This window comes from Nelumbo nucifera, chromosome 3 (assembly GCF_055504915.1).
Source record: "Nelumbo nucifera cultivar China Antique chromosome 3, China Antique-T2T, whole genome shotgun sequence".
NCBI lineage: Eukaryota > Viridiplantae > Streptophyta > Magnoliopsida > Proteales > Nelumbonaceae > Nelumbo > Nelumbo nucifera.
Genome location: NC_142651.1, coordinates 13,111,840 through 13,173,565, shown reverse-complemented (window position 1 = coordinate 13,173,565; position 61,726 = coordinate 13,111,840). Strand labels below are relative to the sequence as shown.

The 61,726-nt window shown below is 36.3% G+C and overlaps 4 protein-coding genes and 1 pseudogene across 10 annotated transcripts; 4 read left to right on the top strand and 1 right to left on the bottom strand.

Moving 5' to 3' along the window:
- The first annotated feature begins 4,728 nt into the window (after positions 1-4,728).
- LOC104596744 (protein TWIN LOV 1-like) lies at positions 4,729-9,595 on the top strand. Of its 4 annotated transcripts, none has more exons than XM_010258061.3 (9): positions 4,729-4,798; positions 4,988-5,195; positions 5,430-6,095; positions 7,064-7,271; positions 7,391-7,455; positions 7,781-7,860; positions 7,983-8,038; positions 8,179-8,242; positions 9,303-9,595. In XM_010258061.3, exons 3-9 carry the CDS (start codon positions 5,528-5,530, stop codon positions 9,453-9,455), a joined length of 1,194 nt encoding a protein of 397 aa, XP_010256363.1. In that variant the 5' UTR covers positions 4,729-4,798; positions 4,988-5,195; positions 5,430-5,527; the 3' UTR covers positions 9,456-9,595. The 4 variants fall into 4 exon arrangements, 3 of the variants coding, with proteins under 3 accessions (XP_010256363.1, XP_088757476.1, XP_088757475.1); XM_088901350.1 differs by having other exon boundaries at positions 4,747-4,798; positions 4,988-5,064; XR_016084117.1 differs by lacking the exon at positions 4,729-4,798 and adding an exon at positions 8,614-8,693 and having other exon boundaries at positions 4,940-5,195; positions 9,303-9,440.
- Positions 9,596-12,903: 3,308 nt separating this feature from the next.
- LOC104596733 (uncharacterized) lies at positions 12,904-13,972 on the top strand. The gene is made up of 2 exons (XM_010258016.3): positions 12,904-13,225; positions 13,333-13,972. Exons 1-2 carry the CDS (start codon positions 13,031-13,033, stop codon positions 13,774-13,776), a joined length of 639 nt encoding a protein of 212 aa, XP_010256318.1. The 5' UTR covers positions 12,904-13,030; the 3' UTR covers positions 13,777-13,972.
- Positions 13,973-17,774: 3,802 nt separating this feature from the next.
- On the top strand, positions 17,775-29,976 carry LOC104596724 (NADH dehydrogenase ubiquinone complex I, assembly factor-like protein (DUF185)). The gene is made up of 11 exons (XM_010258005.3): positions 17,775-18,363; positions 18,487-18,548; positions 18,742-18,885; positions 19,115-19,225; positions 19,368-19,572; positions 24,062-24,120; positions 25,826-25,878; positions 25,970-26,192; positions 28,978-29,086; positions 29,214-29,496; positions 29,650-29,976. The coding sequence occupies exons 1-10, from the start codon at positions 17,862-17,864 to the stop codon at positions 29,474-29,476; spliced, it is 1,731 nt and encodes a 576-aa protein (XP_010256307.1). The 5' UTR covers positions 17,775-17,861; the 3' UTR covers positions 29,477-29,496; positions 29,650-29,976.
- Positions 29,977-30,845: 869 nt separating this feature from the next.
- Positions 30,846-34,359, bottom strand: LOC104596713 (protein NRT1/ PTR FAMILY 4.6). 4 transcript variants are annotated; one of them, XM_010257992.2, is made up of 6 exons: positions 33,928-34,358; positions 33,742-33,844; positions 33,384-33,626; positions 32,683-33,215; positions 32,125-32,568; positions 30,846-31,975 (listed from the first exon to the last, which is right to left on the bottom strand). In XM_010257992.2, the coding sequence occupies exons 4-6, from the start codon at positions 32,704-32,706 to the stop codon at positions 30,998-31,000; spliced, it is 1,446 nt and encodes a 481-aa protein (XP_010256294.1). In that variant the 5' UTR covers positions 32,707-33,215; positions 33,384-33,626; positions 33,742-33,844; positions 33,928-34,358; the 3' UTR covers positions 30,846-30,997. The 4 variants fall into 4 exon arrangements, with proteins under 4 accessions (XP_010256294.1, XP_010256286.1, XP_019053434.1 ...); XM_010257984.3 differs by lacking the exon at positions 32,683-33,215 and having other exon boundaries at positions 33,384-33,601; positions 33,928-34,359; XM_019197889.2 differs by having other exon boundaries at positions 32,683-33,626.
- Positions 34,360-42,983: 8,624 nt separating this feature from the next.
- Positions 42,984-45,184, top strand: LOC104602850 (uncharacterized; annotated as a pseudogene).
- The last annotated feature ends 16,542 nt before the right edge of the window (positions 45,185-61,726 follow it).

Below are 61,726 nucleotides of genomic sequence, written 5' to 3'. Positions count from 1 at the left end.
TCAAGACATTCTTAGCTTTAGCTTTGTTGTATATTTCTTTTACTTTTGTTTGGGCCTACGCCATTCAATACACTATATTTAATATTTATAATATTTATATTATATAATGTATAACATAATATATATACATAAATATATGTATAATATGTTATAATTTTTATAAAATAAACTATTATATACAACCATATGTGTCAATTTTGACCAAAAACCCTAGGGAAGGTATAGCAATTTACGCAAATTTAGATTACATTCAAAATATAAACATATATTATTAATTATTAATATGACATGAATAAGAAGCCATAGAGCAGGCTATTGATTCGCCTTTGTAACTGTATAGCAATGTTTTAAAAATTGACTTGGAGGCCAACCATTTTTGCCTCTAGGTTGTGGGTCATCGGTTTGATTAGCCAGGTAGAATGGTTATATACATAAATATATTTTAGATATGTTGTATGTATTATTGTATATTTAATATATGTTTTTTAATTCAGTTTTTAATTTTTTTATTTATAAAAAATATTAAAAATTACAATTTGAGGCCAAAAAAGGGGTTTTTTCGTGAAAATAGTGGGGCAAGGTGCCTATGGCCTTTGGGACGTATAGATCTCAAAAAGTTATCCAAAATAAAAAATAAAAAAAACATCCTAGTCAAACATCGGAGTACAAAGTTATAGCCTCCGAAAGTTTGCATGTATTCAGTGTGCAACCCGTGACTTAGCCACTAGGTCGAATGGGTCAACAATCAAACCGGCCAGGTCTAATGGTTCTTGACTAAGTCAATGGTTCTTTACTATTTGACAGGTCTTGATTGAACCGAACCCAAAATCCTGGCCAAGTAATGGTTCGAACAATTCGGTCAATTGGGTTAACAAGTTGAAAACATTGCTATAAATAGGTTTGGGCCTTAGAGCAAAAGGAAATTGATCTTTGCACTGCAGGCAGACTTGTTCACATGTTGGGCCGGGCTTTGCCTCTTTATCAATAGAAAATGTCTAGGCCTGAGCCCAGGCCGACCTTCGGGCCCAGATCTTGAGCCTAAGCCCAACCCTTATATAAGGCCCAAAGCTTGATCTGCACATAAAATGTCCTATTTTTGGTGTAATTTAATAAAGTAATATTACATTAATTTGATAATAAATTAATTCATATTTCCTGAATAGTAAATTAATATTTGATAATAACTTTATAAATAAATACATATTTATATATTTATTATATATAAAATAATGTATATTTCTAATATATGTAATAGTATCAAGCTGAGCTTGGGCTTGGGTCAGGCTTATTTGAGAAAGCCCGAGGCCGGCCCGAAAAATAGTTGGGCCCGGTATTTGAAGCCCAAGCCCACAGGCCTGAAATTTTGTCCAAGCCCAAAAAATATCTAGTCGGGCCATCGAACTACCCGGCCCATAAGTAGGTCTAATTGTTGGTGATGAGTTGGATGGTTCAATTATTTGGGTCAATCACAATTTAAAAATACTAGTTGTTCCTAACCACTTGGGCTTGCTTGCTAGATGCTTGACCATCTAGGTCCCATGTGTATCGAATACTAAATATATGTTTGGCATCGATGTTGCAGATACAACACCGTTTGCTGATGTGTGAGTTGGAAGCACCGTTTTTGGAAAAAAATGGTGTTTTTTTTTTCTGTTTGAAAACATTGCTGATAAGTAGGACGTTTCCTAGAACACTATTTTTACTAACATGACACTAATATGTCATCGTTTTCTGGAGCAATGGCATCGATGCCAAACAAACGCTAATATGTTTACATAGAATTGGTTACATTTGCAAAACAAACGCTAATATGTTTACATAGAATTGGTTACATAGCCTGCTATATATGCATATATTTGCAGTGGATCCCAACCTGATAAATCCGTCCAAAACCAGATTTTTCTGAAGGCAAAAATCGTGTACACATTCTGAGAGCACGTATACCTTGGACTCACCTTAATAGTTGATACTAGATTCTCCATTATTAGATAAAATAAAATATTTATAGGTATAGTAATTAATCCAACACTCTCAAAACCTACTTAATAACTTATTCAGTAATAAAAGTGATTCGATTGGGCCACATGAAGAAATGAGCCACATCATCCCTTCATAATGGATAAAAGATATCGACATAATACACTCTGACTGGTACTGTATTGGTATCGGTAAGGGAAGATATGAGATATGTCATGACTGGTATTTTACGATATGCGTCGATACAGAGGCGTATCAAACCCGTGTGTCATACAGAAAAGTGCTTCACTAGAAAAAAGGGTTTTAACGTGATTTGATCTCTAAAATCCAAGACACATAATGTCCAAGAGTGCAAGGATTTTAACCATCAAGCCACCTTCTATTTCATCGTAAGAATGAAATAAATTATCTTTTATTAAAATTAATTCTTACATTTAATCTAAACAAATAGCATATTTAATAACTCTAAGTACAAATTAACAAGAATAATATTCAAAATTATTAATTTATAAACAAATAAAATAAATAATTTATCAAATTCACATATATATAAATGATTTTTAATGTCAATAAATTTATACAAATAAAAATATTATTAATAGAATAATTATTTTAATACTTAGAATTATTTATGTAAACTTGATAAATTATAATAATTATTTTATAAGTTATTATTAATATTTTAATTTGCATTATATAACAATGTATTTATTATTACAAAGATAAGATATTTTTTACAAAATATTTGAGAATATAATATAAATTGAATATTATATCAAATCCACTAATCTACATTTAAATAAAATTAATTTTTTTATTTTAAAATTTTCATAAAAATAAAAATATTAATAATGTAATTATTTTAGTAATTAAAATTTATGATTTTTCATATGATATGCATCTTCAAATTTTCATTTACATTTTATATAAACATATATATTGTTTACAAAAGTGAAAGTATTATTCAGAGAACATTTGCAAATTAATTTTTAGTTGATTTTTTTTGTTGATGTTAAATATTGAAAATAGTAAAATAAAAATAATTGATATAATAATTCAAATATAATGGTTGCATATTTTTTATGCCTTAGATTTTAATAAAAAAAAATTGATGCATTATCAATAAAATTGTATAATAAATATGCATCATATTATATCAATAGGAATATATTTCTTCAGATAGACCATTAAAATATACAATTCCTATGTATTTATACATTATTTATATTTATTTTAACATTAAACTTAAAGTTATTAATATAATTATTGAATTTATATGCATTTCCTTAGCGTATCTAAGTATTTTTCATATTTTTTGTCCATATCCATGCAGTTCCCCTCCATATCCGTGTCTATATCCATATCCAAATTATTAAATACAATACCGATACCAATACTTTAATCTTGCTATTAGAAAGGCCAACCCCAACTCCTAACAAAACAAACCATGAAGTTTCCAACGAGATTCTAGTTTCTTGTTCAGTAATTAAAGCAGCATTGTGGCTTAAGCGGTGTTCGGTAAGGGGAATTGATTTTTAGATTCCACTCACTTTTTAATCTTTCCTTGAACCAATTAGCAAATTAATCCCAACAACTTACATTTGGTAAAGCCAATATCTCTAAAATCAGCTGAGGAATTGTTCACTAGACTTCACTTTAGAAGCAATTTCAGTACCTTCAAGATGAAAAGGGAATCCAAGTAGGACCTAGTACCTACCATATATATATGAGATGTACGGTGCCAAGTTGATAGGTTGTTGGAATGTATTTTGTTTGAATAAGTCAGCTGTTTTCCAAAATAGCTCTATATCCGTGATTCGTATTCTCTTTTCTTTCTAGGGATGCAAATGGATTGGATCGAATTTGAATCCAGTCTAACACTATTTATGTCAGATTCGATCCCATTTGAAGATTCGATTAGGTTTGATAGGATTCGATTTGAATTTGAATCCTATTGGTAAGTTGAATCTTCAGGTCTGGTTCGATCTGATTTGTCTTCTTTAAAAATTAATAAATTATTAAAAGAAAAATAAAATATATTAATTTAAATAAAATATAAGTATTTTTTAATTATTTTCATTATATATACATATTTTTTATAAAAAATAAATAATATAATACATTTATAAAAATATAATATAAAAGTTATATTTATAAATATATAATTTATATCGGATCATTCTTCGATCGGATAGTGGATAATTGCAATCCGATCCGAAGACTCGAACAGGGTGATCCGAATTCGACCAAATAAAATCGGATGTCGGATCGGTTCCGGTCCATTTGCACTCCTATCTCTCTCTCCACTTCCCAGTCCCAACCTGGCTGTGGCTGGATCGTGTGGTAGCCGTTGTCATTCTCATTCCTTAAAATATTAATTCATATTTACCAACAAATATTTTATGAGTTAGCGGCAGAACACGTGTAACGCGACAACTCGCTCTGGCGTCGCTGTCGCTGTGTGGTCCCCTTGATTTCATTTCTTTTGTTTTTCTTTTTTTTTTTTCTTTCGCTTCCTTTCGCAACCTTACAACACTGATACGACGTGGATGGATAAGTGTCATCCTCCCGCTACGTGTCCGTTCATCCGACTGGCTGATGACGGAGAAAGAGATTCAACGTGTGCATCGATCTAGGCGGACCACCTCCATTGGCCATCCAATTGGAATCAAAACTCTTGGTCGGTCCCACCTCCTATGACCTATCCCGTCCCTGATCGTTGTCATATATGCTCTTGCACCAACCGCCGCGTAGTGAAGTTACTAATTACCAGAAGAGCGAGAAGGTGTTCTGCTTTTCTTGCCTGCTTAAGTTGGACTCTGTAAGTGTAGGATTTGCCAAAAGTCCAAAAGCTTTCCAGTTTTCACTTCCCTATTTTTACTTCTATTCGTAGATGAACAAATTAACTTAAAATTAATGACATAATTTCAGAAAAGCAAGTTATTTTTTTTCCTCAAATGAGCAAAGAAGGAAAAATATTGAACATTGTCAATTTTGTTTTTCTGTTTAGATTTTGCCTTCTCTCGCGACTATTGACTCATTCGCTGCATCTTCCTTTACGATTCATGCACCAAAAGCTATTGATGGGTATGTGTTTTTTCTCGACGTTCAATCAAATTTTGGGTTCTGAGGAGATATTTTCGTGCCTCAACAAGTTGTGTTGCTGTTCTTCTCCTTCACTATAATCTCACAAGATATGTAGCTATTATTAATTCCCGGTGAGAACTGCTTTCATTCTATTTTTCTTAAAAAATATTCCCCTGGTATTCCTTGGAATTATATATATGAATTTTCTTGCTTCTTTATTTTTTTTTCCTTTTCTGGAAACCGTGAGAAATCTATGGGCTTACGGGGATGCCCAACTGATTCCTATGTGATTTGCCTTCGTCCTTTCTGTGTTTTCTGTTCAATCTTTCTTTCTTGGAACTGATGATTAGAGCTAAGTTGCGCAGAAGGTACACACGCTCTTAACATGCGCACATGGGATTGAGGCAATTGATACTCCGAGCAGACGAGAGGAGTGAGAAGACCAAGGGTAGCAAGAACGACGATGGAATCGCATCTGGGTTTGATTGACCAGTCTTTTGACGCCCGATACTCATCTTGGGCTCGGGAAGCTCTAGACGAATTGCCAGATAGTTTTACTGTCACTGATCCTTGTATTTCTGGCCACCCGATCGTCTTCGCCAGCCGGGGTTTCTTGAAAATGTCTGGGTACTCGAAAGATGAGGTGATCGGGAAGAATGGCAGAATGTTTCAAGGGCCGGCTACCAATCGGAGATCGGTTATGGAGATTAGAGAGGCAATTCGGGAGGAGAGGACTATACAGATCAGTTTGTTGAATTATCGAAAAGATGGAACACCGTTCTGGATGTTGTTTCATATGAGTCCTGTTTTCAGTAAGGATGATGGCAGGGTGGTTCATTTCGTTGCGGTTCGGTTGCCGATATCAAGGAGACCGAGGGGTTTTGGGAGGAATTGCAATAATTTGGGGGAGGATGGGTCTAGAATCCTCGAGATTGTATTCGGGTCTTGTCGGAGGGAGGTATGCACGGATTCTGTGGCGGAAATGGGTCGTTGTCGGACATTGGATTCATTCGTCGACTCTGATAACAGAGGTCTGTGTTTTGGTTTGCAATGTTAGCCTGTCTAAAACTTGATTGTTGAATGGCACTCCTTCTCCATGTTTGAACTTTTCCTTATTAGTAATCCCCCCCCCCCGGTTTATTTATTAATTATTAGTTCTGACCCCATTTTGATATATATATATATATATATATATATATCTATATATATATAATATTTTTAGCTTTTACTGTTACTAGTGTATAGTTAGTATGTGCAGTTGAGTTGCTCTGCCAGTGGTCCTGATTCCACAAGTAGGCTTCTGCTGAACTGTATTGGTCTGACCATGGATTACGATTTTTTCAATTGGTAATTTATGTGGTGGTTTGTTGCTTCAATTGTTATTTTCAGAGATATTCTTTTGGTGGGTCTTTTTTTATGGATTTGAATTGGATTGTATTTTTTGAAGGTATTCCCCCTGTTAGTCGAGTTTGTTTTATGGTGGTTCACAATTAGAACTTTAATGTTTCTGCATTTTATTTGTATATTTTATTATGTGATCACAAGTAGTTCTCTTTTGATTGGTAATTCATGTGGTTTGTTGCTTGAATTTTTACTTTGTTAGAGATTTCTTTTTGGATCAACATGTTGTAATCTATTTGCAATTTTTTTTGTTAGTGTTTTCTTTTGTTTGGTTAATCTAATTTGCAAGTGGGGAGTAAAATATTTCTTCGTTTCCCCTTTATGTCATATGATATTATATCAACTACTCTTATATTTCATGCTTAGATAATTTCTTTCTATGAATTTTATTGACCTACCGCAATATTTTTATTGTCTCCTTTGATCTTTGATGCTTGATAAGTTAGTTTACATTACTTCTTTCCTTTTTCAAGTTTTTCCTTTTCTTCCAAATCATAAATTTCTTCAATGCATTGATATTTTACTGTTTTTAGTACTCTGGTAAGTTAACTAAAATTCATGTCCTGCACTTGTATTCTTGTGTGGATGATACTTACAGGATTAGAAGCTGAAGAGTTATGTGAAGCAAGTGATCTGGAGAAACGGAAAGCTGCAACAGCAATCAATAACATATTGTCTGTGCTTACTCACTATAGTGAGCTAACAGGCAGATTGGTCAGTGGGAAACGATGCAACTCATCTGGGATGGTCCCTCTCAGTTCATCCTTAAATATATCTCTTGGTAGAATCAAACAGAGCTTTGTATTGTGAGTTGTTACAAAGTTTCCTTTTTTCTGTTGCTTTACCATATGTACTGTACTGTTTTGGAGATATTATTTTAGGCCTTTTATCTGCTTTTCTCACAACAATTGGTAATGCCTTGCAGAACCAATCCCCACTTACCTGACATGCCCATTGTCTATGCTAGTGATGCCTTTTTGAATTTGACAGGTACCTAAATCTAGAATAATTTTTATATATGTTTTGTTATTATCCAGTTCATGTTTGTCTACATTAGAGAACATTTTTACAATACTATCACTTTCTTCCTTTATTCAATGCACTAATTGTCTTATGGCTGATACCTAGGTCAAGATGTCTTTACACTTTCCTTCTCTACACTTTCATGTGTGACCAAGACTTAAATTTTGATTTCCCACCTAGCAGTTCTCTTAGACTGAAATTGATTCCGTTAGATGTCAGGACTACCCAATTGGTTATAATTGTAATGAAAGTTATGAGGACTATTTGTTCATTTATTTATTTCTTGTAACAGGCTATGCTAGACATGAGGTATTGGGACAAAACTGTAGATTTTTAAGTGGACCTGATACAGATCCAAAGACTATATGCCAGGTAGAAGTATGACGTTGTTGACAGTTTTCTTGAGATTTTATTCTGTATATTTTTTGACTTAAAAGTTGTTAGACAGATTTATTTCAATTAGGTTATCTAATCTTCTATAAATTGTTTTCCAGATAAAGAAAGCCATTCAATCTGAGCAAGCCTGTAGTGTGCGTATCTTAAATTACAGGTTCATACTTGATCACTTTCTCTATTATGTTTAAAAGCAAAAGATTTAAAACTTCAATATCTAAACTTTCAACAACCACTTTTCCTGATTGCTTTATGGTACTTTTTTTGTTAATTGTTTTATGATACTTAAAATTTCAGGAAAGACAGGAGCTCATTCTGGAATCTTCTTCACATTTCACCTGTTCGGAATGCTACTGGCAAGGTAATGACACAAATTGGCTGTATCTAGATTGTTTTTCTAATCTCCTTATTGAGTTCTCCATTTATTCCTCATTAATTCTGCAAGATGTAACATGCCATATCTGCACATATTATATGAAACTTTATCCTGGATTCTAAAAGCAATAGAAATTAAAAACATTTACTAGGTAAAGATTGAAACCTAGGTGAAGGTGATATAATCCATTGAAGTAAACTTAGTTTACTCAGAAAACCTAGTGCAGCTTGATGGACTATTGGATTTATGTTACAGATTCTGAATTAATAACAAGGATTTCATTCCATTTGGTATGTGTAGTTGATGTACATATAGAACTTCTGGTCTTATTTGCTTTACTTGTCTGTGTTGTACAGATTAGGTGTTAGGTGTTTTTCAACTAAGATGGAAGGATCTATTTCTTCCCCCCACATTCCATAATTAATATGGAATTTAGGTATTTCAAGCTGAGTTCTTTATTTGATATATAAACTGTTTAGGTCAGCTTTCTTATTATGTAAAATTTTGCTGGAATATGCTTCTTGAAAATGGACTTCCCTGTGTTTATTACATGGACTGGAAAAAATGCATAAATAATGTATGTTGCTCACCTATAAAAAAGGAGCATAAATTTTAGAAAGAGATGGGAGTACAAACAGGCAGACATATATCACCTATAAATTCCGTTCCCATGGGAGCATGGGATCTGTAACAAACAAGGCATGTAAAATGGGCTACACATAGCCCCATTTAACACACATCAGCTATTTGTATAATTACCAGATATACCAGCAACTGATATGTTTACTTGTGATTGGATTGTGTTGCCTGTTGTGAAAGTTTTGTTTTAGCAGACCCAGGGTCTGTCATGGGTGAATTCTAAATGATTTGGTTGCAATTCATAATAGGAGGGAATAACATTTTGTTTCCTTTTAGAGCATATTTTCAAGATTGTTTTCAAAATCAAACATGCTGAGTACATGTAGCTAGTATAATCAAAATCAATGCTTAACTGATTACGTTTCTTCTCACTCATCTCTCTTGTTTATGTTCTTTGGAGATGCAGATAGCGTTTTATGTTGGGGTTCAGATAGAAGAAGGTGGTAAGAACGAGGGAGGCAAAGGGTTGAGCCCAGAGATGAGGCAGCTGGGTGCTGTGGGTGCAGTCAAGGTGGCAGTAAGGAGCTTATGGATGGGCGCCGGCACTTCTAAGACATAAGAATGCTTCATGCTTCTCTTTTCTCTATGTAGTTCAAGTCGTTTGGATTTGTATTCTCATCTCATCATGGCTGACCGGCATCATTAAACTCGTATAATGCATAATATACTGAGAATGTTTCAATGAAAAAGTTGAAACAATTCTAATTCTTCTTTTTTTTTTTTTTACTTTTTTTCTATTTGGATATCACACTTGGGCCAGTTTCCGTGACCGTGGAATCCCAAATTTCAAAGATAGTTGATCATTAATTTGGAATTTGGGATAAGCTTTCTTTCCAAGTGTGCTAGAGGTTACTTGTATAAATGGGAAAATAGGGATTTTTGGACCATGGGGGGGGGGGGCATTATGGCTCCCCTGATTCCCCCTTGGCTCTGCGGCTCCACCCTTGGTCGAGCCTAACTTGATTTGAGTGGTTAGTTGAGCAAAATTCAAGCTTCATAATACCAAGTTCGAATAGCTTGCGAGCCTTATTGAGCTAATAATAAAATATTATTTTCAATATATTTTTATTTATAATATAAATAAATATTAATTTATTCATAATATATATATATGTATAATAAAGTTTCATAATATATTTTGTTTACAATATTTCTGATTTATTTATAATTTTAATATTTATTAAGTTTTTTAATATATTTTTTACTTTATAATATTTTAAATATTATTTTTTATTCTTCTAATAGCAATTTATTTATAATAAAATTGAACTTAGTTGAGTTAGAATAGCTTGCAAGACTCGAGTTCAGTTCCAATATGAAACTCAAAACTCAATCATGTTCGAATCAAGTTTCAAACTCGGAGTTTTAAGTTAAGCTCAAGCTCGAGCCACCTAAAACTTTGTACTCAACTGGATTGATTACACGCTATCCATGAGGATCGAACATTAAATCATTTAGTCAAATACCATGTTCGAAAACATTCAACCTAAAAGCTTAAATCTGTTAGATGAAGCCGCTGAATAAGTTTTTTGGTCTCTAACAGTAGGTTGGCATCAAACAATTAATGTTTGAGCACCTTGATTTTCCTAAGCCAAAGTTTAATCGAACATCGGCATCTTGACTGACTGGGCTTGTTGCCAAGCTCGAAGACTTTTCCTTGTTTATTGTCTCTGCTTTTACAGTTTTGCTTAATAATCTTCATGCAATACAAGCTGCAATGCTGGTTTACCATCGGCCATCTTGATAAATCAGTGGTTCACAATACAGATTACTGAAATGAGCGATTCTCAGAAAATGCTGTTTTACACTGTTTGTTTACATGCAAAATGATGTTTTCCTACGGATGGTGCACCACCAGGCGCATTTTATCCTCAGCAGAGACACCGCTTACATACACGACGAGCTCGGCTACATTCGGTGCAAGGCCCGTTCGATTCAACCTTGCGCTCTCCGTACCCATGCACCTCATGGGGCATTTGGTTTCCGAGAAACGGACAGGAAAAGAAGTATATTTAAGAATATTCTTTTTCTCAGTGCATTTGTTTCAAATGAAAATCTGATAAAGAAAAGGAAATACTAAGGATGTGGGTTCTCAAAAATCGGTAAATGGGGTCGCACTAATTTAGTGAAAATTCGCTGAGAAAGGAAGAAAATATGAGAAAATTTTGTCGAGAGCCCTCTCACAGGCATCGTCGCCTCCCTTTTTTTCGTTCAACGGTCACATCTCCGGCATTATCTCCAAAGTTCTTGTCAAACGGTAAGTGTAGTTCTGACACTCTCTCTTCATTCCCGTTCTTTTTGATACCGTTTTTCTCCTGTTCCATTTGATGGGTGGCCATCGAAATCTCACTGTCGATTCCATTCATCCTTGGTCATCCAGATCTCAAGTGTTCTCGGCAAAGGTAGGCTTAGATCTGGCATAATAGAACCAAATCTAACTTCTAATCGGATAGTCATTTGAGTTTATTTACACGATCTCCAGATTTGGATTCTAGAATATGGTTGTTCTAGATCTAGACTTTGTTCTCCGAAATGGTAATATATCTTTTTATTCAAACCTTTTTTTTTTTCCGTTGAACTCGAATATGATATGTTGTGTTGTTTTTTGTTATTTTAGGTAGTCACAAACAAAAAAAGCATTTGATTTCAACTTCAAGTAACAGGTGATCTCAGATCTAATATTTTCTTTCACTACCCTGTTTTTTTTTTTTTACACTTCACCGATTTAGAATGTGATTGTGATATCTTATATGCACCTCATTGTTGCCACGTGGCAAATTTACACATTCATGTGGTCAACCATGCAATGCCATTATAGAAGGTGAGAAAGGATGAAAAACTTGGTTTGATATGTTTCCTGTTAAATTTTCTTAGAAAACAAACACAAGAAAATGAATTTTGATCATACTTGATGGTGCATGATTTAGTCGCTCCTAGCTAGACGACAGTTCAGATATTGGTCTGCTTAAATGGACTATCAAACTGCAAGAGAATAGAATCAGAGGACCAGGGTGGCTTACTTGGTGTGGGTACTCCGATGCTTAAGTTAGTGAAAAGTGTTGTGTGAATTGAAAAACTTCGTAAACAAGAGAACTAGAAAGCTAATATAGCGTGTACCTTGTAATGGTGGGATTGAAGCCTTTATATAGGCAAGCTACTGTAGGTCTCACGAAACACATCCAAGATCCTCAACCCGCATTACTAGGAGCCTATTTCTCACATAGGGATGGACTTTGTGTGAGTTGATAAGCCTTATCAAGTCCATCTGATCCAGGCAGGATGAAGATAAGGCTCGCAGACATGCGGTGTAATCCTGAAAAAGTTGGCCAAGGTGCCTAAGGTACCTAAGTTGACTTAGCCTATTGAGGTGACAAGAAATGCTGAATTATCATCCAGTCATAAGGTCATTCCACATATCCGCATACTAACAAATTTGGCTAAATTACCCCTCATCAATACGATTTTTCGAGAAACAAACATTGAATGTAAAAATAAAAAAAAAAAAACAGAAAAATACGAATTTGACCAATACAAATTTCTGATCTACACTGCATAACTATAAACATGAAAAAGGACCACAACCCACTTACTAACACCCGCCCAATAAATTAGCATCAATTCCGAACTGGCACCTACCCCAACAGTACTTTTAACCTACAAATTCTGACATGGGCTGATAGGTCATTCTCCCAAAAATATATATATTTCTTTTTCGTTCCATCCTCAAACGAACTATTATTTCATGGGAAGATATTCGCAATGAGGACCTTAAAGGCTGTTAGAAGTTCGAACGGGCACTGACTGAAGCCAAGTTCGGACACGCCGATCTTTACGTAGGCGCCTTGAACACAACGCATCATGCGACGTGTACTGAACACAACCGCTGCTCACTAGGCTGTGGGAACCTCCAGGTTTTTCGATAAAGATCAAATAATATGAATAAATCATGATCATTGATTATGACTGTTGACTATGTACGAGCGTTTTTTCGTCAGGAAAGATGATCCCAATAATCTCCAGAGGAAAATGGTGGATCCCACTCTCTCGCTCCTTTAAAATCGAGTAAACCGTCATTCCCTTCCGAATTCCGGCGGTGGAGACAGGAGACCACCACACCCGACACCACGAGGTTCGATGTGGCAGATGAAACCACCGCCTCTAAGAAATTTGAGCAGAGAATCTCCGAATTCAATGGCTCTACTTCCAGCAGCTTCAGCTGCTTATTCCCGGAAGTTCGACCACAGCCTCCCGTCTTTCAGACCTGGAATTCCTCGCTTTTCTTCCGCCCAAAAAATCGCAAAGATTGTCGCTATGGCACCCAAGAGAAAGGTATTAGCGTACTAGAAAGATTGTCTCTCTTTGTCTAGACTTTTTATTTCAGCAGGTATTGACTATTGAGCCTGGCACCTGTTCATGTTTCTTTATTTTGATCGCAGGTGAATAGATATGATGAGAACTGGCAGAAACAATGGTACGGGGCTGGGATATTTGCTGAAGGAAGCGAAGAAGTGAAAGTTGACATAGTCAAGAAGCTGGAGAAGAAGAAGGTTCTGAGCAACGTGGAGAAGGCCGGATTGCTGTCCAAGGCCGAGGAATTAGGGTTTACTCTGTCTTCCATCGAGAGATTGGGGGTTTTGTCCAAGGCAGAGGAGTTTGGCTTGTTGAGCTTGATTGAGAAAGCGGCGAGCTTCTCTCCGGCGACGTTAGCATCGGTGGCGTTGTTATTCTTTGTCGCGGCGATAGCTGCAGTCGTTTTGTTACCCGATGATTCGGCGGCTCTGGTCGCGGTGCAGGCCGCGGTTGCGGGTGTGCTTGGTGTGGGCGCGGTGGGTTTTTATGTCGGGTCGATCGTATTGGATGGATTGCAAGAGTCGGATTAGGTGGCTTTTTGTCGGGTCATCGACTCATCGGAATACGCGAATCAATGCATTTCGTTTCTTTGTAGACCGAAGTTTGGATCGATACATTCTGTAACAAATGCTGTTACACCAAGCTCGAGCAGTTGAGCTTTTCTGTTTGGGTAAAATTAACATATTTCTTTATTTCGGCCAGCGCAGCCGCAAACAATTTCTACAAGAGTAGCCCTCTATCCCCCGTATTCACAATAGGTATTATGGAATTATGGTTTTCACGTCTTAGAAAATTTTAAAATGTAGGTGTTAATGGCTTGTTTGGATTGGACCCCACAAACCAAAATTAATTTGGATGGATTGGATGGATCAATGAGACATATTGAATTGGATCAATCCAGACTTAATGATCCAAACTATTTATTGAATTAGATTGGACCTAGTCTATTTATGATGAATTTATATTGGATTTGGTTAGATTGACTCAATATCTGATCCATGAATAAAATATAAGAATATAGGTGTCAATGGATCAGGTTTGTATTAGAATTAATCTTGAACATTCAGACATTGAATTGAATCAGTCCAAAAATATTCTTTAGATTGGATTGGACCTAATCCTTTTGTAATGAACTCACATTGGACTGGATCTAATTGAACCAAATCCAATACAACTGATACCCTAACCATAATCAAGGGAAATAATTTTTCTGTTTTAATTATAAAAGAGAAAAAAAAAACTCTCCTTTATGCATGCCATAATAAGTTGAGACTTGGGATGTTAATGTGACTGAAAGTCCGAAATCTGATCCATTATCTAATTGCCGGTGACCAATAGCTGAGATGGTCATTCGTGATCATCCAAAAGTAGAGGCATAACTACAGACTCTGTCGAACTTTGGGCACCAGATTTGTATCAATGAACTTTGGGTGGGCAACATATTTGTGTGAGTCTAGATATCCTGTTCACACAAACTCTGTCCATGTCTATCCACATAACGTCGCAGTTACACATAACGTTGCAGTTACACACGGAGAAAATGTTCCCAATTCAATGAAATAGTGTGCTGTGGGTAGACGTAGCCAGAGTTTTAATAGGCAGGAGATTCGGAGTATATTTGTATAACGCTTCCTACCTTTTCTTTCAAACCAAATAAGGTGTTAGTGTTAAAAAACAAGCAAATTCTAATAAACCAAGTATCTTAACGTTTCACACCAGTTGAATGTTAATACATTTTTTTTTTTGTCTTTTCATTCTCTCACAAGATATATCTTCATGTGTTTTTTATTTTCCTTTTTATCTGATCCTAAATCTTTGGGGACCCAACATGGTTGTCTTTTGTTTTTAGGCCTTTTTGTTAAGTTCAGTCCACCTCAGAATTTATTTATTAATTCCTCAAATATATTTATCCCCCTGAATTGAGAGCCTTCCCCCCTTGGCACTGATCCGAACTGTACGATTGCATTATGAATTCTGGAGTGGGCTGAACTCAAATTAGCTCTTTATTTTTAAAACAAAAACGATTATCACATCAGCAGAAATAATTTATACGACTTTTTTAAGAGAAATGATTCAATACAAGAAATAACAACTATAAGAAACAAAGAAACCAAAAAATAGAGGCAGCAGCAGCAAAAGAAAAGAAAAGAAAAGAAAAAAAAAAAAACACAAGGAGAAAGACTAAAGAAATAAAACTGACTGAAACAGCCCAGCAACCGTTGAGGAGGGTGGAAGCTACTGCTAATTGAAAACAATCCCACGATCTCCACAAACTTGTTTTTGTATCCACATCAAAAGACTTGGGAAATTATAACATGTGCCGATGTCATTTCCTGTTGTAACAATATAGAATTATCTATATTTCTTCTCAAGGAGCTTAGTGCACCACCATTTACCCTGTTTTGTGAAGGATGAAGCTTTTGATTCAGTTGCTTTGAAGGAGACACTAAAAGAGTTTCAGCCAATAACCCTATTTTTGGTTGAAAGACTTATTTGGGGCTTCTTCGGGTTTATAACAATTCTCCATTTGGTAGGTTTGAAGCAAGGTTTTTAAAAATGGAACGGACAAGGAGCTGTTATAGGGTCCGGTTCTCAAGTTGAACGGTCCGACTGTTTTGATCAAATGGACGGTTCGTTCTGATAAAAAATAAAAAATTAAAAAACTAAAAAACGATTACAAACCGTTGTCCGAGTCGATAGTTCAGCACCCGAGTCGGCAGTTTGCTGATCAAATCAATGGTTTGGGCCAAATAGCGTTTTTGGGTGAAGTGGAACTGATTAGGTGACTGGTTCCTGATTTTTCCAATCTGATCATCCGGTTTGGTCTAGTTTGAAAACACTGGGTTAGAGCATAGCAGCTTCTGACTTTCTGAGGTGGGCCCTATGTAGACATTTTTTAAGCTATATTGGGTGAAAATCCGTAAAAACCAAAATCTACTGCAATCAGTCAGGCCCAATTTGAGAGGGTTTTTGTATTTTGGCCCATTTAGTTATTATTTAGTTAGATAAATATGTTTATTTGAGCAAATGTTCTTTAGGCTCAGTTTGGAAGGAATATAAATATAAATATGTAGAATATAAAATTTTATATTTTATATTATTTTATATGTATTTGTACCATATATATTTGCATTTGTACTCTTACTCAGTTTAAAAGGAATACAAATACGAATATATACAATGTAAATACATACAAATGCAAATATGTAGAGTAGAGTTAAAAGTTGCCCATGTAATTGATGTTTCAACGTTTTTGTGCCATACAAGTTATCCACACGTGGGTAACTAATACTTTTTTATATTTTAGATTATGTGTAGCGGCAAATGAATATGGGTTATGATTAATTTATCAATTGACCAACTTACCCCTCCTATGGACAAATGAATGGGACCTTACATTAAACTGCTACAAAGAAGCCACTCATATTCAGCATTTGTGTTTTGAGTAAGTTATTCAGAGTATCTTTATATTTTAGTTGCTGAAGTAGCATTTAAAAGTTAGAACGTCGATTTGGGCTTTCTGGATTTCCACCAACCACACCTTCTGACCTTTTCATGTGGGGTCCAACTTTCTTTTAGAAAATAGATACATCCGAGAAGAAAAGAGCAGATGTGCCCCACGACGGGGCGTTTCACAATGTCCTACAGTGCATCCTCACCTTGTATTGGGAATATCTTCTGATGATGACACCAGGTCTTGTATTATTATTGGGAGATGTTTCCAATATACAGTGGGAATGTGTTGTGGGTCATTGTGGGGCGAAGATGTAAAATTGGAAGAAAAAATAAATGCCAAGTTTGGGAGTATTTATTTGAAAAATAAGTATTAAAAAACAAATGTTTATTCTAATAAATACTTATTTGTGTTTGACACCCAACTTTCTTATTTTATATTGGGTGTTTGATAGTCTTTTTCTTTAATAAATACTTATTTTTCATTTAAAATGACAATTTTAACCCTTAATTTAAGAATGTCACATCTATAATGACTTTAGCTGGATACAGAGCTTGATTCGAGCTTGGAAAACCCTCAACGTTTATGAAAAAGATAAGATGGTATTCACAAAAAAAAAAAAAAAGATTATGGCTAGATGCATGTAATGGTTGATCAATTGAATATGAGAAAATGAAAGGGAAAAAAAAAAACGAGAAGAGAAGAAACCTTCACCAACCTGAACGCAGGACCTAGATGGAGCTTGGAGTAGTTCTGCGCTGGTAGAGTTTGAGAGAAGAAGAATGGAGAAGAAACCTTCACCAAACAGAGCCAAACCAGAGATTATTTTGGAAGTAAATTTTTGAATAATTACTTAAAAGGTAGAAATTTGGGCTTCTTGAATAGATGTTTCTTTTGAAATAAGCACTTATTTTAGATTTATTTTCCAAAATCTAAAAAGTGCTTATTGGTGTGATTCCAGCCCAAAATAAATACTTATTCAAATAATTAATTCTTTTAAAGCACTCCCTAGTGTGGAGCCCAACTTTCAATTTGGAACGCCAAAAATTACATCCTGAAAGCCCTCCCAAATGAGCACTCATCTTTTGGGCCCGTCCGCTTCAGCCTCATAGCTTATCCGGAGGATGGAGCACCTCAAAGCAGCTGAATCAACTTTGCTGAATGTTTTGCTCAGCCCCCTCAAACAGGCAGAGCCCACCTCATGAAGCCAGAAGCCGCTTACCTGAAAGCCCTCCCAAACGGGATTATTGGTGTTGCCCTATTTGGACAGCCTACAACAAATGCTTCCTTCAGCCGATAGAATGGCCTCCGGAAGCTTTTAGTAGCTTCTGCATAAACCTCAGCGAAAGAATCTCCCTCAACCATCTTCATGTAAATGCTTTTCAAATCCTTTCATCACATTCCATAAGCGTTCGGGTGTTCGAAGGTCGTTCTGGTTCAGACTTCAGAAAAATGTTGGGAAGGCTGGTACGAGCATCTCCTCGTCTCGCTAACGGGGTAGTCCCCTTGCTGTTTCACAGAGCATTTTCTTCGTCCAACACCCGGATAATTGAAAGCCTATCTTCTTCCAACCAGAATCTCGATAATCCAAACCAAACCACTGAAACTCTTCAACCATCTGCCACAATTTCAATTGATCGATCCGGCTTATTCAATCCTTCTGGTATAACTTTATTCTGCTTGATTTTTTTTAGCTTGTAGAGCTTTTAATTGAACTCGATATCAAATGAAAATGGTATCCCGTTCCCTCCTTCATTCTCATTTTTCTATTAATTCCTACTTGCAGAGCATTCCCATGAACCCTCTTCAGATTCCGAGCTCGTTAAACATCTAAAGAGTATTATCAAGGTTATCACTCTCACTGTTTCTCTCTCGGTTCTTTTTTCTTTCTTATTTATGCATTGTTTAACGAATGAGGACTCGTTCTCTGCACAGTACTAGTGTAAACAGTAAACTGCGCCGAAATTTGAGCTTAAATTTTCGTTTTGGATAAGAAGCTTGATCTTGTTTTATTTTATTTCTTTGGTTTACTGTTTTGTAGTTTCGAGGGGGACCGATCACAGTTGCTGAGTATATGGAGGAGGTATTGACAAACCCAAAAGCGGGATTTTACATTAACCGGGATGTTTTTGGGAGTGGAGGTGATTTCATTACCTCCCCTGAAGTGAGCCAGATGTTTGGAGAGGTACTGTAATTACTGACTTTACTCTGCACTGCTTATGTTCAATCTCTCTCTCTCTCTGTCTGTGTGTGTATATATATATATATATATTTGTCTGAATGAGCATATTAAGGGAAATGCTTACCCAAGCATTCACAATGTATTGAAAGTTCTCTTGCATCCAATTGCACGATTCGCTTGACTGCTACTGCTGTTAAAACTGATTTTTTTTTTATCCTGCTGATATTACTAGATGATTGGTATTTGGGCTATGTGTCTGTGGGAGCAAATGGGACAACCAGATAAAGTCAACCTAGTTGAACTTGGTCCAGGACGAGGAACTCTCTTGGCTGATTTTCTTCGTGTAAGGCACCATCAATTTGATCTGTTCACTGCCTTTTCCTTACTATTGGGTATTTATTTTTGATAATGCTACTATAATTACTTCTTCTATTTTAAGCTTACAATTGAAGCATCAATTTAAGAGGTGCAGATCTTTCTTGTAGGGTACATCAAAGTTTGAAAAGTTTACGAAGTCATTGCATTTGCACCTGGTAGAATGTAGTCCCACACTACAAAAACTTCAATATAGCACCTTGAAGTGTACAGATGAAGATAATACTGGCAGCAGTGTTGATCAAAGGACAATTAGCACCTTGGCAGGAGTTCCTGTATATTGGCATGCCACACTGGAGCAGGTCCCATCAGGATGTATGGATTCAGTTTTCACGAGGCACATTTTTTCTTGCACATAGAAGTACCTCACTTTCAAGCCAATAAAAAAGTACATAATATATAAATGATAAGATGCAATGTGAAAATTTCCACACAATATAATGGGAATTGGAGGGTATTAAGAATCCATAGAAAAACTATGGGGTAATACGACAATACTAAAAGTCTTGAATTGTCTTGTAATTCTGCCTTAACACATCCCTCAAAATCTCTTTGGAACTAATTCACTAAATAGCATTTATAGCTTCTTATTTCTCTTATAAATTGATTTACAAGCACCATCATCATCTAAACCTTGTTTCAATTATATAGGGTCAGCTACAAGAATCCTGTTCTTCCATTCTGTTCTGTTCGGTGCCATAATTATTATGGTTTGATAATTTATTCCTTATTTAACAATTGTGTCCTGTGGCTCCTGTTACATAGTTTTTCATTTTATGTATTCAAGATCTTGATATGACAGCAAGTTGACTGCTGATCAAAGAACCAGAAACTAGAGGAATAAGGGTGGAAGGATTGGTACTTGGAAGAGGAAATATATCTCTAAGGGTGGAAGGCTTACTCTCTTTAATGCAACCCACAACCCTATCAAACCTTCCCACCTATTATCTTTCTATTTTTTAAGAGTCCAGCCAAGGTGAGAAACTGGATTGAAAAGCTCTAGCAGGACTTCCTTTGGGAGGGAGGAGGAGAGAAAAGAGATTATCTTGTTAATTGGAGGATGCTGTGTGAATTCAAGAAGGAGGGAAGGCTGGGGTTGGGAAACATTTCAGAAAGGAGCCAGGCTCTCCTTGGTAAGTAGCTTTGGAGACGCAAGACAGATCACAACTCTCTATGGGCCTTGCTAATAAGAAGCAAATATTGTAGAAGTAGTTTGGGAAGGGGAAGCTCTTAGCCACAAATAGGGATGTTAATGGGTCGGGTTAAATGGTAAACCCGGCTTGACCCAACCCTATAGGGTTGGGTTAGGGTCGGATTAGGGTTTTGATTCTTTGACTTGAGTTGGGTTTGGTTTTTGGCTGGCCCGCCCCGCTAGGTCATGATACCCTGCATATATACCAAGTATTCATGCAATTTTTTGACTTCTAACTTTATAAGCTTAAAGTTTATAATTTATTTATATGTTGATTTTGATTAATGTAAAAAAATAACACCTTAGAATCTATAAAACAATTTCCTTACTTAAATTAATGTATTTTAGGTCTTCAAAATGTGTTAAAAAATACATTTGAAATTATACGGGTCAAGTTGGGTCGGAATCGGGTTAAACCCTATAGGGTCAGGTTGGGTTCAGGAATCATGTATTTTTAAGCCGGGTTGGGATGTTGGAGGGTCGGGTTAAGGTTAAGGCAAACCCGTGTCGAACCCGACCCATTGACATCCACCACAAACCACTACCAAAATGGCTCCTTTACAACTAATTCTTTCTTTCAAAAACTAATAGGTAATCCCTCTATAACACTGTGGATTTATAAAAGGCAACCCAGAATGAGGCAACTAAAGAATGGTAGACCAAACCTTGACTGGTGGCTCAATAGTTGGCCACTTATGCTGATATGTTCTAGTTATTAAAGTTCTAGGAAGTTCATTAATAAGAAAAGAAGAAAGAATGTTCTCGAATAATGATAAATGAGGCAACTAAAAGAAAATAGGGGCCCCATACCCAAATGAGGGGCCTAAGACCCAAATACACCATTGACCCAAGATCCAAATACGTTAAGAGACTCAAATTTTTTTTTTCTCTCTCTCTCTCTCTCTCCCCTCTCTTCTCTCTCCATCCCATCATTTCTCCTTCAAAATTTATCTCTCTACAACTGACAAACCTCCATTGCCATTGCCTTGGGCCTTCAGAGGCTTGACCACCAACTTGCTGGAGTCAATGTTTGTACACCCTCTTCTCCTCCCTTCCCAATTAAAAGGATTTGGCTCTCCACAATATCTCATATATCCTTCTTCATTTGGGAGGCAACTAATGGTAAATAGGGATGGCAATTTTCCCCATCCTTGACAGGTACCCGACTTCCTCGACTTGATGGGGTCGAGGATGGGGATTGCTTTGGTGGGGTAGGACGAGGATGGGGAATGAGGTCCTTGACTTGCTCTGACCCTGATTATATATATATATTAAATATTATTCATATTAAATATATGTTATTATATATATGATATTATTTATATTATATATATCAAAATTTTTATATTATTTATAAATAATATATGTTAAATATTATTTATTTTAAGTAAATTTATTTTTCGAAAAATACTGTTAACTAAAAAATTTTGGGGAGGGGACCCATCCTCATCGGGGATTGGGGTCGGAACCCACCCTGTTTCCATTCCTAATGGTAAAGTGAATACTTGTGATAATCTTTGGCATAAAAAGTTCTACTGAATTCAGTGTTTTTAGATTAATCTTGCCCATATAGCAGAATTTGGTTAGAGTCCTCCACAAGTTTCTACTCTTGCTCTTCGTTTTTCAATGCCCTACTTCAGTTTGCTAATATGCATGTTTCTTTTCCTTTTATAGAAATGTGCTGTGTTCATATACCATCAAAGGTTAGGGCTTTCTGCTAGGAAGTGGTTCTCCAAAAAACCAATACTATAAACCTGCTTCAAAGAAAAAGGCCTTTTTGGTGTCTCTCCCCACATGTCTGTAGCGGTGTAGCCTTTGTTTGAGTGGTGAGACAGGGACTCATCTATTAATCTCATGTCCCTTTGCTTCTTATTTGGGAATAGTTCTTCTCTCTCTTTGGTTATAGGTGGATTCCTCCCTTGAGTGTGGTGAACCTTTTCAACTCTAGCTTCTTCCAACAACCGAAGAAGAGGGGTAGGGTGATGTGGAGAACAACTAGAGCATCGATATTGTGGTTGATTTGGGAAGAAAGAAACAGTAGAATCTTCTAAGGGCAATAAAGAATCAAAGAAAAACTCATTGAAGGCATAGCCATCAGGATCATACATTGGTTGGAAAGTTTGGATCTTTTTAAGGACTTTTCTTCAGATGACATCTTTAGGGGGTGGAGTGCTATAGCGGCTTCCTCTCCCTCTTCTTCCTTTGTTCAAGAAAGCTGGTCCCCACCTCTATCTTATAGGGTTAAATTGAATTTTGATGGAAGCTCTATGGGTAGCCTAGGTCCTTTTGGAATTGGGGGTGTTTTTAGGAATGAAGAAGGAAGAGTGCTAAGCCTTCACTCTAGCTCAATTGGGGTAAGGTATTCCTTAAGGGCAGAAGTGCTGGCTCTACTCCAAGGTCTCAGATTGGCTAAAAATAGGAAGCTTAGGATCTTGGCCCTTTAGACAGAACATAAGAGAGATTTTGAGTGTAGCACGGGAGCTTGAGGTGCAAGTTGAACATAGATGGACTTGAAGATCAGCAAATGGAATGGCTGACACCTTGGCAAAGCAAGGAGTCAATAGGTAGGCTTTGTTTTGGGCTTGTTTGTAACTCTGTTTTATTTGGTAATGGCTCTTTTAAGTTTCAATTGAGATGGGTTGCCTATGTACAATGAAGATCAGGATTGGTTTGCTACATGTTGAAGTCTCCAATAGATGCTTTAATACTAAACTATATGACCTTAGATAATGGAATGATGGAACTAATCTTCCATAGCTGGCAGATTGAGTTGGTATAGAGGTTTTATTACTTTTGTTGCTGATGATGATCATGCAAGTGAAGGGTACACTAGCTGGTACTTCTTATTATGGAAACAAAAATTGTTTTTCTTCTCCTAGAAATGAAAGGCTCATCCTCCTGGAATGTAACACTTGCTGATCTTTCAAAGTATACTAACTCCGTGTTATCCATCCAATGCCCATTTTGCCAGTTATACATGGTGTTGTAATGTGAAGACAATCTTTGTTGCATTAAAAGTTTTAGCTGAGAGATACTACTTTTGTTAGAGGTAGCTAATTTGTGAATGATGATCTGTAAAATGTTTAGTGGTTTACGTATTTATTGTGAAGTTTGTAAATTGAGAGAAGACAGAGTCGATTTATGACATATTTCTTTATTGTTCCTTTACTGTATATGTTCTGTTGGTTTTCCTTGTATCTATATCTTTTCTTCCTTTTGCCAACTTCTGAAGGGTTTGGAAGGAAAGAAATTCCACCATTTTTTTTAGGATGTCTACAATAATGTATGCAACCTTGTAGATTTATTGGCCATCCATGTTGAAGGAATTGAAGAAGATATTATGATTTTGTTTGGAGTTGCTTTACCTTTTTACTTGTGCAATCAAGTGTAGTTTATAAATACAAACATGCACCACAAACTTGTAATTGAGGATCTCTTCCCCACTTTAAATTTCTACAAACTTATCTATTAAAGAATATTTGCTTTCTCCCTTATCATATCCCCTATACTTTGCTTCTGTTTAGATTTGTCTTTTTATTGCATTAAATATGATGATTAATTTGTTTCTTTGTTTGATCTCATGTTTTCTCTCTTCTTTTTTGCTTTTCCCAGTGCCTACCATTGTCATCGCTCATGAATTTTATGATGCTCTGCCAATTCATCAATTCCAGGTTTGTTTTGTGCATTAGTCTCTTGCTATCATTTTTTGGTTTTGACACATTTGAAAAGATTCCTAAACAAACCCAAGGATCCCTATTGGGAGTTCTGGTTACCAGACATTTGGATGGTTTAATGCTAATAGAAAAGAAGGTTTTTATTCAATTTGTAGTTTACTATAAGCTTTTGTCACTCATGGCTGTTCCATGTGTCTTACTGTGCTGAATGCATACTTATGCAACATGAGGTGATTGTACCTGATACCCTAGTCAAGTATTCTGATTTTCAGAAATAAAAGAAAACCCTTACCTCAACTGTTGTATTTTGAAATTAAGAAGGTGGCAATTAAAAATTTTATTGTTCTACATCACCCCTTTAAGAAGTCAGTTGGTGTAATGGTAAAACTTTGGGCTGACAAGCGTGCGAATGTTGATTTGAGTCTGAGAATGGCCACTTTGTGCAAAAAAAAAAAAAAAAACAAAAAAAAAAATGCAAAGGTCTGTAGCCATTCTACCCCTCTCAAGACCAGGTAGCTGAGTCCTTCATTGGGTAATAGCCTTTTTTATCCCCCTTGTTCTGACTGAAATATTTAAATTTATTCCAAGTTATGGTCATAGTTTTGGTTCTGGTCTAGGTGGGAGCTACGATACCTGGATACTTGTACAAAGGTGCTGCATTCTGTTGGATGCTTTAATTTTTTTATGTAAATTTCATATTTGATACCATATCCATCTGTTCCCTTTCTGTATCCAGGTACAGAGTGTTGGAACCTAGTTTGGAACTGGAGTTTTAAACCTTATCGACTTACATGTTATGCCTGAGATTTGTGGTCATTTGACTTGTCTATCCGTTTTTCCAGGATACCTGGAATATAACCTTGCACTACTTGAGGACATCAGTACATCACTTATAGAAATGATCATGCCTGAGCTAAATTATTTCTAGATTTTTTTCCTATTAATTTATCAAGTTTCTCCACCGTATCCATTGTGATAGCTGTTTGAACTAAAATAACTTCTTTTTATTTTCTTGTTTTCTCTTACTTTCTGCATTTGCTGTTGAAATTCACTTTCCAGAGGCTATTCTTTTCTATGTTTTTTTGATACAATTCATACTTGAGGTTGGGTTCATAAAATGTTTTCTTCTTCTCAACACAGAGCATATTGTAATCTGAACTAAAAAAATAAGGTGCTGAGCCTATGTGAATGAATTGGAAAAATATCTACTATTTCTTTTACATAAAGGGCTTTTGGCTCTATTTTACATGGACAGTCCAGGGCATTTTAATAATTGTAGAATTCCTTCATGTGTAAAACAAAGAGCAACAGCAGAACCATTCCTACTCATATGTTCACAAGGGAAAAACATAAATATTGGTAGTAGGATAAGTTAGGTACATAATATTTGGAAACTTTTCTATCCCACCTCCTGGAGGCTCAATAAAAATTCCCTCTTTGGATAAAAAAATGACTTATGGATGCATTTGTAACCTGCATTCTGTGGAAGAGAAAAATGGAAAAAAAAAAACAAATTGGTTGCTGGCTTCATTACACAGGTTTTTCCAACTTAGAAGGCAATAAATAAGATGATTTCCTATAGGTCTTGGTTCTTCTGATGTTATACGAGTAATAATCCGTCTGTCGCTTCTTCCTTCTTTCTTTTGCCTTCATTTATTTATTTTATATGCACCCTTGTCTGATTTTGATAATTTATCTATAGAGAACTTCTCGTGGCTGGTGTGAAAAAATGATTGATGTTGCAGAAGATTCATCGTAAGGGTTTCAAAATCTAGTCTTTACATACTTAACAGTTTGTCCAAAGGAAAAAGTAACTTGATACTAATCTTGTATTTAAAATGATTAGGTTTCGATTTGTTCTATCTCCACAACCTACACCTACAACTCTGTATTTGATGAAGCGGTGTAAGTGGGATGCAAAAGAAGAAACTGCCAAGTTAGATCACATTGAGATTTGCCCAAAGGCAATGGAGTTGACCCAGATGATTACTAAGAGAATAAGTTGTGATGGTGGTGGGGCTCTTATAATTGATTATGGCCAGAATGGGATAGTCTCTGATAGTTTGCAGGTTGGAAACTGTATTTTACTTTTCTATGTTAATTATAGCGTCAATAATTTTGTGATGGATTCTTCATGTTTTCTGTGTCATCTACAAGATGAACCATTTCAAGTATGCTGTTGGTTGTTCATATTGACTATTTTTGAATCTTGTATTTGTATCCTTAGTAACCAGAACTGGTGACCAAAATGTAATGTATCTACTTCAAACTGCAATTTTGAGAAATTAAAAACAAAAATGCATTCCCAAATTTCTAGTAATACAAATTTTAATTTGAAGTGGTAAAGTCCTTTCGTTTGAATGCAAAACAGGTAAGAGGAAGTCAGTATTAGCAGCAGTTACCGGTAAAGCTTGGTCTACAACAGTACTGCTCATTGTGGGGTTCTCCCATAGAGGACAAATTCCCCATTCTCAAATGCAATAAATACAAGAAGATTTCTGAAATGAAACATATCTTGCCTTTACACAATTGCCCAACCTTCGCATCTTTCATCATATTTTTCCCCTCGATTCTACTTTTTAATGAATTTAAATTAACCAGCTAGTTTCCAATAGTTACATGTAATAACCTTGTTATTGCATTGTAAATTAACCCGGTAGTTTAATAACATTATATGAATGCTATATGATGCTATATATACCTATAAGTTTTTAATATAAATGTGAACTTATCTATAAATACATATAAACATCCATGAATGTTGCTATCTGAGAGTGGCCACATTATGCCAAAAAGAAGAAGAAACAAAAAAGCCAAAGGCTAGAACCATAGTTGGAACCAACATTGGGTAATAGCCTTTTGTATACATGAACATTGCTAAGGTACTGGGAACTTCTATGATTTGGCATTCATACTTTCCCCTCCAGCTCCCAATCTACAATTTGGTTACCCAAGGAATAGGGGTGAGGGTGAGTTATTATCCTCATTCCCTAAAATTGCATAAAATTAAAATTGTTCATGGAAAGATCTGGAAGTTGCTTGTGATAATTTATGATAATTTTTTTGACAGAAAAGGTTGTATTTAACTAGGTTGATTGTCAATCCAAACAAGAAACTAGGGTTGATATACTTTATGGATAAGAGGCTACTTTAGACTGCAGTGCATGTTTCAGATGGCCAACTAATACTCCTAAGGTAAACAACATAAATATAATCCTAACTTGTAACCAGTTAGCCAAAATCAGTACCTTGGATGGTTTATTTTGTCCCATCTCCTATTTTAGAATGCCTGCACTACCTTTAACTCAACCACTTAAGTATCATTTGTGTTCATGAATAGATCATGTTACACATACACCAAGTTTCTTTAAGAAAAGAAGGGGAGAAGTGAATTGTGAAGTTGCAGTCATACTATAGGTTCTTGAGAATTGCTTCCCATGTTATGGTTCTTCCATTCTAGGCTACCCTCCTTTCCTTTTCCAGTCCCACTCCTGCTATTTAGTTCTGTATGTTTCCTGTTGGATGCTTGACTTAATCATCAATCCTGCTGCACTAAAGCATGAGGCGTGGTATTTTCTTTTATCTAATATGAAAATCATCATTGGCTTCTAATGATGGATTCTTTGTCTTTTATGGTAATTGGGCCAAAGGGGTTTTATATGAAGGCCATTTGGTGGCTTGCAAAATTAGGATATCTCCCCATCCACAGTTGTAGGATCAACTGTGGGATCAGTTATGGGGACATTTCTTTGTTAGTTCTTCCAGAAATCAACTCCAATTCCAGTGAAATTGCACCTTGGTTTGATATGCTTCTGCAGTCTTATGACAGGTCCTGCTGTTTTTTTGTTTTTTATTTTTATTTTTTATTTTTTGCACTTTGCATAGGCTATGATGCAGTGTTTAACTGGACAGAAGCACCAGCAACTCTGTCTGCCCTAATAGATTGGAAGAAAAATAAGTTAATCTGCCCTTGATTCCACTTAGTGAAATGTGTAAATCCATGTCAGTGAAACGATTGAAAGGGCATCAAAATGTGATAATAGAGGGAGACTCCAGAGCTTAAATGAAATAGAATGGTCTCAGTGCACTGGGTTTACCTGGTCTGCAAATGCCAAATGGTTTGGCAGATGGGTTGTCAAAACAGTGGGTGGAAAGAGGGAGTCTTTTTTGAGGGGATGGGAGTACCCTTTAATGTACATATTCTATGATTATGCCATCTCAACCTCTGGGATGCCCACCTTTTGTACTTTGTGTTTTTTCCTTTAATAAAATTGTTTTAAGTTACTCATCAAAAAAAAAAAAAAGAAAGTCAAAAGGGCATCTAGTGCAATGTTAAGTGCTAGTTGTACATCAGCATTTATTTAGGCTGGTGTTATGGTCATCTTAAACCTAATGTTGTATCAAGTATCCTTAAAGCAATGCAACCTGCTCAACCTCTTGGCTTTATGGAGAAGGAAATCTCTTTGTTCTATAAATTACACTTTACTCCATGACTATGTAAATGTTTCTTCTAAAGATTTCCTATTGTCATTGTTTTGAAACAATTGTGGTTGTCCTTTATGCACGATGCTGCTTTTTCAACTTCAATTGCAGCTAGCATCTTAATGTCTGCAATCTGAAGTTGAATAGAAAATCAATTTAGATTATGAAATTTCAATAATGATTTTACCTTTGAATGTTGTTTTGGAAATTTTGGAAAATAATTTCATCTACAAAACTTACTTGACAGAAAAAGGATTTGTTTTTATTAAAATTGTGATTCTGAAATGAGCATCTTAACTTTCTTTCTCATAATGTTTGCTGTCATTGCCATGATTGTAACGAGCATTATTTAAAATTTCTGCTTTCATGCAGGCTATCCAGAAGCATAAGTTTGTGAATATACTAGACAATCCTGGCTCAGCTGATCTCAGTGCTTATGTTGATTTTGCTTCCATTAGGCACTCTGCAGAAGAAGCTTCAGGTGCTTTGTCCTAGTAGTAGCAGTTATAAAACATTTAGAACATAAAAAACATAACTGATTTAAGAATACTTTTGATAGGTCAGTTGCTTTAATATTTACCACTCAAGTGCTCAACATTTTTTTGCAGAGGATGTGTCAATCCATGGCCCGATTACTCAATCTCAGTTTTTGGGTTCACTTGGTATAAACTTCCGAGTTGAGGCACTATTGCAAAGCTGCACAGATGAACAAGCAGAATTGCTGAGGACAGGATACTGGCGCTTGGTTGGAGATGGAGAAGCTCCATTCTGGGAGGGACCTGATGAGCAGACACCCATTGGTATGGGTACACGGTACTTGGTGATGGCAATTGTGAACAGGAAGCAGGGGGTTCCAGTTCCATTCCAATAGTCTGGGATAATGTGCATTTGGTAAGATTTTGATGGTTTATGAATAATTGCAAGTTAACTTATGCCCCAAAAAGATCATTGCAAGTTTGAGGTTGTTGTAGACTTTCTCTGTGTTTCTGCAGACACTGTTTGGTTTGACTCTTGCTATTAATCAACATATGCTTTTGGCTGCAGATTTCTTGGCTATGAACTTTTGCTGAAAAGGTCACCAACTGGACCAGTTAGGACTATGGAGTAACTTGATGGAAGTCAAGGGTTCTAAAAGAGCTAAAGGGAAGCTCAAAAAGATGTGGTTCAAGGTAGCAAGAACAGACCTGAGGAATGAAATTTTAACTGAAGATATGGCCCTTGAGAGAGTTGAATGACAAAATAGAATTCGTATAGCTGACCCCATATAGGTTAAGTTATTTTCTCAAGTTTACCATTTTTTCAGTTGAAATACTAGTCCTGTATTTTTCCATTACATCATTATATGGAAGTCTTTCTGCAGTTCTTAACCAAGGATGGTAGGAAATAGATCAATGGAGTCCGGATCTGCTCCTCACAGGCACATCCGACCATGTATCGGGAACATCTCCCATACTTCTGTGTTATTATTCATGGAAGATGTTCCCAATGTACAGTGGGATGTGCCTGTGAGGTATCTGTGAGGTGCGCTCTGTGAGGAGCAGATCCCAATTCAGATCAATGCCAGTTTACTGAGGAATACAATATTTCTTTATTGTTTTCTTTTGAATATTTCTGTGTGTGCTGAAAAAGAGAACTTTCATTGATATCAAGGTGGATAAAAGGAAACATCCCGAAGAGTAAGCCCAAGAATACCGTCCTACCAAACTTCTAGTGTTCTCATTGACACTGGATGTTACTCTAATTGGTGTTTTTCGCTGATATTGGAAATCTTGGAACCAATGTATACAACTTAAAACGATCTAGGTTTGTAGGCGATGTAAATGACCATTCAAAGATTGGCTTAAAAGGAAACATCCCATCCAATAAGTGCTCTAGGTCCAGTTTGGAAGAGGTACAAATACAAATATGTAGAGTAAAACCTTGTATTTGTACCCCTTCCAAACTGAGCCTTAGGCTGCATTTGGTTGCAATGCAAAGTTATTTGTACTGATGCAAAATTAGGTAATGCAAATCATTTGGTGCAAATTTTGATTTATTTTGTGTTTCAAATTTTACCTTATTTTGTTTCATTGCAATATAAATGAGGTAAAATAAGACATGAAGCAGAAGAAAGTAAAACCCAAACCAAACCAGAATTTGCATTCTTTTCATTTGCACTCCAATGCATTTGTATTAATGCAAATGAAATTACAGTGCAACCAAACACAGCCTTAAGAAATCAATTGGTACAAAAAAAGGGCGTCAACGCAAAAACATATGAACTGTTTTGAACCAATCAGCCAATACAGACTATTTATCTCCCGGTGGCAGGAAATGTACACCAATGAATCATCAGATATATTTAAATTTCCCTGTTAAAAAAAGAAAAAAAGCAAAACTTCCAAGCTTCATTTTAGTGATTGAATCTTGTGGTTCTGTATTTGTATCGGTTGGCCCAGAATAGATAGTGGAAGAAATTCAATCCACTTAATATACACATGAGCCAGTAAAACCGTTCAAGGTGGTAATGATTTATATTGCTGCCGGAGAGCCATGGTTCGTGCCTGTAGGCACCTGTGATGCGGTTGACTATTGACACAAGCACTGAACTAAGGTAGTATCCCATGGCCAATGAGGCCCAAGAGAGGGCTGTGGCCAAAGATCTCATACTGGATGGTGCCTCCGTGAAGAAGAATTCGAGAAGACCAGCCAAGGTGAAAAGGTCAGCCGACCCAAGGAACAAGTACTGCAGTGCCACCCAAAAGAAAGTGATAGGTAATGGTTTGTTTGAGTTGAGCAATCCAGTTTCGGAAGCCACCCTCTTCCGCTTTATCTCCACCATAGCTGCTACTGCCATGGCGACAATGGACAGAACCAGCCCAATACCGATCCGCTGCAGATGAGATATCCCCATCTCTGTTTTGGTCACTTTCCTGGCAAATGGGATGATGAGATGGTTGTAGACTGGTGCAAGGATCATGATGAAGAGAACAGGGAAGACAGGGAGGGAGGCTGGAGGGATCTTCAGGGAATTGAGTTTTGTATTCATTGTTGCTGCTTGTTGAACAGAGAAAGTCGAGAGCTGGGCAAGACAACAGTTGAGCATGATGGTGCAAGCGAAGATGGGGAGGATCTTCAGAACAATCTTGACCTCTTCTACTTCCACCGTAGTACATTCTAGTGCTGGGTGAGCAGGCTTGTTCATGACAGCTCTATTAAGGAAAATGAGGCCTTGGGTTGGTGTTTGAACCTCAGCCTTTTCTTTGGACTTGTCGTCTTCTACTTTCAAACTGCTCTGGGCTGGGTTGGAAGGGCTTGTGGCCATGCTTGCAACAGCATTACTCGGGCTCTTACTAAGGCATGTGTTGTTGCAAATTGCTGCCACCACAACCTGTTCGACGAAATTATGTTTGATTTTGATACAACGACAATATAAGAAGGCGTACTGTATGCATGGCCTACTACAAGCAGAGGTGGCGTATGTGCACTGGTAGCTAAACAGTTGCTTGATTTTGGACCAGCAGGCGTTTGAATTCATACCTTGGATATGGTTGTAAGTGGACTTCCGGTGGGTATCTTGTTCCTGTAAGTAGTTGATCCAGCGAGGAAGATGGGGATGGACAAAAATATGGTCATGGTGGAGATACCAAGTCCCCATTTCCACCCTTTGTTGTCTTCGACCCAAACCACCAACGTGACCGCAATCAGTGCACCACAGGAGAGGCAGAACACAAAGTAGTTGAAGAAGGTAGACCTCTGCTTTCTTCCCTGTGGGGTGGTCTCATCGAATTGCTCAGCTCCGTGTGCTGGCAGTGACCCTTTTATTCCACCAACTCCTAGAGCTACCAGATAGAGACCTCCAAACAACAAGGCTGCTTTCCCGCCACCGACATCTTCTCGGCAGTGTACGTTATCGTCGGCCGGGTTACATGTTGCAGGTCTGAGAGATGGCAAGTGAGCTTGCAGCGTGAGTATCACTAGGCCCTGTTCCAACCATCAAAACTGATTAGCCTTGTGCAGGTGCCACTTAAATTATCATGCCTGTTTTTAATCTGTTGATACATTTAACAAATTAAAAGCTCTTTGATTTTGATTTACTTGGCAGTTGGCACCACCCCTCATCTATGGAGATCAGATGTCTGGAATTGGAATGCATATCCCTGCTCCATCATCCACACGGTCAAACACTCATCCTATATATCAAGCTAAGTTTCACCATAGGCCATAGGGGACAGTCTATAAAGAGAAGCAGAAGACACTACCATTTGGCTCCAGATTCTTCTTCTGGACATTAGCAAACACTTAATTAGGATCGACTGAAAATGGCCCAGAAATAAACAAGACAAAGAGATTGGCCAGTCTCCCCCCCAGCCCCCAGGTTCCCACTGGCCACCTGCCACCTGTCACCTGTCACCTGTGAATGGATGGGTTTGTTTCATCAGACCAAATTTATAGTACCCCAGCGTACATTGGACCACGTCACAAGGACTTATTCCTCAAATACAAGGTAGTGATATATGCCACAAGTGCCTCATCAGCCCACGTGGAGACACCATTTCATGACACGTTGCATGCCCTCTTCTGCAAGAGGCAATGTGACGATTGCACTGCAAAATTAAACTAAAGGTCCTCTAGAAGATCACGAGGAAATGAGTGAGAGAGTTCAGTAAGAGAATTAATTGGACCAAGATCTAGAAACCAAACTAGTTATCTAAATTGCTCAAAAAAAAAAATTTTGAAATAATCAATATAAGTAACTGATAGAGGAAAATAATGGTTAGTTTCTCACACAAACTTACCATAAGCTCAATCACTGCACTTATCAGGTAGATGCTGAAAGTTGTAAAGAAAGCATCTGACAAGAATCCTCCAAGGAGAGCGAGAAGGAAGGATGTCCCCATGAAATTGGTCACTGTATTGGCAGACTTAGATGGTGAGAAATGCATAAACTTGGACAGATAGAGCACAAGGTTGCTTGTGTTGGCCAGGTACGCGAGGTTCTCCAATATCTCTACAACTGAAATTATGTTTTACATCACAAACTAAAACTATGTTATCCAAGTAACGATAGTCTGCAGAGAAATGGAACTTTCTGAACCAAAAAAGAAGGAAAAAAAAAAAAAACTAAAGTTTCATGATCTTGTTCTATATATGTACCTAAGACAAAGGAAGAAGCAAATACACCGCCATGGCGGCCTCTCAAGGCCGGTCTGTTTCTCCAATCTACATAACCTTCCCATCTGCCCAACTGATGTCCTTCCTGCAACAAAAATCCCAAAAAGGTTGGATGAAGAAAACCAAGGATAAGGAGAAAGAGAAACAATAGAAAGAAGAGGAACCTACCATTTCTTTTTAACTTTTCTTGGATCTCTAATGTCAGAGGCAATCAAACGACATTTGGAGAGTGAGTGATGGAAGGTGCCAGATTTAAGGAGTGGGAAAGTGTTGGGGTCCAATAATTCTAGGGAAAGGTCTAGACACTTCAGAAAATGACTTCTAATTTTATCTCTTCATATTTTTTAACATGGTTGGAACACAGACTCTCTACCATTGAAGTGAGAGGGATAAAAGGTGAGAGAATGGTTCTGCATGTCTATGATTGCTTGTTTACAGAGGTGTTTTCATCCACTATAAAAAGCAAAGAAAAGAAAGAGGGAGAGAGAAAGAGAGAGGGTGAGATAAAGAGAGAAGGGGGTAGAGAAGGATTAAAAAAAAGAAGAAAAGAAGAAGAAGAATCAAATACTGCCCAGCAAGTTGAAAATTTTAGGTTCTTTTTGTGTAGCTTGACCATCAATATCCAATAATAAATGAAATGGGTTGATGACTTGATGCCACCACCACCCCATTTATAGCATGTTGGGTGGCTTTAATGGACACATAGGTAGAAGAAAATGGACAAAGTAAAAAAAGTAACCCTCCTTTAATATTATTATATTGTTAAGTAATAAAACACACAAAAGGACTGATTCTTTAGGCCCCCCCTGCACACGCGTTACAATAACACTGTGATCCTTTATCGTGAGCATGACTTATCAAATGAACAAGCTTTTGGTGTTAATTGATGATCATGTGAAGTTAGCAATAAGGATATTGCTTGCTTTGCCGTTGGATCTTGATACCACTATGCATGGTACTTGTTTCTACGGCTAGTACTAGTAGGGATCACAGGATGGCTTATAGACTGCATTGACCAAGTGGGCTTTCCGACTGGTCGAATTAAAAGCCTGTAGCTTTAAGTTGAGAGTCATGAGATTGAAAGTAAAGGCAAAATTCTAGCTGTTGGACATGCATGTGCTCGCATAGTCTTAAAGACAAAAGTCCTGGATCATATATAACCCGACTGGCTTTTAACAGAGCTCAGGTATTCATCACCCAACTCAAATTAGACCGAGGATGGTTTTCTGGGAAGATGAACGACAAGTCATTCTCAAGCTCAATACATTAATTTTCAATAAAAAAGACACCAAAGTTTTCTAGTTCAGATCGAATTGAAAAAAGTAGCTACCAGCAGGGGTCCTAGCAGCTTTAAAAACCTTTCAAGAACGCAACTTCAATTTCGTTCATTCCACAAACGCTTCTTATATTCATCACAAGAACTCTTCGATCTGTTAAAAATCTAGTACTATCTATTCCCTTTTTTAACTACTGGTTCTTCATGTTCAGGCAGAGAGAGAGAGAGAGAGAGATTTGTCAAAAGGTTAGACCAACAAACTATTCGGACCAGTTCATCAATCACAAACGGTTTTGCTATCCTTTTCTAGCCATTATCGATCACATGGGAAGATGTACTTTTGTTGTAATACAGGAAATGCAGGCCATTGACTCGGCAATTATATATGTTGACAGAATGCAGGATTTTTCATGGATCATGTGGGTTAGAACTGCAGCCAGCTTCTCTTTTTCTTCTTATCTAGCTTCAATAACCCAAACTTACTGATGCTCAACTCAAACCAGAAAAAAAAAATAAAAATAAGAAAAACAAAATTACATTAATTAAATGGATGGACCATTTGGTAGCCCATCTCGTCACTGAAAATTAACGCTCTATGGGTCACCCTCAACCATGTCTAAACAATCAGTTGTGAGGGGTTTTCTATGCTGATCCATTCCCTGTAATCGGGAATCTCGTTTCTTGGTTGTGACTTGTCATGTTCCGCGTTATTTTGTATGTATTCTTATATTTATATTAGTCTCAACTATATCCTGTTATTTTTATTAATTTTTAAATTTAATAATCCTCAAATCACTCCTCAGTTGTAATCCTCAATCAGCTGCAGTGAGCAAATCAAACACGAGATTTCTTCTATACATTGGGTACGTGAGATCCACATCCATGGTCGGTCTGAGTTTTTCGAAAAAAAAAAAAGAGAACACGAAAGTATGCTGTGTTTTTGCTATTTCTAAGAGTCAAATCAAGTAATTAATTAATCAGTACTTTGTAGAGTAGAAGGTTAATTAAATTGCCTTCCCACAATCATCAACAGATTCAAAACTCCCGCAACTTGAGCTGCGTCAGACGTACGTAGTGAGATATCTAATTCTCCGTGCATGAAAGATTGAAACTTAAGGAGATGAGTTCATGTTCTCCACCCCAAATAATGCTTATTAGTAGCCAAAAGGAAGAGATGCCGCACTGGAGAGGCTGGTCAGAAGATCCTTGTCTCGTCACGTTGCTTTGACAAGGAATAATGAAACAACTGAAGCAGATCAAGTAGCCTCCCCACTTGAATCAAAATCCAAATCCGAATACCATTTTTTTATTCCAGGAAAGGATATCTGATATCTGATGCCTTTAGGTTGAGAAGCCAATCAATCTTGTGTACCCGTATGTGGTTCATAATCAAGATTCTCCAAACCCAGTTTTAGAGGTTTTGTGTTCTAACTTCTAAGCCAACAAGAGGGGAAAAAAAGGAGGAAACCTTTCAACTTTACGAGGCAAAATAAATTCAAATTCTCATTCTCCTCGCGTAAGGAATATTTCAGCAGTAGGAAACCCAGCCCATCTACTGCTTTTTCCATGAAAATATCCCTTCTAGAACTTGAAAAGTTGTTTTAACTAATATTGGTAGATACCCACCTGGATTTATTCTTACTGTGCCCTGGATGTAGTCTACTGTGTACAGAAAAAACAAAGACAATGGAAGGATTCTTCTCAAGGAAGAAAGCAAGCTTCCCCTATGGATCTGGTGTTTGACTTAGAGAATTTGAAGTTGAAGGTGTACTTTTCTTGAAGAGAATCTTCTCATTGTAAGTTGAAGCTAAGTGGAGAAGAGAATCTCTCATTTACATGTCAGGTTGCATTTGTGAATCATGTGGTAATAGCTATTCCTACTTACTTGATGTCAGTACTTTCACTCCCCATAACAACATGTGATGACATAGAGAAGGTTATGCATCGTTTTATTTGGGGTGCTTTTGATTCGAACAATTTCTATCCAACATTTGATGACAGAGAAGGTTATGCGTCGTTTTACCGAAAGTTGCAAGTGGCTTAGGTGTGAGACGAATGAAATACTTCAATGATGCTTTGTTAGCTAAGGTTGGGTGGAGAATCTTGACTGAACAGGGTTCCATATGGGTTTCAATTTTGAAGTCAAAGCATTTTCCATTTGAAGAGTTTTTGGATTGTGATCCTAAACGGCATATGACTGTTGGGTGTGGAAAGGTATTTGTCGCTCAAGACATGTACTTTGTGTGGGCTATGTGCGTCGGGTGGATAATGGTCATTCTATAAGTATATGGATTGATCCATGGGTCCCCTCTCAACCAAATTTCAAATTACAGATCCCACCTACCAGTGTTTTGGATGGCATTTGTAGAGTTTGTGATCTTCTACTCTAACCGACAGTGGAGATTGGATCTTCTTCACAGATTTTTTGGTCCAATTTCAATTTGAAACATCCTTAAGGTCCCTATCTCTATTAGATTAAGTGGTGATGATCGCTGGTTGTGGTTGTTAGAACGTAAGGGTATTTTTTCTGTTAAATCCGCCTACAAACATCTTTTTTTTCATTTCAACTGATTCTCAAGACAGTGCATTTTGGAGGAAGTTTTGGAAATTGAAGATTTACCCAAGGATTCTACTATTCTTATGGAAAATGTTACATGGAGGACTGCACACACAGACAAACTTTTTGGTGTTGGGTGTGAAGCGTTATGCCCTTTTGGATGTAACCACATTGAATCACCAGAGCATTTATTTTGGGATTGTTCATTTTCAAGAGATATTTGGTTTGGGTCTTCTTTATCTTGGAGACCACATCAACTTTCCAATATAACTATTGCTGAATGGATTCGGAATTTTGTGAATGGTTAACGGGGTCCTGATGAGGAGTGGATGTTTGATCTAATTCTTACGACTACTATGTTGTGGAAGATTTGGGACGCTCATAACAAATGCATTTTCTAAGGGTATTCGGCTCAGCCAATGGATGTACTTCAGAGTGTGTATCGTTACTGTGGGGAATGGAGTTTTATACAACAATCAACATATGTGGAAGTGGAAGTTCAACACATTTGTAGAAGAAATGATCCAAAATGTGTCCCTGCTGACGTGGATGTTATTATTTATACTGATACTACGCTCATGGATGAATCTAGTGCTGCTGCATGGGTGATCATTGGGGTGAATTATTATATGATGTGTATATGTTCTAGAGGCCTTATATATATTGTTGATTGTAATGTTTCTCCTCATATAACCTATTATAGTGTGTATTTCTCAAGTATTCATACCTTATTTGTAGATAATTCAACTCTAGATTTAGTGTTATTAATGTTTTTATGTGATTTGTATGCATTTTAGTGGAATGCCTAAGCATTTCTATATTTTTCATTTATATCCATACATTTCCAAAGCATATCTATATCCGATTCCATATCCAAATTATCTTATACGATACTTATACCAATACTTAAATCCTTACCGGCTACCAACCTAATACAACCCTCCTCCTTTATTTGGGCTTGGAACCAATTTAATTCATATTTTATATCTTATGATTGGAAACCTTTTTTTTTTTTGTTAGATAGTATAGCTAAGAATTAGAAATTTGGGAGGGTGCAAGCCTTCTCAGCTCATGTACTTTTTAATTATTTGCTTTCTCCTTGGTAGTAATACACAAGCTCATGACAGTGATAGAAAGCACAACTCCATTTTAGTTAGCTAACTAGTTGGGACCCGTGTAAGAGGGAAAAGGCATTCACCCTAATGATCAAGGGGTAAAGCAACCGTAATGAACATTAGGTCAAGAAAAAACAAATCCACCCCATTTTTTTGATACAAGAGGGAAAAGGCTCTAACATAAGCAAAATGGGTAAAGTAACCCCAATGATCAAGGGTGGAGCCAGGGTGACCCAAGGGAACCCTAATCCCCACTTATACTATCCCTCTCCATGTAAATTTCCCCTCTCCCCCACCCCCATCCAGATTAGCTCCCCTAAGCCCCATCCATGTTTATTCTCCTGTTCCCATCCATTTAATTAGGTTTTGGCCCCCGTAGAAAAAATTTTGGCTCCTCCCTACCAAAGATCATTGAGCTTAGCTCTTTCAATGGAATATTGGTCACATTTTTTGTTCAATTACCACTTAGCCCATTATTTTGTAAAATATAGTTGATTTTGGTCAATGGACCTTTGATCCATATTGTATAATCATTGAACTGTTTGATGAGGATAACCATTCATAGGCTGATAACCTTTTTTTATAATTTAAATACTTTGTTATAATTAGGGGTGGCAACAAGAGCTTTTCACGAGCTGCTTGAGCTCGGCTCGGCTCGGTTTCAGCCGAGCTCGAGCCCAATTTAGTGGCTTGATTATTAAACGAGCCAAACTTGAGCCTACTAGAGCTCGGCTCGCGAGCTGGCTCGAATATATATATATATATATATATATATATATATATATATATATATATATATATAACATATATAAAATAAAATTATTATAATTATTAATTATTATAATTCTTAATTTTTTAAATATAAAATTAAAAATATATATAACTTTTATTTTTATAAAATATTTTTATAAAATATAAAACAAACCTAGCTGAGTTGAGCTCAAGCTCAAGGTTCTGGCTCGAGCCTTGTAGAATAGTCTCAAGCCGAGCTCGAGCCTGGTACTATTCGGCTCGGCTCGGCTCAAATCCACCCCTACTTATAATTATGATGGGTATCATGGTTTTCGAACCTCGTTGACTCAGAAGGTCTAACCATTCAACCCAAAAACCATCTAGGCAGCCAATTTTGTGTCACCCTTAACCTGTAATTTGGCCAAAAACCATTGACTTGGTTAGTAACTCGCTGGTTTGGGCACTTGAACCGTCAATCCGTTTGACCCAAACAACAATTTTGGTTGTTTTTTTTTTAATTATTTCATTTTTAAATTAGAACGGACCGTCTATTCGAACTGGACAGTCGACCTACTAACCTAGAAACCAATGGCCAGAGCGGTTCTAGTTCTAGGTCAGTTTTTAAAACATTGTTGAATATCATAAGTAGATCCATTTCAAACTGATGATTGAACCGCTTAAACCTATAGGCAAAAATGGTTCCATTTTAAGTTTGACTTTTAAAACATTGGGTTAAGGTTAACTTCATTAATTAGGTTATGTATTTAAAGTTGATTAATTTGTTACTTAATTTAAGTTTATTTAACTTAATCAAATGAACTAATTAGGATAGTTATGTTACACAATTTAATTAGGTAATACTTTAATTAGATAATTAAATAAATTATTTATTAATTAGCTAACTTTAGTTAAGTTCCTAATTAAAAAAATAGTCTCTTTATTTACTTAGGTAACTTTACACGTAATAGATAGTATCAAGAAAAGATTAAAATTGAATTATAAATTATTAGGTTAATGAAACTTAATTAAAAAAATTAAGTTTGATTATGCTAATTAAATTAGCTCTATTTAGGGAAGTTTAAGTAACTTAAGTTAATGTTACTTTAGGATAGTTCAGGTCAATTATGTAATTTTACATGTAACATATGTAATTGTGCATGATTAAAGGCAATAATTATGTTTAATGGGTCATGTTTATGTAACATTGTTTTAAAAATGGGTTATCTAACATGTGGATGTTGTGATGAGAAGAGGGGAGTAAGAGGAATATGTTGAGAGGAAAAAGAAGAATAAAAAAGATAAAGAAGGTACACTAAGGGTAGCATGAAACTTGGATAATGTGTTGGATAAGTTTTAGAGGTGTGGAGGAGAGAGAGAGAGAGAGAGAGAGAGAGAGAGTTATAAGTAATTGGGAAGTGAGGATTAATAAAAGTAAACAAATTTGAGACAATATGTTTCCATTAGGGGTGGGAAGGGGAAAGGGGCATGCTAAGGTGGCAACTTTAGAGACTTGGAAAGGGAATCATGCACCCCCACTAGAATTGCAAGGTAATGGAACAAGGAGAGGCCATGGTTACTAAACGGCCCTTTTCAGTTGGTGTACATTGAATTCACTCACACCACTTATAAGGTTAAAAGGTTATGGTCTTAAGTATCTACTACTTTTCAACAAAATCAATCTTGGGAAAGGAATCTTTGTTCACATATTTTCTTATCTTTTTGGTTTCCTTCCTACTAATAGATTTTGACACCTCGTAACTCGTTGGACTAAAACGAAAGTTACTTCATTTGGCTGAATGCAATCTTTGTTTCACGAGGGAAAAGAGCTCAAGACAGTGAAGACACTTCTCACCACCTCCATTCATGGCCAGCCCACCCATATCACATTATCGCTACTAAATGTGTAGACATTCCTCTCACTCATTCCCCAAAATACGTCCAGCGCTTTACTTATGTTGCCACACTTGGGACTACATGTCTATGAGTGCAGTCCCTAGCATCCCGGTCATTTGAAGCTTGACCGTCCGCATTGAGATTCGAGCATCACCCGCTATCATCACATTCCAAGAAATGGGATCACCCGGTAGGGCATTTCATCGAAGAGTTTCTGTGCAAAATCGACTTCGCCGCACCTAGTACGGGGACTCACCATTGTCGTCTGAGACCCCAGGTCCCTAATTTCTGAAAATAGCTTCCGAGCTAAACCCAAGAAACCCAATTCAGCATACATGAATGTTGATCAGCCTGCTCTAAACATGCGGGGTTCGAATTGGAACCGTGCTTTATAATAGCAGCGTGAACGGCCAGGGCAGCGTCAGGCGACGAGACCTGTGTACAAGAGCGGAATAGGAAAGTAAAGGTGTAGTTATCAGGAGCTCTCATCATAGAGTTAGGTGAAAAGAGTTGGATTGTTGGATTAATCGAGGAGTTTGTCCAAATAATCAAGATTGTTTGGGTGGTTAAAACTTATTTATAAAGAGTGAATTTCCCTTTTTTCTGGAATTTTTATTGGACATTTTCTATCCTACTTGTTTAAACACACAACAGGCATAAAAATGGCATATATGTCATTTATTCTCATTTCAGAAACTGTCCACTCATAGCTGTTCAGAAACTAACCACTTATAAATTATAACCCTTTAGAAACTGTCCATGAATCATAAATAATTTTGTCTTATAGATATTAAAGAGAAAGAGCTATGAATTAGAAGAAACAAATGGGCCAAGAAGGCAAAAGTTGTTGAGAAGACCGTTAATGAGCAGTTGGGTGCATAAGTATACCGGGATCACTGTTGGGTGTGTGGCCATATACCTTGAAGAGTTTCATTCATACCAATCAGATCCTAGCTCTTCTTTTAGCAGGATTTTATCTAAAATTCTGACTTTTTCACATTTCTCTTAAACTTATCATCACTTCTCAAAACCTTGGAGACCTGTTGATGAGTGTTATGATCGAAAAACTAATCTCCCCCTAAGATTTCCTTTAAATCAATGTTAATGGCCATTAATAACGCTTTGTCATCATTTAAGTATTTTCCATGATCAAACCACCTTGAATGGCCAATAAGCTTTTAAATATTTTTATGATAAAATTATGTTTGATCTGAGCTGGGACCCACATTAAGCTGACAAATTTTAGAGTTGGGCCTGGACCTAATACTTCAAGCCCCGCCTAGGACTGGCCCAACAGTAATCTAATGAAAATCTTAGCCAGTGGTGAGTTTTTATAGTGAGTTTTGGATAATAAAACTTACTTGAGGTTTTGAATTTGAAAAGTTATGACGAGTTTAAGAAAAATGTAAAAGAAGACTGTCATCAGCTTCATTTTCCTTCATTTAATTAATTCTTTGTAAAAGAACACTGTCGCTTCTGTTAGGCTGAGTTTGGTTGCAGTGAAAATTTCAAAATTTCATTTTGCATTAGCGCATGGGAGTGCAAATAGGTTTATTGTGAATTCTGATTTACTTTGGATTCAGATTTGATTTGATTTGATTTGTTTGGGAGAACATAAATAAGAATGCAAATAGATGGCTCGGAATTCAGGTATACTTTGGATTCAGAATACAACCAATGTTTTGTTTTGAATCTATTCACAGCAAACGCTTCCAAAAAACCTTCCAATAGAATACAATAGCTGGTCAGCTGCATATCCGAAACATCTCCGCAATGACAAGGGCAATATTCCCAATGTATGGCTGTAGTGATTTATTGGGAGAATATTCAAATTCGTATTTGTTTAAGAGTGAGGAAGGAAGGTAGATGATGTGATTCCCACTTTAGTTTATATTTATCGAGAAGTACAAATGTATTTTAAGCTTACAAATTCTGGCCCTTCTCTCTTTGATTTTTTGGGTAATACATGCTTATTTTCAAGTAAAACCCTCCTGTATTTTGTTTTGCGACAAAAACCCTCATTTACTATAACCGTGTGAGACAAAGATCCCTTCCATTAGTCTTGTTGTAATATTTTTTTAATCCTCGTATTACTCTTGTAATAATTATTCGAAGAAAAATACTATTCATCTTCCCCGACCTCACTGTACACGAACGGCAACTTATAGCGGCAGCGGACTTCTGAAATCCTCCTTCTCTCTCCCATCTCTCTTCTTACCCTTCTCCTTTCTCTCCTCCCCATTCTTCTTCCCGAGTTTGTCTGTTTCCGTTCCTTGCAGCTTCAGACAACCTGTTTGAGTTAAGGTGTTTCATTATTATTTGTTTTTTTTAATCTCTCTGAAGGCATCTCTCCCCATCTCTAACTACCAACTGCTCGATTACTTGCTTACGTCTGGGTTGGTGGATTTAGCATCCACAAGGCCAAAATTAACCCAAAAGTTTAGGAAGAGAAGAAATATAACTAGTTTATTTGGTTGATTATCTGCGTTTGATTAGTTTCTGTGTGAGATTAGATGAGCTTGCGTGCGGAAGATAAAGGATCAATGGGTTGAGCCAGATGCATGAAGACGATGGTAGAGAGCAAAAAAAAAAGCAAAGATCTTTTAAAAGAAAATTAAGGGAGCGAGAAATTGGGTTTACTGTAGATTTAATGGATTTGAGAGGGCAGGACAAAGAGAGAGGAATGCCAAGTTCTTTGGGTTATAATCCTCCCATTCGAGAATCATCCTCAAAGGTCTCCTCTCATCCAGTTATTTCAACAGGACTAGGACTGGTAGGAGGAGAAAGAAGAAGAGATGAGACTGGGAACGGAAAAGCAATTCTCAACCCCGTCTCAAACTCAAACCCTAGATCATCTTCAACAACATCATCACCACCGTCCCCATCAACCACAAGGGCATGGAAGAAATCCAGACCCATATTCAGATCCAGTTCCGGTCACAATTGCAGTTAGTGGTGCAACAAGTGCACCAGTTGCAGGTGGATCCAACTCAGCAAGGACAACACCACCGCCCCCTCCTCTTCCTCTTCCTCCTCCAACAACGGCCACTATATCAACAACTACCAAGAGTACTGCTACTTCTGTTCGATATCGAGAATGTTTCAAGAACCATGCGGGAAGCATTGGCGGACATGTTGTCGATGGCTGCGGCAAATTCATGCCAAGCGGTGAGGAAGGGACCCCAGAGGCCCTAAAATGCGCCGCATGCGACTGTCGCAGGACCTTCTACCGAAAAGAGATGGAAGGGGAGCCCCAATCGGGGGCAAACTGTTATTACTACCATAACAAGAACCACGACGGCACTCGGCAGCATAAGTAGGATCCCACCTCCCCAACCCCAACTACCTCTTTCACCTCTTCAGCAACACAAAAAATTCCAACTGGAGTTACCTACCAGTCCGTCACCGGAACCAATTCCTTCGGAGGCGGTGGTGGAATTGGTGGCGGAGCAACTGAATCGTAAAGCGATGACCTCAATGCGTACTAGTCCAATGCACCTGGGGAGCCTCTGCAACCATTGTCTCTATCAAAGAAGAGGTTTCAGACGAAATTCACCCCAGAGCAAAAAGATAGGATGTTGGAGAGGAATGGAAAACAGTTTCTCTCTCTCCATCTGCAAGGAACGGAAAACAGAGGAAATCGGGAAGAAGAAAGGGGAGGAGAGAAAGGGGAAGGGGAAGAAGAGAGATGAGAGAGGGAGGATTTCCGAAGTCCGTGGCTGTTGTTCGTGGGAAGATGAATAGTGTTTTTCTAGGGTAATATGGAAATTAAAAAATATTAGGAAATTGTCTAAAACTCACTATCAGTTTTCAGCATTTCTCTTAAGTTCACCACAATTTTTTAAAATGTCTAAAATTCATCATGTCACTAACTTAATGTTAAACAGACTAACTGAGTTAATATATTACAATTTTTAATCTTCATAGAAAAAATAAAATATATACAAAATAAATTAACGGGTGTTAATATATTACCATTTTAATATTTAGACATGAAAAAATGAAAAAGTTGAAAAAAATATTTTCAAATATAAAATACATAAAAACATAGAAATTATAAAAAATATAAAAAATTATAAAAATTGCAAACAAAATAAAAAATTATTTTCAAATTATAGAAAATGAAAAACAAAATAAAAAAATAAAAAATTGTAGAAAATACACAAAAATTTATAGAAAAACACAGAAATTGCAAATAAATAACAAAAAATACTGGAAAAATTATAGACTATAGAAAATAGAAAAATGTAAAAAAATAGAAATTATAAAGAACATTGGAAATTATAACAAAACACTAAAAAAGCAAAAAAAAAAAAACAAGAAAATTAAAAACTGAAACAGACCATTTTCCTCTAACTTACCATTCAAGAGTAATTTGGTCATGAAAATTGTTATTTATGCTGACATGGACACCTCTATTAAGAAGCATTAACAGTGCACTAACGGAAGGTGAGTTTTGGAAAATAAAAACTTACTGATATGGTGAATTTTAGACATTTTGAAAAGTTGTGGTGAGTTTAAGAGAAATGTTAAAAACTCATGATGAGTTTTAGACAATTCCCCAAAAATATTGCACTGGTGGATTTCAACGGAAAGGAATCTTTGTGTCACAGTCAAAGTGCATGGAGGGTCTTTGTCGCAAAACATAATACAGAGGGGTCTTTGTCACAGACCCCATAATACGGGGGTCTTTGTAATTTACCCTTAAATAAAAATTTACTGTTGTTTGGTTATCCCTTTCTTAAATCATTTACACTTATTTTTAATCCTTACTTTACAAATCCATATAAATGTTGTTTTTTAATATTATATTGTTTGTTTCCAAGGAAATTATTACACACATGAGTCTATATATAACACACGCGGAATTACACGTAGGACCACATGCATTATTATCATAATAATAACAATACTAATACCAATAGTAATAACAAAAATAACAATAATAAGGGGTTATTTGAATTCAATCCACCCCATATTTCATAATGCAATCTTACCATTCTGGTCAGTGTCTAGAGGGGATGATGTTTATAGGGGGTGGGGATAAATACATTTGGGGAACCAATAAATGAATTCTGAATTCCAAAAATGCCTAATAATAATTCATATAGTATAATAACAATAATAATAATAATAACAACAAGTATAACTAGTGGAGGGGCCCTGTTTTGTAGGGGTTGGAATGGAACCGTCGACCTATTGACCCGGTCCTTGGCCAAAAACCATTGAATCGGTCAATAACTCATTGACTTGAGCGGTCGAACCATTGATCCGTTGACCCATTCAATAGTTTTTGGCCATTTTTATTTTTTTAATTGGGAACCAACCAAGCAACTAGTTCCGTTTTATCCTAATCTCAGTCCTTGGACAAAAATCGTTAAATCGGTCAATGACCCATTGACATAGCGGTCAAACCGTTGACCCGTTCAATGGTTTTTGGTTATTTTTTTTATTTTTCTATTTTTGTTGTCAGAACGGGTCATCCGTTTGAATCGAATAGTCAAACCGTCAACCCAAAAACCGGTGGCCAGAACGGTTCTATTTTTAGGTCATATGAGTCACACGCTCGAATGACATAACACGTATGGTACTGCTTAATGGACCTAATACACTCAATTTTTGCCTGTAATTTTTGTTGTTAGAACGGGTTGTCCGTTTTTTTATTTTTTTAATTGGGAACCGTCCAAGCATCCAGTTCCATTTTACCCCAATACCGGTCCCTCACCAAAAACCATTGAATCGGTCAACGACCCATTGACCCAAGTGGTCAAATTGTCAACTCGTTGACCTGTTCAATGGTTTTGGTCATTTTTTTTTATTGTTTTTAATTTTTGTTGTTAGAATGGGCCGTCTGTTCGAATCGGACGGTCAAACCATCGACCCAAGAACCAGTGGCTAGAATGGTTTCATTTTCGGGTCGTATGAGTCACACACTCGAATGACATAACATGTATGATACTACTCAATAGACCTTACACACTCAATTTTTTGCCTATAATTTTGTTGTTAGAATGGATCGTCCGTTCGACCAGACGATCGAACCGTTGACCCAAAAATTGGTGACTAGAACGATTCCATGATTTTTTGCTTGTAATTTTTTGTTGTCAGAATGGGTTGTCTATTCGAACCGAACGGTCGAACCGTCGACCCAAAAATCGGTGGCCAGAACGGTTCCATTTTCAGGTCGTATGAGTCACACGCTTGAATGGCATAACATGTATGATACTACTTAATGGACCTCACAAACTCAATTTTTTGCCTATAATTTTTGTTGTCAGAACGAACTGTCCATTCGAATCGGATGATCGAACCGTTGACCCGAAAACCGGTGGTCAGAACGGTTTCGTAATTTTTTGTTTGTAATTTTTGTTGTCAAAACGTACCATCTGTTCGAACCAAACGGTCGAACCGTCGGTTGTCAAACATTTATCAATAATAGTAAGTAATTATACTATTTAATTAAATAATCATTAATGATAGTTTTAATAATATTATTTAGTTATTTTTAATATAATAGTAATTATTAAATTTATGAATAGGATTTATTAACTATATTCATTAAATTAATAATTACCAAAATTAAATTAAATTAACAATATTTATCAGTAATAGTCAGTAATTATAATATTTTATTAAATAATCAATAGCAATACTTTTAATAAAATTTTTAATATAACAATAATTACTAAGTTTATTAACAGTATTTATTAATAACAGTATTTATAATTCTAATTTAAAGTAAAATTAAAGTAAATATCTATTTATTAACAATATTTATAATAACAATAATTATTAATTATAATCACTAATTATATATTTATTAAATTATTTTAATAATCAGTAATTATTAAAATCGGGTTACTAAATTTATTAATAGTACTTTTTAATAACAATATTTATAATTTTAATTTAAAGTAAAATTAAAGTAAATATCTAGTTATTAACAATATTTATAATAACAGTAATCATTAATTATAATCACTAATTATATACTTATTAAATTACTATAATAATTAAATTATTAATTACTGTAATAATTAAATTATTAATTACTGTAATAATTAAATTATTAAATTAGTGTAATAATTACTTTCACGCGGGATCTACGGGAGAGCATCCATTTCCTATATATATATAAGATATGGGGTAATTTGAGTTCAGTCCACCCCAGAATTCATAATATGATCGTTCAGTTTGGGTCATTGTTTGGGGGGAGATTCCCAATTCATAGGGGAATGTTGTTTATAGGGAGTGGGGATAAATACATATTCATATAGTATAATAATGATAATAATAAATTATAAAAAATGCTAACATTAAAATTATAATATATTAATAAATAATAAAAAATAACATAAATAAATAATAAATACTGTTAAAAACAAGTTTACAAAAAGCACTTCTATGATATAGCTTTCAAAAAGTACTTTTACAAAGATGTACTTGCAAGAAGTGATTTTTAGAAATACTTTTAAGAAATAATTTTTCAAAAGTACTTTTAAAAAGCAATTTTCATAAAGCAACTTCTACCAAGCAATTTCATAAAACAATATATGTTGACCTAGACTACTTTCACAAAACTATTTTTAGGAAGCACTGTTACAAAAGTGCTTTCAAATCTTTGATTTCATTAGAATAACTATAGAATTAACAAAACATGGTCAAAATAACTGAAACATACTATCCAACATAAAGCATCCTCTAATAACATAGTACTACAATTTTTTGTTGCCATTCATATGAAATTGCATCTCATTTGGATATATACATCACATCCAATGTAATCGTACCAACTAGTGTGTATGCCCAATACAAAATGGTTAATTTGAGCACATCACTCGTTACATAAGATGGATCATTTGAAGATGCATTTGAAGACATGAAACATCAGAATTGATAATCTACTTCCTAATATGTTTTATATAAGCAAAAAATTGCACCACTATATCCATAGATACTTGAACGATGACCAACAAACACTACATATTATTAAATCCATATAAATGCTGGTTTTTGAATATTATATTATTTATTTCCATGAAAATTATTACATTACCCTTTTGAGACACACATGGGTCCACATGTAACACACGTGAAACTACACTTGGGCCCATGTGGCATTATTGCCATAATAATAACAATAATAATATCAATAGTAACAACAACAATAATAACAATAATAATATCAATAATAATAATAATAATAATTAACACCAATACAAAACCACATTAACAACACTCTAATAAGTTACATATTATTAACTGTTTTATGCAATAAATAACAATAAAAATTCTGTAATTACATATTCAAATTAATATTCCAAAAAATCCAAAAGAAGGATAATGCATATTAATCACTATATTATGCAAGAACATAGAAGAAATAAATCGGGTAATGCATTAATATTCACTATATTATGCAAGAAATAACCAAAAAAATAGGAATTACATATTATTGGAGTAATATTCCAAAATATCAGATTAAGCAAGAGCATCCAAACAAAAGTCTAATAATGCACTATTATTCGAGAAATATTCCAAAAGATCCAAACAAAAATCAGATAATGGGATATTTTTCAGTGAAATATGCAAAAAGAAATTCAAAAATGGTAAACAATCAAAATACAGGTGTTAAAATGGACTCCGGATCTCCTGCCCACGAGAACCCTGCTCACGCCTACCTGCAATACACCACCCCCCATGAATTGGGAACCCACCTCCTCCTGCATAATACTATGCAGAGGATGAGATGTTCTCCATATATGGCTGCGATAAACATGGACAGGGTTCTCGTGGGCAGGAGATCCGGGCTTGTTAAAATGGCCATGACTATTGTCATTGGCAAGATGCTAAGAAGTTTTCACTCCCAAAACTAGATCTACACAAAAAATGCCGCAAATCTAGTTTTAGTCATGAAAAACTTCAAAAATAGTCCAAATCGGACTATAAATGAATGATGAGCAAAGGAAACAAGTAGAACCACATAGATACCACCCACTGCTGCTCAAGGACCATGCACAAATGGAGAAGAAAATAGAGATTTCTCCATTTGGAAGGAGTACAAATACAAAAATGTGAAGTGCAAAACATTGTATTTTGTATGTATTTGCACTGTATATATTTTATATTAGGGTCCCATGAAAAAGAAATAAGCACTTAAATTTAAGTACATAAAATAAAGAATGGAGGAATTGTTTATTTTTTAAACACTTGTTTTCAAAATAAGCACTTATTCCTGGCTTTTTGCCAAATAGGAATAAGCGTTTATTTTTCACTTATTACGTAGTCTCATCACTTTTTTTAAGTACTTATTTGAATAAGTACTTAAAATAAGTGATACCAAACAAGGGCTTATATGAGAGACTTTAGCTAGATGGAAGGAGATGTAATCAATTATACAAAATTTGCACTGCCAATAAGTGTAAAATGTAGCAAATGAGACAAAAAGTACTAACTTTATATTTTTACATCGATTCAGAATTTGTATTCGATTCAGAATTGATTGGAAAGAAACAGAACTTTCTAGAGACTTGTGGTATGGATTCCAATCCGTCAGTGCAGAGAAAGGACATTAGAGCATCGTATCAATCAATCAATTTGAGGATGCAATTTCTCTTAATTGGTCTATCCATAAAATACCTCTTAATTGATTTAGTTTCCATAATTTCTTGATTAGGATGTTAAATAAATGTGAAAAACAATGATTATACAACTGAGCAATTGGGCTAACAGACCAAGCCCAAAGTCCAGAGTTGTGGAACAGAACCGGCCCAACCGGGTACAGATTACAACTTAAACACTTAAAAAAGAGATAGGCAGATAACTGATTAAGGTGCATTTGGTTTAGGAGTAGGAGGTGCAGGAACAGGAACTATCCCCCATCTCCTCCGAACATCCTCCAAATCCTCATGGAAATGCTGCTCATAGTATATACACATCAAATCTGTACATTGCATTCCAGCACGTATTGCCCATGGGAAGTAGTGGTTGTAGAAAACTGACCTCTGCTTCTCATTGAACCTTGCTGTTCCCCCAATGACGGATAGCAGGCACATAGGTAGGAGCATCTGCTCAAACTCTATAACCTTAAGAGCAGTCTCACCAATTAAGTTAGTAGGGAGGCCAAATAAGGTATGCCAAAAGTCATGCACCTCACGAGCGCGCATGGCCACATATGCCAGCTCCTCGGTCTCCATGAAGCGTACGGGTGGCCGGTCGTCTGGGGAAAAGTTTCTTGATCCCATGAACTTTGCATAGGCTGCACCAAATGTATTTTCTGGAAGGTCCCATGCATTCCCCACATTTGCAGATAAGACACGTGGATGCTCCAAGAGAACTGCCTGCAGTGCAGCATAAGAGAAATCAATAGACTGAAAAGAGACAACTATATATAGTTTTTTTTAGATTGGATTAGCTGAATGCTTTAGTTGTTCAACAGGCTGTGGAACCAAATAATAACACCCCACACCAGTCGGGTCAACAATCATTCAACCTGTCAGTGTGGGCTCGATGTATTTTATTGCTGGTGTTCCACAGCCTGCTACACAACTAAAGCGTTCAGCTAATCCGAATTTGTTTTACTTGGCTCTTCACCCTGCTTTTGGGACTATACGCCACGATAGCAAGATATACACAGTTTTAAAAGGTCTTACATTATTCATTGTTGATACAATGTAGATTGTATGAAAATGAACATACAACAGACATGAAGCTAGATTAGAGTATAACCAGAAGGGACATCAAGGGACATCTCCTAATCCAATTATTAAACCAACGTATGACTATAAGCTACCCAATTTCTAGTATCAACCATAAGAATCGTATAGGCAACACAAGATAGCTCGATACATTTTATGGTTGCAATCACCTAATAAGTCAAATTGTGATTCCCTAAGGTGGGAAACATTTTTAAGTGGTTCTACATTCTTTACATGTTCAATAGGTACATGGCTCTGGAAGTTGTAATAGGTAAGGGGAACAGAGTTTCCTTCCTTTTCCTTCCATTTGCTTCCATTTGTAGTTTATTTTTCTCTTAATTCCTTTGGATAAGAAATACAACATAATAAGTCAAATTATGATTCCTTAAGGTGGGAAACATTATGTGGTTCTATATTCCTTACATATTCAATAGGTACATGGCTCTGGAAGTTGTAATAGGTTGGGGAACAGAGTTTCCTTCCTTTTCCTTCCATTTGCAGTTTATTTTTCTCTTAACTCCTTTGGATAAGATATACAACATACTTCCAAATCAACATCCTTGTATTTTGACAGAAGTTAGACAATTAACTTGCCGAACAAGTATCATCGACTGTAGATGTAGTGGAAGCATCTAACATGTCATGTATAGATGCAATCAACTAAATGCTCTTCCCCTTAATAAAGGAACAAGGTTCAGACAACATTTCATATATTTTGTTTTGTTTTCTCTTTTTCAAGGTCACACATAGAAAATCCTCAAATAGCATCTCATAAAGGTAAATTATGTGTGTTCACTCAGAAACACAACTTCATTCAGATACAAGTGTCATGATGAAAATTAGATCAACTAAAGGCAGGCAAGAGACAATTAGGGTTCCTAGCAATGTAGTGATTCATTGCAAGGAGACAAATCTAGTGTTAAAATCATAGGAACTGACATGGATATTTAAACAAAGATAAGGTTCAGGAATTAGAGCTCAAATGATATTTAGACAAGAATAGGAATACCTAGAGCTTGTACTGCAAGATATGTGTAGCAATGGAGGCATTCAAAGGGCTTGTACTATAAGTTATTTATAGTCTACTTATATGCTTGTTGTACTACAAGACATGGGTCTACATCTGTCCCTTCCCAGACCCTGCATTGGCGAGAGCCTGGTGCACTAGGCTGCCCTTTTTTATATGGTTAAACTCTAGTGGGATGAGAATGGAACGACTGCTTTGTACATAATGCTTTAATTTCTCAAAAGAGGAAAATAATACAGTTAAGCTTTATTCAGAGGGAAAAGGGGTGGACAAGTGAGAAGTCCCATAGAGCTTTTGAAAAAGCCAGAATTTCTAGGGTTATTTTAATTATAAAAGTAACATAGACACTTTCGTAAGACCAATTTTCAGGAATTAGAGCTTAAACAATGCTGGACAAGAAAGGAGGCATGTGCTTTATTTGTGGATTCAGGTCTGGGTTGGAGGTTCAACCCAAATTTTTGAAGTCATGGGGTTGGGGCTTCAACCTCAACCTGAGTTAACCTGGTTTGACTTGCATCCTAAATATAGGGATCTTGCATCTCTTAAGATATAAAGGCATACATAAATCCTCATTGGCTTCCCTCGTTTCCTATCATCCAGTCAACTACAACCGATGAATCTCCTTCAACTCCTGATATTCTAAAACCATGAGCTCTTGCTAATCTGAGTCAATGTGGTAGGGAAAGCAGTTCACTTACCTGTTTCTCCCTATCCATTTTTTTCGAAGTATATTTGTTAATCAAATAGCAAAAGAATACACCTGTGTACAAAAAGATTCTGTACAATAAAGTTTACAAGTACAGTGTCGAGCTTATATACACTGATCTCTAAACATGTTTTCAAAAACCCAAAACAAAAACTGTATGTCATTCCAAACATTATTTTTGTATAGATGTCCAAGATAATAATAGTGTCAATTTGTCTTAGCCATTAACTCCTCTTCATTGCATCCTTGTCCTTGAATATGTCTGAATTTTTCCCACTCCAAATATTCTAAAGTATTGCTGCTCAAATAGTACCCCAGTTCACCTTCCCTTTTTCAGATAATCCTTCTATATTCCAGCTCTTCATATGACTGGCTAACTCATCTTTTAGTCCATACGTCACACTCTGATCAATGTCAATTTGTAAACCTCTTCTGATAAGGCTGTCCCTAGTTAGGCATTTTCCCAAGGCAGCAGTCCACACTAGGAAAGAGACCTTTGAAAGGATACGAGGGAGCCACATTCTTACTAGGGAAGTCATTAGTGGTTGCATGATCTAGCCTTATGAAAAAATGATCTTAAGGAGAATAACCATGAGGGGGGATGTACATGAGAAGATGTACAAACAACCATCAGGATCTCACAACTATAAAATCTCTCCACTTAAGGAGGCAAACTATTAGCACTATATAAAAAAGATCCTTTCCACCCCAGATTTAGCCAAAAGATCCATAATTGAGTTCAACTCCCTTGGAATCCATCTAAAGCCGCAATGCAGAGAAGATGTTATTTCTGAGATCTCATTGAGGAAATGACCCAACCTCTAAGGGCCCTTTTCTGGGTGGGAGGCCCAATTGATAACATTTCTGGAATCCTCCTCAATGAGAACAAAATTCAGCTGTAGAGATCTAACAGTTCTTAGACCCATCACCAAAGTGGTTGGTTGTCACAGAACCCTCTCTGTTTAAAATAACTCCCTTGATGCCAGCTGCCAGTGGTTGGTTGGGAGATGATCTACAGCTTCCACCAAACCTCAGTAAGAAATCTAGATCTGGTCTTGGAGTGCTGGAGTGTCTGGGTTGATTGTCAAAGTGGAAGGAATGCACAATCTCTAATAAAATCCTTTCAAGATCAGAATAGCTGAAACCTTTGAACTGATCAGAAGAGAGAAGCCAAGAGAAAATGGAAGAAAATATTCTCAATAAAAAAAGAACGGTCACATTGGGCTTTACATTTTTACCCAACTCAGCAACTCTGTCTAGCTAGCAATTTCCATCCAATTAGACCTAGGTAAACCCGCAAGAGATCTCACCTCCATTACCTCTAAAAACATCTCCCACACCTCACAGGCTTTGATTGCCAATAAAAACAACCATCTATGCTATGGATCATTGCTATATAGGAATTTTTTATTATCTGATGAAGTGCTATAGCCCTAGTACATACTATATTATAGGTGGTCTAATGTTACCCGTGCAATTCTGATCTTCTGATCACTGGCCTGTTGCTTGTCGGAAAAAAATTAAATAAAATTGCATATATTCCTTCCCAGATTGACTGCAATATGAAAAATCTCATGCATCTCCAAGAATCTTACCCCCTTTTCATTGATTTCAAGAACCAATTAGAATCAAATAGTCCAACAATATCTGGTGGAGGATTCCACCTAACTCCAAATAAAGCAAAACAATGTTCCCAAATTCCTAAAGAAACTATGCAGGAGATTGATAAGGGTAGGTTTTTTCACCATGGGTATTAAAAGGCAACATGCCTAGGGTAACAAGGACCAATAGGCTGACAATATTGAAGCATATTTACAAGTTTTGATTTTCTGATGAATCACCCACTAGTTCCTAAATGTATACCACCAATTCCTTAGTTTTCATAGATTTACTGACAATTATATGGATGTTTACACATTTTCTTCAAAGAATTTGATGTCCAACAGGCACTAGTAGGCTCTTTTCAGAGATCAGTCACCACAAATTCTTGGCAAACATGATGTTTCCAACTGAACAGTTCATCTGTATTTAAAAGTCACTTGCAAGTCCACATCAATAATACATACTGCATGGTTCTACATGCTATGAATGAAACATTTATTTCTACATCACAAAAGCATATTTAAACTAGAAAAAAAAAAAAAAAAAAACTTCTAGTTTAAGCATTTTCAGTAGCAGGTAGTTATTGACAAGACATAATAGAATGTGACTGGAATAATTTTCAATAATAAAAAACCAACTTGATGTGCTTTCTTCTCTTTTTCTTTTGTTTTGGAGCTCTGTTTTGTTGGAAGTCTCCTTGTTCTGATGCTCACAATGTACACTTGGTTTTTCTGCTTGATGCCTATTTAATGAAATCTACAGTTGCTTAGCAAAAATAGAAAAAAAAAAAAAAAAAAAAAAGATATGCTTTCTTCTCTTACCAATTCTTTGTTATATGAATTAAGAACTTTTATATGGATAGCCACTTAAAAGAGAGGAAGCTAATATCCAAGAAAATAGCACAACAATCAAGAAAAATGTTGCTATGATGTCATTTATGACAGTGACATACCGGGTTACCTAATGAAGACAAATAGACAACAGAAAGAGTCAGAGGTGGAAGGAGACTCTTGGATAATTGTGAAATGTTTAGTACATAATAAACAAGGACCATGTGCCATGTCAACAAAGAAACATATTGTAGGAAGCAATGCAGTTAGCACAAGAACTGAGAGATCGATTCCAATGGACCCAAAGGGCATCAAACAGCATGATAAAGTCCCTAGAAAAACAAGGGCTGGGCATGGCGCTAAAATATATTGGGCAAGATAGTAGGATGCTTGGCACCTCCTCTATTGTACACGCTTTATATTCTTTGGTCATCAATTAATAAAATGGACGATTACCAATAAAAAAAGCAGATGGAATCAGAGTAGAACAAAGACACATACTCTGCCTTCAGGACTCTTCTTCATTCGTTCTAGAACTCTCTCGAAAGTTGGCTTTCCGGTTGTTTCCCCCAAAGCAGCTATTAGATCTGCCCTTCTTGGGTCCAGTAATGCACCAAATGCTGACCCAAGAGCGACAGCTGCTTGCTGCCACCCATTAAGCCTGATGTGTTGACCTTTTATCATTATTTTGATCCTTCAAAAATCAAAATCTAATAAACCTGTGAAAAAAGAGAAGGCATAAGATCAGAACCTCAGTAAAACTTGCACACAAAATTAAGACTAGGGTGAGACATGTGTTTTATTTGTCATGTTGCACTTGAAATAAAAACAAGAACCAACACATAGAGGATATGATAAATGATAATAATAAATTGTTACATGATTTATTTTATATAAGTAAAACATCATCTATATCCTATAACTTATCTTTTGCAACAAATATCAACAACTTGTTGACTCTATTTAATGGATCAAGACTTTCAATATCTCTAGTTACCTGTACAGATTGATCTACAATCATCTTGGGTTTCTTTTTTACTTGTTGACCAAGAAGGACAATCCATTCCAAATACTCAGAGCAATGCTCGAAATATCGATACGATATGCCCCCCAGTATATATAATTTTTTTTCAAACATGTTCAGGGGGGTTGGTATAAGGCCTGGCTATCCCCGGAAACTAGTCAAACCCTGAAACTCTTTGTATTTCACGTATCAGTAACCCACCAATATGATACATATCGGCCAATACGTTGTGAAGTTTTGATCCTTGACTCAGAGTCTACATCCCAACATCCTACAAGTTTCAGAAAGATGGCAATACATACCTATACCTCTGTCAAATAGATGGAATGGCGAAGGCGAAACAGGATTTATGTAGCTGACCCCATAAGCAGGATGATGGTGATGATGATAAGCAATAGATACCTCTGTAAAACTGAAATCTTGAGCTTAAAATAAAACTTTAGTGGAAATTTAGGTTGTGTTTGGTATCATTGTTATTTCTTCATGAAATGTTTGGGGTTGATCAATAGAAATGGGTGTTAAAATATGAGTTGTCATGTCACATAATCAGAAACATTTTAGGTTGATCAATACTAAGTGTTGTCGTTACTTTTTTTCGCTTCCAAATTGCTGTTGATCAATACAATTTGATGTTTCAACTCTAAAGAGCAATGATGAATCCCCACATGCATTTTTTTCGGTTGAAGTGACTCCCTTATGTAACGTGACAACTCATCTTTCCCATCAGTTTCAACTCATTTTTCGGTTGAAGTGACTCCCTTATGTAATGAACACAACCTTAGTTTTTCTCTTAAGACACCTAAATAATGACAAGGGAGAGAAAAAGAACAAAAATCCATGGTTATGGATCTAAAAAGGATAAAAAGAACTAAATTATGGAAACAACCAAAAAACACGAGTAAAGGAGACACCAAGGCTACTGGTGGGTCTTAGCCCTTCTATAATAAATTCAAATCATTGAAGATAACACCTACAAGCGAAAATCAGAATGATTAAGACAAACTATATGACTTGCCTGCTAAAGAGGTAGAATAAAGAGAACAGAGAGGGAATGGGAAAAAGAGGACATACAAGGTTATGTGCTTGTATAAGATCACTTTGCTGCAAAAGGTTAGGGACCAACAACTCAATGTAATTACATAACTTTAATGATGAGTCTACCAAATATAATCCTTTTATCTAAACAGCAAGCAGGTAGCCCTAACGAAATGTTCATCATTACAATGTAATTGACTTTGAAATCCTTTATAGTATCATTATGATTCAGAAAGATAGGTCCTAAATTACTGATCAAACAACCTATGTCTTAAATGAGCTACGCAATCAGCTAATTAATTAGCTTCTCTAAAAACAACAGTGTTGTACTTGGATGTTTGCTTCAGTAGCAGTTTCCTTGCATATGCTTTGTATATTTTGATATCTGACAGTATGCTACAACCGAGTTTTTACTCTAAGGTAAAATTAGATGGCAACCCTTAAGCTTAGCACTACTGAAATAATACCTATTTACCATTAGATACCTAGAATTAGTAATTGCTTTGACTCAAGATGAAGAATAATTGTGCCTATTTGGGATATAGTTAACAGGATTCGCAGCCCTCTACCTTCACAAAAATCTTGGAAACTTTTTTATCAATAACATGATCATTTTATTGATATAACGGGAAACCCTGCTATTCAATGTCCAATTGCAGGTGCATGCATTACACAACAATACAACATCATTAATAATATTGGGAAACATGCGATGTATTCATTTGACATTCCTTATCAACCTAATAGGTAAATGAGCTATTCAACAATGAAGCACAAAATTTAAAATTTAAGTGAACAAATTGGTGGGTATTGGGTAACATTGACATGATACAGAAATATGAAATGCAAGGTATCAGTCAATGCAGAGAGAGTGTAAAAGTAAAACTAAGAAATGCATCGTTCAATTCGAACGTGCTCAATGTCCCAACCAAAATTAAATATATATATATATATATAGAAAGAGAAATCAAAGAATAAGCAAGTTGTATAATGTAAATTTAAAACAACTAAATAAAAAAAAAATCACCTTGATGTAAAAGGCACAGAAACTTTTTTTTTTTGCCATAAAAGAGGAAAAATATAACTTTAACCTTGAAGAGAACACGATTTAGGATCTATTGTAAATGTATTGGTTATGAAACAGTAAATGTGTTGAGATTGGGCAAATAATACTTATTTTTGTTCATAATACTTAATTAGAGTTATTGGACCCAAGGCCCCTTAGTTTATGTTTTATTAAGTATCTTTTATGTGTTTTTAGTATCAGCTGACTTATTAAGGGTACACTTGTCATTGTAGCCTTTTTTGGATGAGTATATAAGTTAATGAAAGGGGCAGCTAGATTAGTTTTTTGGCTTTCTCCCATTCTTTTCTATTTCTATCCTCTTCTCTTATATGTAGAATTCTCTACTCTCTTACTCTTCTTTCGCAAGTTACAAATAAGATTGGAGTTTTGCAGTTTCTACTTGGTATCAGAGCATCTTTAGAGACTTTTTGAGTTGTTCCATCATGCAGCCCTAGATCAGCTGACTGCTTGATGAGATAAAGAGCCAATTAATTGCTTGAGAGCCCAGTTTTTGGGTTTTTTTGGTGGATCTACTATCCCTTGTAGCAGATCTAGGATTCATCACCAAAATCAAGAAGAACTAGATAAAGGGGAAGAATCCTTATTGTAGTAGGACTATTCAATTTTGACTTAAGAAGGGATGCTCCTGTTTTTTGGGGTTCCTTGGTGTTTTCTAGAGAAGGTAGTTAAGTCCCAAGTTTTTTGGAGATTGGAATCTGGTAAAGAAGAATAGGGTATTTGAGTTTCTAGCAAGACTCAATCCTGAATATGACATTGCACAACAACCTATTCTTTCCCAAGACAATGTAACTCTCTCGGGCATATGCCTTTGTGTTTGGAGAGGAAATTAGGAGGAATGTGATTATGAGAAACGCAGGCCTTGAGCAATCAGCTGTGGTTAGCACAATGAAGCCTAAGCAGAGTGGGGATAAGATTGGCAATGAATCTAGGAAGGAGGACAAGAAGGACTTGATTTGTGACTACTGTAAAAAAACCTAAGCATGCTAGAGATACATGTTGGAAACTTTACCCACACCTTATACCAATCTGACTCGGAAACAAGAAGGGAAATGTTAATATGGCAGTGACTAGTGATTTATCGAAGCCACTTACTACAACTCCTCTAGAGTTTGTTGCAGTAGAAAACCTTATGTGTTGATTTCGGCCAAGCTTCTTGTGAAAGGAAGAGTAGAAAGTTGGGGATTTCAGCAAGAGACAGAGGAAAGGGAAGAAAAGAGAAGAAGGTCGACTAGGATAGATTAACTTAACCCTAGCTGCCAGCCCCTCATTCTATTTATAATTAACTTAAGTATGAGATATTACAAAGATGCCCTTAGTAGGGCGGCAACTCAACCTAAGTAATTACAGCTCTTTAAAAAATAAAAACTAATTGCCCAAGGCCCAACAACATCTTAATTTAAAAGGAAATAAACTAAACACAAGTCGGCCCACTCAACACTCCCCCTCAAGTTGGGAGTAGATGTCATACATCCCTAACTTGCGTAGATCATGCTCCAGCTTATTCTTTGCAACGCCTTTTGTGAGGACATCAGCAAGCTGCAGATCAGAAGAAATGTATGGAAGACAAACTTCTCCAGAAGTTACCCTTTCTCTGATAAAATGTCTATCTACTTCAATGTGCTTAGTTCGGTCATGCTGGACTGGATTATGAGCAATATTAATTGCTGCCTGGTTATCGCAGTATAACATCATAGATTCTTCTGCCTGAACACCGATTTCTTCCAATAGAGAACGGATCCAGAGAAGTTCTGAAACTCCATGTGCCATGGCCCTATATTCAGCTTCTGCACTTGATCTTGCCACAACTGTTTGTTTTTTACTTTTCCATGAGACTAGGTTGCCCCCAACTAGGGTGCACACTCTGAAGTTGATCTTCTGTCATCGAGGCATCCTGCCCAGTCCGCATCTATATAGGTCTCTAGCTTGAGCTGTCCATGATCAGTAAACAATATGCCTCTGCCTGGATGTCCCTTCAGATAAGCAAGGATCCTGTCAACTGCCTTCCAGTGCTGGTCTCGTGGAGCATGCATGTATTGGCTCACTACACTTACTGCATAGGAGATGTCCGGTCTTGTCATGCACAAGTATAGTAGCCGACCCACAAGTCTTTGGTACCTCCCAAGGTCCTTTACTGGTTCACCTTCTGATGCACTGATTCTATGGTTCTGATCAATGGGGGTGCTAGCTGCCTTTGTTCCAAGTTTCCCTATTTCTTGGAGAAGGTCCAAGACATACTTCCTTAGAGAGAGAAAAATTCCATGTTTCGATCTTGCAACTTCAATGCCTAAGAAGTATCTCAGTTCTCCAAGGTCCTTAATCTCAAATTCCTTATGCAGGTTCCTCTTCAGACTATCAATCTCACTCAGATCATTCCCAGTGACAACAA

Excerpts from the sequence above, each read along its gene's own strand:
- LOC104596744 (XM_010258061.3), top strand. The coding sequence starts at position 5,528 with ATGGAATCGCATCTGGGTTTGATTGACCAGTCTTTTGACGCCCGATAC. Across the intron at positions 7,272-7,390 it reads ATCAAACAGAGCTTTGTATT|AACCAATCCCCACTTACCTG; the intron begins GTGAGTTGTTAC and ends AATGCCTTGCAG. Across the intron at positions 8,243-9,302 it reads TTCGGAATGCTACTGGCAAG|ATAGCGTTTTATGTTGGGGT; the intron begins GTAATGACACAA and ends TTGGAGATGCAG.
- LOC104596733 (XM_010258016.3), top strand. The coding sequence starts at position 13,031 with ATGTGGCAGATGAAACCACCGCCTCTAAGAAATTTGAGCAGAGAATCT. Across the intron at positions 13,226-13,332 it reads CTATGGCACCCAAGAGAAAG|GTGAATAGATATGATGAGAA; the intron begins GTATTAGCGTAC and ends TTTTGATCGCAG.
- LOC104596724 (XM_010258005.3), top strand. The coding sequence starts at position 17,862 with ATGTTTTGCTCAGCCCCCTCAAACAGGCAGAGCCCACCTCATGAAGCC. Across the intron at positions 18,886-19,114 it reads TGAGCCAGATGTTTGGAGAG|ATGATTGGTATTTGGGCTAT; the intron begins GTACTGTAATTA and ends TGATATTACTAG. Across the intron at positions 29,087-29,213 it reads CTCTGCAGAAGAAGCTTCAG|AGGATGTGTCAATCCATGGC; the intron begins GTGCTTTGTCCT and ends ATTTTTTTGCAG.
- LOC104596713 (XM_010257984.3), bottom strand. Across the intron at positions 33,602-33,741 it reads TGCTTCTTCCTTTGTCTTAG|TTGTAGAGATATTGGAGAAC; the intron begins GTACATATATAG and ends ACATAATTTCAG. Across the intron at positions 31,976-32,124 it reads CACTTACAACCATATCCAAG|GTTGTGGTGGCAGCAATTTG; the intron begins GTATGAATTCAA and ends TTCGTCGAACAG.